The following is a 72089-nucleotide window of genomic DNA, read 5'->3' as shown; positions in this document are numbered from 1 at the left end:
CCGACTCCCAAGCCCGCGCTCTTTCCACTGAGCCGGGCTGCTTAGAGGAGTGAAGTTTGCAGGCTGGGTTTATAGTAGGACAGTTGTGAGGTGAGGTAGGCGAGGCCAGGTGATGGACTGCTTTAAAGCCTACATATTTACCAGTAATCATCTAGCCCTAGCTCTACCACTGGTTTGCTGTGATACTGTAGTTGTCGCTTAGCCATTATGTGCCTCAGTTTCCTCATCTGTAAAAGGGGGGTACCTACACGAACCCTCCCTACCTTTTAGACTGTGAGACCTAGATTTCTCCCTCCTGTCTTTCTCCAGCCCAGCCCGCACCCTCCGCTCCTCTACTGCTAATCTCCTCACTGGGCCTCGTTCTTGCCTGTCCCACCGTCGACCCCCGGCCCACGTCCTCCCCCGGGCCTGGCGTGCCCTCCCTCTGCCCATCGGCCAAGCTAGCTCTCTTCCTCCCTTCAAAGCCCTACTGAGAGCTCACCTCCTCCAGGAGGCCTTCCCACACTCAGCCCCCTCCTTCCTCTCCCCCTCATCCCCCTCTCCATCCCCCCCGTCTTACCTCCTTCCCTTCCCCACAACACCTGTATATATGTATATATGTTTGCACATATTTATTTTACTTGTACATATCTATTCTATTTTATTTTGTTAATATGTTTTGATTTGTTCTCTGTCTCCCCCTTCTAGACTGTGAGCCCACTGTTGGGTAGGGACCGTCTCTATGTGTTGCCAACTTGTACTTCCCAAGCACTTAATACAGTGCTCTGCACACAGTAAGCACTCAATAAATACGATTGATTGATTCCTTCTAGACTGTGAGCCTGTTGTTGAGTAGGGACCATCTCTATATGTTGCCGACTTGTACTTCCCAAGAGCTTAGTATAGTGCTCTGCACACAGTAAGCGCTCAATAAATAAGATTGAATAAATGACTATAGAACATGGAATGCATCCAAACTGATTATCTCCCACTTTTGCTGTGTTGATGCCTGGGCTACCGCACACAGTAAGTGCTTAATGAAGGCCGTTATTATTATATATTAATAATATATAATTAATATAGTATGTTTAACTATAATATATGATTGATATATAATAATATTATATTATTAATTGTTGTCTAGCATTTATTTTTTTACTTCCTTCATGTTTCCATACTCCTGCAATCACCAACTGTAGCTTTCTCCTTCCTGATCTCGCTATTTGTTAATATTTTATATCAATTTTCTCCCCTTATTAGATTGCAAGCTCCTAGAGGGCAGAGACTTTGCTTTTATAATAATAATAATGATGATGGCATTTATTAAGCACTTACTATGTGCAAAGCACTTTTATTTTACTCTTCCAGTGCTATGCACACAGTAGATGCTCAATAAATACTATCAATCAATCATTGGAAGAGAAACAGGTTGTCCCAGTGGATAGAGCACCGGTCTGAGAGTCAGAAGGACCCGGGTTCCAATCCCAGCTCTGTAACATGTCTGCTATGTGATCTCAGGCAAGTCACTTGACTTCTCTGTGCCACAGTTACCTCATCTGTAAAATGGGGATTAAGATTGTGAGCCCCACGTGGAACAGAGACTGTGCCCAAGGCAATTTAGAGAAGCAGCATGGCTTAGTGGATAGAGCACTGGCTTGCGAGTCAGAAGGTCATGTGTTCTAATCCTGGCTCTGTCAATTATCTGGTGTGCTGCCTTGGGCAAATCACCACTTTTCCTCATCTCCTACTCCCTTCTGCGTCACCCTGACTCGCTCCCTTTCGTCTTCCTGGCTCTCCCTGCCCCACAGCACTGATGTATGTATCTGTCATTTTACTTATTTATATTGATGTTTATTTGTATTGATGTCTGTCTCCCCCAGTCTAGACCGTGAGCTTGTTATGGGCAGGGCTTGTCACTGTTTATTGTTGTAGCATACCTTCCCAAGCTCTTAGTACACTCCTCTGCACACAGTAAGCACTTAATAAATATGATTGAATGAATGAATAAACGAGTGAATGAATTTCTCTGTGTTTCAGTTACCCCATCCATAAAACGGAGATTGAGAATGTGAGCCCCACATGGGACACGGATTGTGTCCAATCTGATTTCTTTGTATCCACCTCAGCACTTACTACAGTGCCGGATACGTGGTAAGTGCTTAACAAATACCACAATTATTATTATTGTTATTATTTATTGAGCACTTACTGGAAGAGTAGTAGACACGTTTCCTGCCCACATGGAGTTTGCATTCTAGGGGCATTGATATAAATAAATAAATTAGGGCTATGTACATCGGAGCTATGGGGCTGAGAGTGGGGTGAATATCCAGGGCCTAAAGGGCACAGATCCGGGAGCATAGGTGATGTAGAAGGGAGAGGGAATAGGGGAAGAGAAGGCTTAATCGGGGAAGGCCTCTTGGAGGAGACTTAAGGTTTATAAGGCTTTGAAGTAGGGGAGGGTGGAGGTCTAGTGTATATTGAGAGCGAGGGAGTTTCAGGACGAGAGGACGGGGACGAGGAGTGGGCAGCGAGATGGAGGAGATCCAGGGACGATGAGCAAGCCTGTGCTGGAGGAGCGGAGTGTGTGGGCTGGGTGATGGGAGGAGATGAGGGCGGTAAAGTAGAAGGGGGTCAACTGATTGTGCACCTGAAAAGTTTCCTTGGAAGGGAGACGCTGAGGCAGGCTGCCATTCCACGGCCTTGTCCATAGAGGGCTCACTCGGGTACTCTTCGGTCCCCACCTTCTACATTCTCTCGCCGATTGAATCAATCAATCAATCAATCAATCTCTCTCTCTCTCTCTCTCTTTCTCTCTCTCCTTCCTTCTTTCCTTCTCTTTCTTTCCTTTTCCTTCTTTCCTTTTCCTTCTCTTTCTTTCCCTTTCCTTCCTTCCTTCCTTCCTTCCTTCCTTCTTTCTTTCCTTCCATCCTTCCTTCCCTTTCTTTCCTTTTGCTTCCTTCTTTTCCTTTTCCTTCCTTTCCTTTTCCTTCCTTTTCCTCCCTTCCTTCTTTCCTTCTCTTTCCCTTTCCTTCCTTCTTTCCTTTTCCTTCCTTTTCTCTTCTTTCTTTCTTTCCTTCCTTCCTTCCCTCTCTGTCTTTCCTTCTTTCTCTCTTTCTTTCCTTCCATCCTTCCTTCTTTCCTTCATTTTCCTTCTTTCTTTCCTTCTTTCCTTCCTTTTCCTTCCTTCTTTTCCTCTTCCTTCCTTTCCTTTTCCTTCCTTCCTTCTTTATTTTTCTCTCTTCCTTCTCTTTCTCTCTCTCCTTTCCTTTCTTTCCTTTTCTTTCCTTCTCTTTCTTCTCTCTCTCTCTCTTTTCTTTCTTTCCTTTTCTTTCCTTCTTTCTTCTCTCTTCTTTCTTTCCTTTTCTTTCCTTCTCTCTTCTCTATCTCTCTTTTCTTTCTTTCCTTTTCTTTCTTTCCTTTTCTTGCTTTCTTCTCTCTCTTTCTCTCTTCCCTTCTTTTTCTTTCTCTCTTCCTTCCTTTCTTTCTCTCTCTCTTCCTCCCGTCCTTGGGGTAGCCGCGTGGCTTAGTGGAAAAAGTACGGGCTTGGGAGTCAGGGGTCGTGGGTTCTAATGCCGGCTGTGCCACTTGTCAGCCGTGTCACCTAACTTCTCTGAGCCTCAGTTACCTCATCTATAAAATTGGGATTAAGACTGTGAGCCCCATGTGGGACAACCTGATCACCCTGTATGCCCCCCCAGCGTTTAGAACAGTGCTTTGCACATAGTAAGCGCTTAAATGCCATTATTATTATTTTCTTTCTTTCCTTCTCTCCCTTCCTTCTTTTCTTCCTTCCTATTTATTGAGCACTTACTGTGTGCAGAGCACTGTACTAAGCACTTGGGAAAGTATGCTGCAACAATAAACAGTGACATTCCCTGCCCACAACGAGCTCATAGTCTAGAGGCGGGGAGACAGACAACAATACAAATAAATAAAATTACAGATATGTATATAAGCACTTTGGGGCTGGGAGGGGGGAAGAGCAATGGGATAAATAAAATTACAGATGTGTACATAAGTGCTTTGGGGCTGGTGGGGGAAAGAGGAAAGGGAGCAAGTCAGGGCAAGGCACAAGGGAGTGGGAGATGAGGAAAAGCGGGGCTTATTCTGGGAAGACCTCTTTGGGGAGATGGGCCACCAATAAGGCTTTGAAGCGGGGGAGTGTGGCTCTCTGTGGAGAGTGGTTGTCTGTCCTTCACTCTTCACACCTGTCCTGGGCTTATAGACAGGAAAAATCCATTCAGGTGAGGGATTAATAATAATGATGGCATTTATAAAGCGCTTACTATGTGCAAAGCACTGGATTAGCTAACTGTCTAGTAGTATACTAGAATTTAAAAAATGAATCATTTGGAAATTATGCTTTCTAGATATCCTCGACACTGCTTATTTCTCCCTTTCCTTTCCTATTACTTTCATTTTAATTTTTAAATATGTGGCACTGGCCAATTATATTACAATGATCCATTTAGGTAAAAAAAAAAAAGGGATCCTAGTTATATTACAGTTCTCTAGACTGTAAACTCATGGGCAGAGATCATGTCTACCAACTCATTTTATCCCCCCAAGGGCTTAGTAAAGTGCTCTGCACACAGGAAGCATACTCTATTTATTTTACTTGTACATATTTACTATTCTACTTATTTTGTTAATGATGTGCATTTAGCTTTAATTCTATTTGTTCTGATGACTTGACACCTGTCCACATGTTTTGTTTTGTTGTCTGTCTCCCCCTTCTAGACTGTGAGCCCGCTGTTGGGTAGGGACTGTCTCTATATGTTGCCGACTTGTACTTCCCAAGCGCTTGGTACAGTAAGCGCTCAATAAATACAATTGAATGAATGAATAAATATGATTGATTGATAGACAGTTATGGAGTAATATTGTCTTCTGAATTAAGGGCAGGGTTATCACTATTTTTATCATGGTTTTGATCCTTTACTGAGAAATTTTAAAATAGCATATAGAGAAGGAGGAGGGGTGCAGAGATAGTAATTCGGAAAATGCATGGCATTAAACAAACAACTGCTTTCTGAAGGACAGATAATTATCTGACAGACAATTACTCTCCCCCGCTTCAAAGCCTGATTGAAAGCATATCTCCTCCAAGAGGCCTTCCCTGATTAATCTTTCCTCTTCTCCCACTCCCTTCTGTGTCTCCCTGACTTGCTCCCTTATTCATCCCCCCACCAGCCCCACAGCACTTATAGATCTGTAATCTATTTATTTATATTAATATATTTCTCCCCTCTCCCCCTCTAGATTGTAAACTCACTGTGGGCAGGGAATGTGTCTGTTTATTGTCATACCGTACCCTCCCAAGCACCTAGTACAGTGCTCTGCTGAAAGTAATCTCACAATAAACACTATTGAATGAATGAATGAATGAATGAATGAAGTGAGCCATGAGCTGTGATTTAAAACAGGAAAGTGATATAATTTGGACGGCAAGAGGAGGGTAGTTAGGAATTCATTATATTAGACTAATGAATCTGTAAGTCAAGAGGCATTCAATCTATATTGAGCACTTATGGTGTGCAGAGATTCATCAGTGCTCCTCTTCCACTACCATCCTCTTTTGGTTGGCAAACATATGTGTGTGTTTATGATGTATTGACATATTGGTGAAATAATAATGGTATTTGTTAAACATTTACTAGGTGCCAGCCACTGAACTAAAAGCTGGGGTGGAAACAAGCAAATCAAGTTGGACATAGTTCCTTTCCCATGTGGGGCTTACAATCTCAATCCCCATTTTCCAGATGAGAGAACTGAGGCGCAGAGTAGTGAAATGACTTGCCCAAGGTCACACAGCAGACAAGTGGTGGAGCTGGGATTAGAACCCATGGCCTTCTTACTCCCAGGCCCGTGCTCTATCCATTTCATCACTACACTGCTTCTCTTAGATATTAATATATACCAGGTATGGGGAAGCAGCGTGGCTCAGTGGAAAGAACACAGGCTTTGGAGTCAGAGGTCAGGGGTTCAAATCCCGGCTCTGCCACTTGTCAGCTGTGTGACTTTGGGCAAGTCACTTCACTTCTCTGTGCCTCAGTTACCTCATCTGTGAAATGGGGATGAAGACTGTGAGCCCCCCATCGGACAACCTGATCACCTTGAAACCTCCCCAGTGCTTAGAACAGTGCTTTGCACATAGCACTTAATAAATGCCATTATTATTATTATATAGATACCAGTATGTATATACCAGTTATATATTAATATATATATTAATGTCATATATATTAACATCTGTCTTCCCCTCCATTCATTCATTCAATCCTATTTATTGAGCGCTTACTGTGTGCAGAGCACTGTAGTAAGTGCTTGGGAAGTACAAGTTGGCAACATAGACTGTAAGCTTGTTGTGGACAGAGATTGTGTCTGTTTATTGTTGTACTGTACTCTCCCAACTGCTTAGTTTAGTGCTCTGCACACAGTAAGCGCTCAATAAATATGAATGAATGATTGAAGGAATAAATGCCACACACCAACACCCATTGGAGAAGTAGTGCTGCCTAGTAGAAGAGCACAGGCCTGGTAGTCAAAGGCCCTGGGTTCTAATCCTGACTCTGTCATTTACCTACTGTGCGATCTTGGGAAAGTCACTTATCTTCTCTGAGCCTCAGTTCCCTCATCTACAAAATGGGGATTAATATGCATTCTCCCTCCTATTTACTCTGTGAGCCCCATTTGGGATCTGATTAATCTACCCCAGTGTTCAGTTTAGTGCTTGGTGTATAGTAATAATAATAATAATGGCATTTATTAAGTGCTTACTATGTGCAAAGCACTGTTCTAAGTGCTGGGGAGGTTACAAGGTGATCAAGTTGTCCCTTGGGGGGCTCACAGTCTTCATCTCCATTTTCCAGATGAGGTCACTGAGGTGTAGAGAAGTGAAGTGACTTGCCCAAAGTCACACAGCTGACAAGTGGCGGAGCCAGGATTTGAACCCATGACCTCTGACTCCAAAGCCTGGGCACTTTCCACCAAGCCACGCTGCTTCTCCCCCATTGTCCCCCATGGGGTAGATTAATCTACCCCAGTGTTTAGTTTAGTGCTTGGCATATAGTAACAATAATAATAAGGGCATTTATTAAGCACTTACTATGTGCAAAGCACTGCTCTGAGTGCTGGGGAAGTTACAAGGTGATCAGGCTGTCCCACTTGGGGCTGACAATCTTAATCCCCATTTTACAGATGAGGTAACTGAGGCCCAGAGAAGTTAAATGACTTGCCCAAAGTCACGCAGCTGACAATTGGCGGAGCCGGGATTTGAACCCACGACCTCTGACTCCAAAGGCCGGGCTCTTTCCGCTGACCCACGCTGCTTCTCTGTAAACGCTCAACAAATACTACAATTATTATTATTAAATGTAAGCAGTTAACAAATACCGCAATTATTATGATTAAAAGTAAGCAGTTAACAAATACCACAATTATTATGATTAAAAGTAAGCAGTTAACAAATACCACAATTATTATTATTAAAAGCAAGCAGTTAACAAATACCACAACTATTATTATTAAAAGTAAGCAGTTAACAAATACTGCAATTATTATTATTAAAAGTAAGCAGTTAACAAATACTGCAATTATTATTATTAAAAGTAAGCAGTTAACAAATACCACCATTATTATTATTAAAAGTAAGCAGTTAACAAATACCGCCATTATTATTATTATTAAAAGCAAGCAGTTAACAAATACCACAATTATTATTATTAAAAGCAAGCAGTTAAATACCACAATTATTATTATTTAAAGTGCTAAAGTTGTTGCCGACAAATAAATAAAATAAGATCATTTTTTTTAAAAGTCTCTATGCCAGGTCCAACAAGACGTTTAATAGTGGTTTATGCTCTGGGTGTGAGGAGACACTTTGCCCCCTGCCAAAATACTAGTTATGCGCAAACTGGATTCTTTACCACATGAGTGATCAAAGATTTCCTCGCTCTCTTCACTTTCAGAAGGTGAAAGGGTATTAAGGGTAGTTTATTAGGAACGGTTTACGGAGAAGCAGCGTGGCTCAGCGGAAAGAGCCCGGGCTTTGGAGTCAGAGGTCACGAGTTCAAACCCCGGCTCCGCCAATTGTCAGCTGTGTGACTTCGGGCAAGTCACTTCACTTCTCTGGGCCTCAGTTCCCTCATCTGTGAAATGGGGATTAAGACTGTGAGCGCCCCGCAGGACAACCTGATCACCTTGTAACCTCCCCAGCGCTTAGGACAGTGCTTTGCTCATAGTAAGCGCTTAATAAATGCCATTATAAATAAATTAATTAATTAAGGGTAGTTAAGGGTAGTTTAGAAGATCGTGATGGCACCTCAAGCTTAACGAATCCAAAACTAAACTCTTCATCTTGCCTCCCAAATCCTCTTCTTTCTCATCACAGTTGACAACACCACTGTCCTCCCCAATTGGTAGCCTGGGCACCCTACTTGACGCCTCTCTTTCTTTCTCCATGACATCTCCAGAATCCGCCCCTTTCCCTGCAACCAAATTGCCACCATGCTGGGCAAAACACTTGTCATAACCCGAGTCCACTGCTACGTTAGCCATTTTGAAGACCACCTTGCCTCCAGCCTCTTCCTTTTTCCAGTCTATACTTCATTTTATCGCCTATATCACTTTCCTCTAGACTGCAAGCTCTTTGTGGGTAGGGAATGTGTCTGTTTATTGTTGCATTGTACTCCCTCAAACGCTTAGTACAGTGCTCTGCACACAGAAAGCACTCAAATACTACTGAATGAATTCTTAAATTAACATACTGTATATGTCTCCCCACTCCTCGAGACTCTCCGGTTGCTTCCCATTCTTCTCTACATCAAGCAGAAACCCCTGACCGTCAGCTTTAATGATAATAATAATAATGATGGTATTTATTAAGTGCTTACTATGTGCAAGCACTGTTCTAAGCATTGAGGTAATCAATTTGCCCCAAGCGGGGCTCATAGTCTTAATCCCCAATTTCCAGATGAGGTAACTGAGGCACAGAGAAGCTAAGTGACTTGCCCAAAGTCACACAGCTGACAAGTGGCAGAGTCGGGATTAGAACCCACGACTTTCTGATTCCCAAGCCCCTGCTCTTTTCCACTAGGCCATGCTGCTTCTCTTTAAAGCACTCAATCAGCTCTCTTCCCACTACGTGGCTCTGTGGAAAGAGCCCAGGCTTTGGAGTCAGAGGTCGTGGGTTCAAATCCCAACTCTGCCAACTGTCAGCTGTGTGACTTTGGGCAAGTCACTTAACTTCTCTGTGCCTCAGTTACCTCATCTGTAAAATGGGAATGAAGATTGTGAGCCCCCCGTGGGACAACCTGATCACCTACTAACCTCCCCAGCGCTTAGAACAGTGATTTGCACATAGTAAGCGCTTATTAAATGCCATCGTTTTTATTAAACCTGCTCGCTTGTTTCACTCCTCTCAACCCAACCCCATTCGTGTTTCTCATGCAGCAGAATAATTAATGATAATAATAATAATAATGGTATTTGTTAAGCACTTACTCTGGGCCAAGCACTGGTCTAAGCTGTTCAACCTTCCTGTCTGCTTGGAACTTCCTTCCCCTTCACAGCTGGTGGACCACTTGCTCTCTCCCTCTTCAAGGAGAAGCTCCGCCAATTGTCGCTGTGTGACTTTGGGCGAGTCACTTAACTTCTCTGGGCCTCAGCTACCTCATCTGTAAAATGGGGATTAAGACTGTGAGCCCCCCGTGGGACAACCTGATCACCTTGTAGCTTCCCCAGCGCTTAGAACAGTGCTTTGCACATAGTAAGCGCTTAATAAATGCCATTATTATTATTCAAGGAGAAGAATTGAAACTGTGTCTACTCCAGGAGGCTTTTCCCAATTAAACTCCATTTCCCCATCCTATTTCCCTCCTTCTTAGGCACTTCTGTATCATGTAAGCACTTGGGGGTACACACCCCAACAGGTCACTTAGGTAGCTATCTTTTCTCTTTGTCATTTCCCCCATCTGTCATTTATTTTCATGTCCATCACCCCCAGTAGACTGTATGCTCCTTGATGGAAGGGATCATCCAGCGCTTAGAACAGTGCTTGGCACAGAGTAAGCACTTAACCAATACCATAATAATAATTATTATTATGTCTACTAGCTCTGTCGTATAATCCCAAGGTCTTAGTCCGGTGCCCTGCATAGAATAGGTGTGCAATAAATACTCTGGTTGACTAATGATAATGGTATTTGTTAATTAATTCATTAATAATGGCGTTTATTAAGCTCTTACTATGTGCAAAGCACTGTTCTAAGTGCTGGAGGGATACAAGGTGATGAGGTTGTCCCATGTGGGGCTCACAGTCTTCAACCCCATTATACAGATGAGGGAACTGAGGCACAGAGCAGTGAAGTGACTTGCCCAAAGTCACACAGCTGACAAGTGGTGGAGTCGGGATTCAAACCCATGACCTCTGACTCCAAAGCCCATGCTCTTTCCACCGAGCTACGCTGCTTCTCTAAGCGCTTACTCTGTGCCAAGTACTTTTCTAAGCTCTGGGGTAGATACAAGGTAATCAGGTTGTCTCACGCGGGGCTCACGGTCTTAATCTCCATTTTACAGATGAGGGAACTGAGACACAGAGAAGTTAAGTGACTTGCCCAAGGTCACACAACAGACAAGTGGCAGAGCCGGGATTAGAACCCATGACCTCTAACTCCCAAGCCCAGGCTCTTTCCACTAAACCACACTGCTTCCCTACTAATGTAGTTGAGATTCCCAACCGCTTTAGTAGATAAGTCGATAACCCTGCTCTAACCTAATCCGTACCTAGAAATTAATCGGTTTATCTGTTTGTCCCTCCTGTGATGGATGGAGTTTGTTATCGTTTAAGGCAGCTTTGCAAATATGCATGAAGCATTTACAAGCCCATGAAAATGTTTAACAAACTTCTTTTCTTCAGGAAGCAAAAGGAAATGCTCCGCACACAGTAAGCGCTCAATAAATACAATTGAATGAATAATGAATGAATGAAATCAACACTGCCTACTATTCTCATTCATTCATTCAATCGTATTTATTGAGCGCTTACTGTGTGCAGAGCACTTTACTAAGCGCTCGGGAAGTACAAGTTGGCAACATATAGAGATGGTCCCTACCCAACAACGGGCTCCTGGTGGGTGTCCTCAGCGGATGGATATTTGAGGGTCTCCGTTCAAGAGCTTGGCCATCTCAAAGAGCAGAAGGCTCACAGAAGCTCACGGGCTTAATTCCCACCTCCATCATCATCATCATCATCAATCGTATTTATTGAGCGCTTACTATGTGCAGAGCACTGTACTAAGCGCTTGGGAAGTACAAGTCGGCAACACATAGAGACAGTCCCTACCCAACAGCGGGCTCACAGTCTAGAAGGGGGAGACAGAGAACAAAACCAAACATACTAACAAAATAAAATAAATAGAATAGATATGTACAAGATAAATAAACAGAGTAATAAATATGTACAAACATATATACATATATACAGGTGCTGGGGGGAAGGGAAGGAAGCTCACTTGGGCATGCAATGTGTCTTCCAGCTCTGTTTTACTGAACTCTCCCAAGCGCTTACTACAGTGCCTGGATACTGTCAACGTCCTCCCTCTCTGTCATCTCTTTCTAAGTTTCCTTTCACCCCCATCCTGTCCATCAACCCACTCTCTTCTTGCCCTTCCCCATTCTGAGGTTGATGCTGCAATCTCTCTACAAAAGCACAATGCTTCGCTTCCCATCCCCAGCATTAGGCTTTAGACCTCCATGAATCAGCAAACTTAAAGCTGGCCCTCATCAGCGTTTTTAAATCTCGCCCTACATCACTGGATACTTTCCTCACTCCTTATGATCCCTGAAAAATGGTATATCAGCGTGATTGATTCTGCACTCCCATTTGAGGCTGGACCAATAAGTTTGTAATTTCATGGACTGGCAAAGATCTCCGGGGATAAAATGAACTGGTAATTTGTAGCTCCTTTCTCTGGACTTTAAAGACAATCATCTCATTCATCCTCAGAGATTTTTTCATTTAATTAGGAATAGTGAATTATACTAAATTAAAGCAACTAAAATCTAATTTATGCAATCGTTAAATTTCCATCTTTTTTTTACCTCCCAAGTCCTCCGTGAGATTTTCAACTTCTAGCTCACGTAAACCAGCAAGGAAACTCAATTACTTACAAACTACCACCAAAACCACAATATAAACATGGTCAAATCATAATTCTACATTCCCCTATTCCTCTTTATCCAAACTGAGTCCCATTTTGTTTTCCATCATTCCTTTGTGAAATAATCATGTTTGAAGCAGAAAGTCATGGGTCTAATCCCAGCTTCACTACTTGTCGGCTCTGTGAACTTGGACAAGTCACTTCACTCCAGTGTGCCTCAGTTACCTCATCTCTAAAATAGGGATTGAGACTGCGAGCCCCAAGTGGGACATGGACTGTTTGCTTGTCTAAGAATAGTGCTTTGCACATAGTAAGCGCTTAATAAATATCATCATTATTATTATTATTATTAATGATGGCATTTATTAAGTGCTTACTATGTGCAAAGCACTGCTAAGCACTGGGGAGGTTACAAGGTGATCAGGTTGTTCCATGGGGGGCTCACAGTCTTAATCCCCATTTTAATAATAATGATGGCATTTATTAAGTGCTTACTATATGCAAAGCATTGTACAGATGAGGTAACTGAGGCACAGAGAAGTTAAGTGACTTGCCCAAAGTCACACAGGAGCCGGGATTTGAACCCATGACCTCTGACTCCAAAGCCCAGCCTCTTTCCACTGAGCCATGCTGCTTCTCGTGTCCACCCCAGCACTTAGAACAGTAGCTGGCACATAGTAATCGCTTAACAAATCCCATAATTATTATTATTTTTATTAGTGCTATTTTACACTTTCATCTACTGCTGCTGTTTATTTTATTTTGTTAATATGTTTGGTTTTGTTGTCTGTATCCCCCTTCTAGACTGTGAGCCCGTTGTTGGGTAGGGACCGTCTCTCTATGTTGCCAACTTGTACTTCCCAAGCGCTTAGTACAGTGCTCTGCACACAGTAAACGCTCAATAAATACGACTGAATGAATGAATATCTCAGTTCTGTCTCTGGACTGCTGTGTGACATTGGAAAAGTCACTTAACCTCTCTGTGCCTGTTTCCTTATCCATAAATTGGCAGTGACTCCTGCTCTCCCTACTTCTTAGATTGCAAGCCCAGAGTAAGCACTTAGTTGTTACCATTCCCAGCATTCATTAATTCAATCTTTTTTATTGAGCGCTGACTGTGTGCAATTTTGATTCCCAGGCCCATGCTCTATCCACTAGGCCAGTGGTCAATCAATCAATCAATATTTATTCCCCCCATCTTACCTCCTTCCCTTCCCCACAGCACCTGTATATATGTATATATGTTTGTACATATTTGTTACTCTATTAATTTATTTTACTTGTACATATCTATTCTATTTATTTTATTTTGTTAGTATGTTTGGTTTTGTTCTCTGCCTCCCCCTCTTAGACTGTGAGCCCACTGTTGGGTAGGGACTGTCTCTATATGTTGCCAACTTGTACTTCCCAAGGGCTTAGTACAGTGCTCTGCACACAGTAAGCACTCAATAAATACGATTGATGATGATGATTGAGGGCTTACTATGTGCAGAACACCATACTAAGCATTTGGGAGAGTAGGAAGATTATGGACAACTGAATAGGGAACCTGCGGGTTAGGTTCCCAGATGACGCCGCACTGGAAGAGGAGGAGGAGGCTTTGGTAAAGTCGGAGGAAACAAAATCAAATTCAGTAGGAGTGAATGCAGGTCAGTGTACTTAAAAACTAATTGCATAAACACAAAATAGGGAAGGACAACGTATATATTGCTTTACATGCTGTGAACACTCAGAAAGCAGTGCTGACTGTGTGGGAATGTACAACTTGTCCCAGCTATTGAGGAACCCAGGGGAGCAGTCAAATTCTTGAAAAATGGCAAAGCACTCCGTGGAACAGCTGAGCTGCACATACCCATCGCACGCTTTTCCTCAACGTAAACGCATTATGGGCAGGGAGACGTGCTCCCTGCCAATTCTGTTATAATGTACTCTCCCAAGTGCTTCGTACAGTCTTCTGCACGTAATAAGGGCTCAATAAATATTGATTGATGTACTGGCCACTGAGGAGATTCCTTGGGATCTCAAAAGTGGGGAAGCAGCATGGCCGAATAATAATAATAATTATCATGGATCATGAATGGATAGAGCACGGGGCTGGCAGTCAAAAAGACCTGGATTCTAGTCCTGACTCTGCCACTTGTCTGCTGCTTCACCCTGGGCAAGTCACTCCACTTCTCTGTGCCTCAGTGACCTCATCTGTAAATCGGGGATTATGACTGTGAGCCCCATGTGGGACATTGACTGTGTCCAACCTGATAGGCTTGTATCTGTCCCAGTGCTTAGAACAGTCTAAATCAACATTTTACAGAGGAGGGAACTGAGGCCTAGAGAAGCAAACTGATTTGCCCAAGGTCCACCCAGAAGACAGTGGTGGATGTGGAATTAGAACTCAGATCCTTCTGACTCGTAGGCCCGTGTTGTATCCACTAAATCATGTTGCTTCTAATTACCCTCATCCCCATTTTTAAGAAAAATGGCACTTAATGATACATTGCCAAGATCCGCCCTTTCCTCTCCATCCATACCGCTACCCTGCTGGTTCAAGCTCTCATCCTATCCCGTGTGGACTACTGCATCAGCCTTCTCTCTGATCTCCCATCCTCGTGTCTCTCCCCACTTCAGTCCATACTTCATGCTGCTGCCCGGATTGTCTTTGTCCAGAAACGCTCTGGGCATATTACTCCCCTCCTCAAAAATCTCCAGTGGCTACCAATCAATCTGCGCATCAGGCAGAAACTCCTCACCCTGGGCTTCAAGGCTGTCCATCCCCTCGCCCCCTCCTACCTCCCCTCCCTTCTCTCCTTCTCCAGCCCAGCCCGCACCCTCCGCTCCTCTGCCGCTAATCTCCTCACCGTACCTCGTTCTCCCCTGTCCCGCCATCGACCCCCAGCCCACGTCCTCCCCCGGGCCTGGAATGGCCTCCCTCTGCCCATCCGCCAAGCTAGCTCTCTTCCTCCCTTCAAGGCCGTACTGAGAGCTCACCTCCTCCAGGAGGCCTTCCCAGACTGAGCTCCTTCCTTCCTCTCCCCCTCGTCCCCCTCTCCATCCCCCATCTTACCTCCTTCCCTTCCCCACAGCACCTGTATATATGTATATATGTTTGTACATATTTATTACTCTATTTTACTTGTACATATCTATTCTATTTTATTTTGTAGTATGTTTGGTTTTGTCTTCCCCTTTTAGACTGTGAGCCCACTGTTGGGTAGGGACTGTCTCTATATGTTGCCAATTTGTACTTCCCAAGCGCTTAGTACAGTGCTCTGCACACAGTAAGCGCTCAATAAATACAATTGATGATGATGATGATGATGGTGGCATTTATTAAGCGCTTATTATGTGCTTATTATGTGCAAAGCACTGTTCTAAGCGCTGAAAACGGGAGGCCCCGCTGGGATATGAACCCAAGATCTCCTGTTTACTAGGCAGGCACTTCAACCAACTAAGCCACACAGCCCACTTACTGCTCTTCATTGAAGAATGTCAATCAGTCAATCATTGGAAGTGATTGAGTGCTGATTACAATACAGAACACACTACTAAGCGCTTGGGGGAGTACAATTGAACAGATTTGCTAGACACATTCCCTGGCCACGAGGAACTTACCCTCTAGAGGCTGAGCTTAATGTTTGCCAATTGTTCTCGGTATCACAGTGTGGCTTCAGTTCACAGTGTGGCACAGCAGATCGGACTTTTGCGGTGTGTAGGATAAAGACAAAGTGCAGGGAGAATCATCACACGTCTCTATTTATTTTATTTTGTTAATATGTTTTGTTTTGTTGTCTGTCTCCCCCTTCTAGACTGTGAGCCTGCTGTTGGGTAGGGACCGTCTCTATATGCCCACTGTTGGGTAGGGACTGTCTCTATATGTTGCCAACTTGTACTTCCCAAGCGCTTAGTACAGTGCTCTGCACACAGTAAACGCTCAATACGGTTGATTGATTGATTGATTGATATGTTGCCAACTTGTACTTCCCAAGGGCCTAGTACAGTGCTCTGCACACAGTAAGCACTCAATAAATACGATTGAATGAATGAATGAATGAATAGACCCTTACTAAAATATTTGACATCAGCAGCAGTTCTGGACTCTAGAAATCTAGACTCTGGTCAGCCTCCTTGCTGACCTCCCAGCCTCCTGTCTCTCCCCGCTCCAGTCGATACTTCATCATCAATCGTATTTATTGAGCACTTACTGTGTGCAGAGCACTGTACTAAGCGCTTGGGAAGTACAAGTTGGCAACATATAGAGACAGTCCCTACCCGACAGTGGGCTCACAGTCTAAAAGGGGGAGAGGGGGATACTTCACTCTCCTGCCTTGATCATTTTTCTACAAAAGCCTTCAGGCCAAGTTTCCCCCCTCCTCAAGAAACTCCAGTCGTTTTCCATCCACCTCTGCATCAAAAACTCCTCACCACTGGCTTTAAAGCAGTCAATTACCTTGTCCCTCCTAACTCACCTTGCTAATCTCCTGCTATATCTTGGCCTTCACACTTCGCTCCTCTAATACTAACCGTCTCACTACCTCCATCTCGTCTATCTCTCCCCTGGCCCACCATGTACATCTTGCCTCTGGCCTGGAACGCCTTCCCTCCTCATATGTGACAGACAATTACTCCCCCCAACCTCCCCCCGATTCAAAGCCTTACTGGAGGGTCTCCTCCTGCCTTCAAGACATCTCCATCTGGATGTCTGCCCGCCATCTAAAACTCAATATGTCCAAGACTGAACTCCTTGTCTTCCCTCCCAAACCCTGCCCTCCCCCTGACTTTCCCATTACTGTTGAGGGCACTACCATCCTTCCTGTCTCACAAGCCCGCAACCTTGGTGTCATCCTCAACTCTGCTCTCTCATTCACCCCACACATCCAAACTGTCTCACCTCCATGACATCGCCAAGATTCCCCCTTTCCTCTCCATCCAAACCGCTACCTTGCTAGTTCAATCTCTCATCCTATCCCGACTGGATTACTGCATCAGCCTCCTTTCTGCTCTCCCATCCTCCTGCCTCTCCCCGCTTCAGTCTATACTTCACTCTGCTGCCCGGATTCTCTTTATACAGAAATGCTCTGGGCATGTCACTCCCCTCCTCAAAAATCTCCAGTGGCTACCTGTCAACCTACGAATCAAGCAGAAACTCCTCACCCTCGGCTTCAAGGCTGTCCATCACCTCACCCCCTCCTACCTCACCTCCCTTCTCTCCTTCTTCAGCCCAGCCCGCAACCTCCACTCCTCTGCCACTAACCTCCTCACTGGGCCTCGTTCTGGCCTGTCCCGCCGTTGCCTCCCGGTCCAAGTCCTTCCCTTGTCCTGGAATGCCCTCCCTCGGCACATCCGCCAAGCTAGCTCTCTTCCTCCCTTCAAAGCCCTACTGAGAGCTCACCTCCTCCAGGAGGCCTTCCCACACTGAGCTCCCTTTTCCCTCTCCTCCTCTCCACCCCCCGCCTTACCTCCTTCCCCTCCCCACAGCACTTGCATATATTTGTACAGATTTATTACTCTATTTGTTTTACTTGTATATATTTACTATTCTATTTATTTTGTTAATGATGTGCATTTAGCTTTAATTCTATTTGTTCTGATGACTTGACACCCGTCCACATGTTTTGTTTTGTTGTCTGTCTCCCCCTTCTAGACTGTGAGACCATTGTTGGGTAGGGACCGTCTCTACATGTTGCCGACTTGTACTTCCCAAGTGCTTGGTACAGTGCTCTGAACACAGTAAGTGCTCAATAAATACGATTGAATGAATGAATGAATGCTTAACAAATACCACATTCATTATTACAAACAAAACCTTAATCATGCACAAAATTACTTTGCTTTTCCCTTTTTGACCACTGTCATATAGGAAAAAAATGAACTAGGAAATGTAGACTGTAAGGACCTTGTGGGCAGGAATTGCACCTACCAATTCTGCTGTATTGTAATAATAGTTATAATTACGATATTTGTTAAGCACTTACTATGTGCCTAGCACTGTTCTAAACGCTGGGGTAGATACAAAGTAATCAGGTTGGATACACGTAAACCCACATGGGGCTCACAGTCTTAATCCTCATTTAACAGATGAGGTCACTGAGGCACAGAGAAGTAAAGTGACTTGCCCAAAGTCACACAGCAGACAAGTGGCGGAGCAGGGATTAAGAACCCATGGCCTCTGACTCTCAAGCTGTGCTCTTGCCACTAAGCCATTCTACACTTTCCCAAATGTTGAGCACAGTGCTCTGTACACAGTAAGCACTCAAGCGCTTAGTACAGTGCTCTGCACACAGTAAGCACTCAATAAATAAGATTGAATGAATGAATGATTACCGTGAATGACACGGTAATTACAATGAATGAATAATTACATTAAATAATTATAATGAATGAATGATTACAATTGATTCATTCACTCAATTGTATTTATTGAGCACTTACTCTCTGCAGAGCACTGTATTAAGCGCTTGGGAAGTACAATTTGGCAACACATAGAGGCAATCCCTACCCAACAATGGGCTCACAGTCTAAAAGGGGGGAGACAGACAACAAAACAAAACAGACCAGCATCAAAACATCAATATAAATAAATAGAATTATAGATATAAACACATCATTAATAAAATAAATAGAATAATAAATATGTACAAATATACACAAGTGCTGTGGGGTGGGGAGGGGGGGGTAGAGCAGATGGAGGGAGTTGGGGTGATGGGGAGGGGAGGAGGAGCAGAGGAAAAGGGGGGCTCAGTCTAGGAAGGACTCCTGGAGGTGGTGAGTGCTCAGTAATAATAATAATAATAATAATAATAATAATAATGGCATTTATTAAGCGCTGACTATGTGCAAAGCACTGTTCTAAGCGCTGGGGAGGTTACAAGGTGATCATGTTGTCCCATGGGGGGCTCACAGTCACCTCCATCCCTCCATCTCCATCCCCCCGCCTTACCTCCTTCCCTTCCCCACAGCACCTGTATATATGTATATATGTTTGTACATACTTATTACTCTATTTATTTATTTATTTATTTTACTTGTACATATCTATTCTATTTATTTTATTTTGTTAATATGTTTTGTTTTGTTGTCTGTCTCCCCCTTCTAGACTGTGAGCCCGCTGTTGGGTAGGGACCGTCTCTATATGTTGCCAGCTTGGACTTCCCAAGCGCTTAGTACAGTGCTCTGCACACAGTAAGCGCTCAATAAATACGATTGAATGAATGAACAAAACAAAACATGTCGACGGGTGTCAAAATCATCAGAATAAATAGAATTAAAGCTATATGCACATCATTAACAAAATAGAATAGTAAATATGTACAAGTAAAATAAATAGGGTAATAAATCTGTACAAATATATATACAAGTGCTGTGGGGAGGGGAAGGCATCGCCAACCCCTTGCCTACGTCCTCCCCCGAGCCTGGAACTCCTTTCTCCTCTAATCAATCAATCAATCAATTGTATTTATTGAGCGCTTACTGTGTGCAAAGCACTGTACTAAGCGCTTGGGAAGTACAGGTTGGCAACATATAGAGATAGTCCCTACCCAACAGTGGGCTCACAGTCTAGACGGGCATTTATTAAGCACTTACTATGTGCAAAGCACTGTTCTAAGCACTGTCCCTCGGGGGGCTCCCAGTCTTAATCCCCATTTTACAGATGAGGTAACTGAGGCCCAGAGAAGTGAAGTGACTTGCCCAAAGTCACACAGCTGACAATTGGCGGAACCGGGATTTGAACCCATGACTTCTGACTCTAAAGCCTGTGCTCTTTTCCACTGAGCCACGCTGCTTCTCTATAGATCCAGACCACCACTCTCCCAACCTTCAGAGCATTATTAAGGTCACATCTCCTCCAAGGGTCTTCCCCAATTAAGCCCTCTTTTCCCTGGCTCTTTCTCCCTTCAGCATCACCTATGCACTTGGATCTGTGACCTTTGGACAATTGACATTCATTCATTCATTCAATCGTATTTATTGAGCGCTTACTGTGTGCAGAGCACTGTACTAAGCACTTGGGAAGTACAAGTTGGCAACATATAGAGACGGTCCCTACCCAACAACGGGCTTACAGTCTAGAAGGGGGAGACAGACAACAAAACAAAACATATTAACAAAATAAAATAAATAGAATAGTGAATATGTACAAGTAAACTAGAGTAATAAATCTGTACAAACATAGATACAGGTGCTGTGGGGAGGGGAAGAAGGCAGGGTGGGGGGGGGATGGGAAAGGGGAGAGGAATGGGGGGTCTCAGTGTGGGAAGGCCTCCTGGAGGAGGTGAGCTCTCAGTAGGGCCTTGAAGGGAGGAAGAGAGCTAGCTTGGCGGATGGGCGGAGGGAGGGAGGGCATTCCAGGCCCGGGGGAGGACGTGGGCCGGGGGTCGACGGCGGGACAGGCGAGAACGAGGCCCGGTGAGGAGGTTAGCGGTGGCAGAGGAGCGGAGGGTGCCGGCTGGGCTGGAGAAGGACAGAAGGGAAGTGAGGGAGGAGGGGGCGAGGGGATGGACACCCTGGAAGCCCAGGGTGAGGAGTTTTTGCCTGATGCGTAGGTTGACTGGTAGCCACTGGAGATTTTTGAGGAGGGGAGTGACATGCCCAGAGCATTTCTGTACAAAGAGAATCCGGGCAGCAGAGTGAAGTATAGACTGAAGTGGGGAGAGACAGGAGGATGGGAGATCAGAGAGGAGGCTGATGCAGTCATCCAGACAGGATAGGATGAGAGATTGAACCAGCAGTGTAGTGGTTTGGATGGAGAGGAAAGGGGGAATCTTGGCGGTGTTGCAGAGCTGAGACCGGCAGGTTTTGGTGACGGCTTGGATGTGAGGGGTGAACGAGAGAGCGGAGTTGAGGATGACACCAAGGTTGCGGGCTTGTGAGACGGAAGGATGGTAGTGCTGTCTACAGTGATGGGAAAGTCAGGGAGAGGGCAGGGCTTGGGAGGGAAGATAAGGAGTTCTGTCTTGGACATATTGAGTTTTCGATGGTGGGCAGACATCCAGATGGAGATATCTTGAAGGCAGGAGGAGACATGAGCCTGAAGGGAGGGAGAGCAGGGACAGTCATCACACCCCCAACCCCACAGCACTTATGAACATATCTTTAAATTAAAGCAGTGTAGCTTAGTGGAAAGAGCCCGGGCTTGGGAGTCTGAGGTCGTGGGTTCTAATCCCAGCTCCACCACTTGTATGCTGTGTGACTTTGGGCAAGTCTCATTCATTCATTCAATCATATTTATTGAGTACTTACAGTGTGCAGAACACTGTACTAAGCACTTGGGAAGTACAAGTTGGCAACATACACGGTCCCTACCCAACAACAGGCTCACAGTCTAAAAGGGGGAGACAGACAACAAAACAAAGCATGTGGACAGGTGGCAAGTCATCAGAATAAATAGAAATAAAGCTAGATGCACATCATTAACAAAATACATAGAATAGTAAATATGTACAAGTAAAATAGAGTAATAAATCTGTATAAACATATATACAGGTGCTGTGGAGAGGGGAAGGAGGTAAGGCAGGGGGGATGGGGAGGAGGAGAGGAAAAAGGGGACTCAGTCTGGGAAGGCCTCCTGGAGGTGGTGAGCTCTCAGTAGACTTAGCTTCTCTGTGCCTCAGTTACCTCATCTGGAAAATGGGGGTGAAGACTGTGAGCCCCATGTGGGACAACCTGATTACCTTGTATCAATCCCAGTGCTTAGAAAAGTGCTTTGCACATAGTGAGCGCATAACAAGCACCATTATTATTATTAGAGCCCCAGCCCACCAAAAGCCATAGGGAAATGGGGGAGAAAATTTTAAAGGCCCTATCCTACTCCCTTCTGCCACTCCCTGACTTGCTCATTTTGCTCTGCTCTTCTCTCCCCACCCCACAGCACTTATGTATATATCTGCCATTTTATTTATTTAAATTGATGTCTATATTGATGTCTGTCTCCCCCCCATTATTATGATCATTATTATTATTGATAATCATTTATTGAGTGTTTACTGTGTGTAAAGCACGGTACTAAGGGCTTCGGAGAGTACAATGTAACGTCAAACACATTCCCCACCCACAGTGAGTTCACAGTCTAGAGGGGGAGATAGACATTAATATAAATAAATAAATTACAGATATATCCATATGGGCCGTGGGGAATGGAGAGAGATGAACGAAGGAGCAAGTATGAGCAGCACAGAAGGGAGTGGGAGAAGAGAGGAGGGTTCAGTCAGGGAAGACTTCCTGGAGGGGATATGCCTTCAATAAGGTAAGTGGAGGAGAGCAATTATCATCATCATCAATCGTATTTATTGAGCGCTTACTATGTGCAGAGCACTGTACTAAGCGCTTAGCACTGTACTATTATCTGTCTGATAGGAGGGAGGACTTTCTAGACCAGAGATAGGATGTGGGAGAGTGGTTGGTGGCAAGATAAATGAGATGAAGGTACGGCGAGAAGGTTAGCACCAGAGGAATGAAATGTGTAGGCTGGGTTGTAATAGGAGACCGTTCATTCATTCAATTGTATTTATTGAGCGCTTACTGTGTGCAGAGCACTGTACTAAACACTTGGGAAGTACAAGTTGGCGACATAAACAGACGGTCCCTACCCAACAGCGGGCTCAGTCTAGAAGGGGGAGACAGACAACAAAACAGATTAACAAAATAAAATAAATAGAATAGTAAATACATACAAGTAAAATATTGTGAGGTGAGCTGGGAGGGGGAAGGTGGTTAAGTGCTTTAAAGCCAATGGTGAGTTTTTGTCTGATGGATGGGAAACCACTGGAGTTTCTTGAGGAGTGGAGAAACATGGTCTGAACATTTTTGAAGGAAAATGATTCGAGCAGCAGAATGGAGTATGGGCTGGAGTGGAAAGAGACAGGGTGCAGGGAGTCAGCAAGGAGGCTGACTGTGAGCCCACTGTCGGGTAGGGACCGTCTCTATATGTTGCCAACGTGTACTTCCCAAGCGCTTAGTACAGTGCTCTGCACACAGTAAGTGCTCAATAAATATGATTGAATGAATGAATGAAGGCAGGATAAGATAAGTGCTTGCGTTAACGTGGTAGCAGTTTGGATGGAGAGGAAGGGTTGGATTTTGGCGATGTGAAGGCGGACCTGACAGGATTTAGTGATGGCTTGAATATGTGGGTGGAACTAGAAAGAGGAGTCAAAGATAAGGCTAAGGTCAAGGGCTTGTGAGACAGGAAGGATGGGGGTGTCATCAACAGTGATGGGAAAGTGAGCAGGAGGTCAGGGTTTGGGTGGGAAGACAAAAAGTTAAGTTATAGCCATATTAAGTTTGAGGTGACGGAGGACATCCAAATAGAGATGTCTTGAAGGCAGGAAGAAATGCCAGACTGCAGAGAGGGAGAGAATTTGAGGGTGGAGGCTGTCCATCCCCTCGCCCCCTCCTACCTCACCTCCCTTCTGTCCTTCTCCAGCCCAGCCCGCACCCTCCGCTCCTCTGCCTCTGCTAACCTCCTCACTGGGCCTCGTTCTTGCCCGTCCTGCCATCGACCCCTGGCCCATGTCCTCTCCCTTGCCCGGAATGCCCTCCCTCCTCACATCCACCAAGCTAGCTCTCTTCCTCCCTTCAAAGCCCTACTGAGAGCACACCTCCTCCAGGAGGCCTTCCCAGACTGAGCCCTTTTTCCTCTCCTCTCCAACCCCCTGCCCTACCTCCTTCCCCTCCCCACACCGACTGTATATATTTGTACAGATTTATTATTCTATTTTACTTGTACATATTTACTATTCTATTTTGTTAATGACGTGCATCTAGCTTTCTCTATTTATTCTCATGACTTGACACCTGTCCACATGTTTTCTTTTGTTGTCTACCTCTCCCTTCTAGACTGTGAGCCCGTTGTTGGGTAGGGACCGTCTCTATATGTTGAAAACTTGTACTTCCCAAGCGCTTAGTACAGTGCTCTGCACACAGTAAGCGCTCAATAAATACGACTGAATGAATGAATTTGGGTGTCGTCAGCATAGAGGTGAAGCCGTGTGAGCAAAGGACTTTTCCAAGAGAGTGGGTGTAGATGGGGAAAAGAAGGGGACCCAGAAGTGAACCTTGAGGGACCCTCAGTTAGGGGATAGGAGTTAGAGGAGGAGCCCGCAAGAAAGCCTGAGAATGAGCGACCGGAGAAACAGGAGGAGAACCAGGAGAGGACAGGGTCAGTGAAGCCAAGGTTGGATAAAGTTTCCAGGAGAAAAGAGTGGTCGACAATGTCAAAGGCAGCTGAGTGGTTGAGGAGGAGTAGGATGGAGTAGAGGCCACTGGATTTGGCAAAAAGGAGATCATCGGTGACCTTTGAGAGGGGGGTTTCTGTGGAGTGAAGAGGACGGAACCCAGACTGGAGGGGGTCAAAGAGAGAATTGGAAGAGGGGAACTTGAGGCAGCAGGTGTAGACGGCTCACTCAAGGATTTTGGAGAGGATTGGTAGGAGGGAGATGGGGCGATAACTGGAGGGAAGCTTTGGGGTCAAGGGAGGGGTTTTTTTTTTAGGATGGGGAGATATGAGTACGTTTAAAAGCAGTGGGGAAGAAACCATTGGAGAGCCAACAGTTGAAGATGGCAGTTAGGGAGGGAAGAAGTTTGAGATCCTCATCTCAAACTTTTTCAACTTATTTTGCTGACAGAATCAGCATTGGCCCCCCCCGGGGCATTACCTGAAGCTGGTTATGGGCAGGGAATGTGTCTGTTTATATTGTCATATTGGACTCTCCCAAGCTCTGTATGCAGTAAGCACATATCTGCTGTGTGACCTTGGGCAAGTCACTTCACTTCTCTGGGCCTCAGTTCTCTCAACTGTAAGGCGGGGATTGAGACTGTGAGCCCCGTGGGGGACAGGGACTGTGTCCAACCCGATTTGCTTGCATCCACTCCAGTGCTTAGTACAGTGCCTGGCACATAGGAAGCACTTTTATTATTATTATAAATATGATTGACTGATTGACAGGAGGGTCGACATGTTCATTTTACTTCTACTGGAGTAAAAGTAGGCTACCCTCTTGTGGAACATCCCTCTCAATATATATTTTCCAGCGCTTAGAACAGTGCTTTGCACATAGTAAATGCTTAATAAATGCCATTATTATTATTATTATATTTTAATTGTTATTTATCTACAACTGATGTAAGGGCATAATGCTGGGTAATTTGGGTTAAAACGCATTTCACCTTGGCTCAGGTGTAATATTGTCATTATTAATTAATCATATTTATTGAGCGCTTTCTATATGCAAAGCACTATACTAAGCGCTTATATTATTCTTAGAGACAATTGGTCCCAATTTATAACATTTTGACTTTCAGGAACCAATGGTGTCAGAGGACAGCCTCTATCTGTGGCGATTGACGACTAACTTTCCCGGATTTGCCAATCCAATTTGCTTGTATCCACCCCTATTTGCTTGGCACATAGTAAGCACTTAAATACCATTATCACCATCAGCATCAGATAAAGTGCAGTGTTGTCAGAAGCTTTGTTCTGCTCTATCCTTCAGTCATTTCCTCAGTCCTCCTTGCCATTTCTGAATTTCAATTTGCCCTTCATTCATTCAATTGCATTTATTGAGCGCTTACTGTGTGCAGAGCACTGTACTAAGCGCTTACAGCAGCTGTTCATTCTCCTCACTTGATCCTCCCAATTAAGTTGGGTTGGGACAAACTGAGCTTCAAGGTTGGAAGACTGCTAGATTGTAAACTCCCTGTGGGAAGAAATCAAGTTTATTATCACCCTTCCCCAAGCACTTAGTACAGTGCTCTGCACACGGTAATAATAATAATAATAATAATAGCATTTGTTAAGCACTTACTATGTGCAAAGCAGTGTTCTAAGCACTGGGGGGGTACAAGGTGATCATGTTGTCCCACGGGGGGCTCAGTTAATCCCCATTTTACAGATGAGTTAACTGAGGCTCAGAGAAGTTAAGTGACTTGCCCAAGGTCACTCAGCAGACATATGGCAGGGCCGGGATTCAAACCCATGACCTCTGACTCCAGAGCCCATGCTCTTTCCACTGAGCCATGCTGCATACAGTAGGTATGAAAGATATAGTTGATTGACTGAATAAATTTCATTGATTCGTTCAATCATATTTATTGAGCACTTACTGTGTGCACAGCACCGTACTAAGCGCTTGGGAAGTACAAATTTGCAACATATAGAGACGGTCCCTACCCAACAGTGGGCTCACAGTCTAGAAGATTCTAGATTCACAAAGCATTTCACTCCTATGCTCCCTCCATACTTCATTCATTCATCCAATCATATTTATTATTATTATTAATAACAATAATAATGGTGCTTTGGGGGGCACCCAACCCGAAGGTGGCTTGAACCTTAATCCTCCCTGGTTCCCTCAAGGTGCCCAATGCATCAATCAATCAATCAATCGTATTTATTGAGCGCTTACTGTGTGCAGAGCACTGTACTAAGCGCTTGGGAAGTACAAGTTGGCAACATATAGAGACGGCCCCTACCCAACAGCGGGCTCACAGTCTAGAATATTCTAGATTCACAAAGGATTTCACTCCTATGCTCACTCCATACTTCATTCATTCATCCAATCATATTTATTATTATTATTAATAACAATAATAATAATGGTGCTTTTGGGGGCACCCAACCCGAAGGTGGCTTGAACCTTAATCCTCCCTGGTTCCCTCAAGGTGCCCAATGCATCTATCAATCAATCGTATTTATTGAGCGCTTACTGTGTGCAGAGCACTGTACTAAGCGCTTGGGAAGTACAAGTTGGGCAGGCAGGAGTCATCAGGCAACTCGTTCCCCATTTGGCACCGGGGCCAGGGGCGAGGGGAACTGCTCAGAACCCAAGTGTAGTGTGGACCAGAAGAGATGGTGGAAAGGGGCACTTCCTGAGTAGTTTTCTGCCCTCTTCTCCCTCTCCTTCTTCCTCTTCCCTTTCTCTTCTCCCCTGCCCCTCACAGCTCCACCCCTGATGCCCCGCTCCCAGGCTTGAAATGAAAAGTTGGCACCCTGGGACGCATTTTATGTTTAAAAACATCTTTCTGGACAACCACTGAGTCGCAACTACCGCCAGAGGGGATTCATAATCGTTGTAGAAAACATAAGGACATAGGGAAGGGGGTGACTCCAACATTTGCTAAAGGGAACGTCTGTTTATTGCCGCAATGTATTCTTCCAAGCGCTTAGAACATTGCTCTGCACGCTTTAAGTGCTCAATAATAATAATGGCATTTATTAAGCACTTACTATGTGCAAAGCACTGTTCTAAGCGCTGGGGAGGTTACAAGGTGATCAGGTTGTCCCCCGGGGGGCTCACAGTCTTCATCCCCATTTTACAGATGAGGGAACTGAGGCCCAGAAGTGAAGTGACTTGCCCAAAGTCACACAGCTGACAAGTGGCGGAGCCGGAATTTGAACCCATGACCTCTGACTCCAAAGTCCTGGCTCTTTCCACTGAGCCACACTGCTTATAAATACAATTGACTGACTGGTCACTTGGTATTCAATCAATCATATTTATTGAGCGCTTACTATGTGCAGAGCACTGTACTAAGCGCTTGGGAAGTACAAATTGGCAACATATAGAGACAGTCCCTACCCAACATTGGGCTCACCCCACAGCATTTATGGGAAGGAGCATGGCCTAGGGGCAAGAGCTCGGGAGTCAGAGGTCGTGGGTTCTAATTCGGCTCCGCCACTTGTCTGCTGTGTGACCTTAGGCAAGCCACTTCACTTCTCTCTGCCTCAGCTACCTCACCTGTAAAATGGGGATTAAGAGACTGAGCCTCTTGTGGGACAGGGACCGTGTCCAACCTGATTACCCGATATCTGCCCCAGCAATTAGAACAGTTCTTGGCATATAAGTGCTTACAAAATTATTGTTATTCATTCAATCGTATTTATTGAGCGCTGTATGCAGAGCACTGTACTAAGCGCTTGGGAAGTCCAAATCAGCAACATAAAGAGATGGTCCCTACTTAACAATGGGCTCACATTATTATGTACAAAGCCATACTTTCTTCACATGCTAATGATGGTACTGGTTAAGCGTTTACTATGTGCCAAGCACTGTTCTAAGCGCTGGGGTAGATACAAGGTAATCAGGTTGTCCCACGTGAGGCTCAGTCTTCATCCCCATTTCACAGATGAGGTAACGGAGACCCAAAGAAGTTAAGTGACTTGCCCAAAGTCACACAGCTGACAAATGGCAGAGCAGGAATTGTTCATTCATTCATTCATTCGTATTTATTGAGCACTTACTGTGTGCAGAACACTGTACTAAGCGCTTGGGAAGTACAAGTCGGCAACATATACAGACGGTCCCTACCCAACAGCGGGCTCACAGTCTAGGAAGGGGAGGCAGACGACAAAACACATTAACAAAATAAAATAAATAACTACAAGTAAAATAGAGTAATAAATACATACAAACATATATACAGGTGCTGTGGAGAGGGGAAGGAGGTAAGGCCGGGGACGGGGAGAGGAAGGAGGGGGGACTCAGTCTGGGAAGGCCTCAAATTAGAACCCACAACCTCTGATTCCCAAGTCTGTGCTCTTTCCACTAAGACATGCTGCTTAGCTTGGCCTTGCGCAAGGATGACCCGCAAATTCGTGAAGCGTTCCATATTTTTAAGGCCCTACTGAGACCTCACCTCCTCCAGGAGGCCTTCCCAGACTGAGCCCCCTCCTTCCTCTCCCCGTCTCTCTCCATCCCATCTTACTTCCTTCCCTTCCCCACAGCACCCATACTTCATGCTGCTGCCCGGATTATCTTTGTCCAGAAACGCTCTGGACATATTACTCCCCTCCTCAAAAATCTCCAGTGGCTACCAATCAATCTGCGCATCAAGCAGAAGCTCCTCACCCTGGGCTTCAAGGCTGTCCATCCCCTCGCCCCCTCCTCCCTCCCCTCCCTTCTGTCCTTCTCCAGCCCAGCCCGCACCCTCCGCTCCTCCACCGCTAATCTCCTCACCGTACCTCGCTCTCGCCTGTCCCGCCATCGACCCCCGGCCCACGTCCTCCCCCGGGCCTGGAATGCCCTCCCTCTGCCCCTCCGCCAAGCTAGCTCTCTTCCTCCCTTCAAGGCCCTGCTGAGAGCTCACCTCCTCCAGGAGGCCTTCCTAGACTGAGCCCCTTCCTTCCTCTCCCCCTCGTCCCCCTCTCCATCCCCTCATCTTACCTCCTTCCCTTCCCCACAGCACCTGTATATGTGTATATATGGTTGTACATATTTATTACTCTATTTATTTTACTTGTACATTTCTATCCTATTTATTTTATTCTGTTGGTATGTTTGGTTCTGTTCTCTGTCTCCCCCTTTTAGACTGTGAGCCCACTGTTGGGTAGGGACTGTCTCTATGTGTTGCCAATTTGTACTTCCCAAGCGCTTAGTACAGTGCTCTGCACATAGTAAGCGCTCAATAAATACGATTGATTGATTGATGTATGTTTGTACACATTTATTACTCTATTGATTTATCTGACTTGTCCATATCTATTCTATTTATTTTATTTTGTTAATATGTTTGGTTTTGTTCTGTCTCCCCCTTCTAGACTGTGAGCCCACTTTTGGGTAGACACTGTCTCTATATGTTGCCAACTTGTACTTCCCAAGTGCTTAGTACAGTGCTCTGCACACAGTAAGCGTTCAATAAATACGATTGATTGATTGATTGTCTCCCCTTCTAGTCTATAAGCTCCTTGTGGACAGGGAACGTGTCTACCAACTGCCGTATTCATCCAAGCGCTTAGTCCAGAGGTCTGCACGCAAAAGCACTCAATAAATACAATTGATTGATTTACTGCATACATTAAGCACTCAATCACTTTGGTTACTCATCCTGGTCTCTCAGAAGACTGGAGTTTCCAATCAGGTCTGTAGAGACCACAAATGGTGAAAAACATCCCTTCCCAGTCCCGCTTTGTGCTCAAAATGCTAAGCTGCCACTTAGGGTTCAAGGTCACCTCTATATGATGTACGTTTTTCCTGGGATAGTCTTCCGCTCACGTTTGTTCCCGAAAGATTCTCCAATATTTTCCAAGGCAACAGCAACAGCTTTTCCAAGTGTGGCTCCAACGTGGATCAGATCGCCATCCCGTCATCCAAAGGTCCCTGCTCCGGAGACATGCTGTTGGTAGAACACACTGCAGACCTGACCCAGGGGTGCCTGCCCAAATAGGGCTACTTGTTAAGCGCTTATAGCTTAGTGGAAAGAGCATGGGCTTGTGAGTCAGAGGTTATGGGTTCAAATCCCAGCTCCGCCACTTCTATGCTGTGGTCAAGTCACTTCTCTGTGCCTCAGTTCCCTCATCTGTAAAATGGGGATTAAGACTGTTAGCCCCACATGGGACAACCTGATTACCTTGTATCTACTCCAGTGCTTAGCATATAGTAAGCGCTTAACAAATACCATCATTATTATTATTACCAAACACTGTACTAAGCACTAGAGTACAAGATATTCAGGTCCCACATGGGGTTCACAGTCTTATGTAGGAGGAAGAACGGGTATTCAACTCCCATTTTGCAGATGAGGGAATCGGGTCTCGTACAGCAGGAAAGTCTCAGTCAGAATTAGAACCCTCCACCCTGCCACGTGGCTCGTTCCTTGAGAAGAAAATGTGTTTGATCTACATCACTGTAAGTAAGGGATCTCAGGGTGGAATCCAATATAACAAACAAGTCGGTGATTGGCACCAGCAAGCGTTGCTTAAAAGTGGCAAAATAGGCACACAGGCACAGGACAAGCCAGGGCTGTTTGCTGGTCATCATTTCTGCTAAATACTCAATTTGGATATATCCCAATGAAAATAGTAGGGAACTTGAGTGACAGGAGAGGCTGAAAGACCTGTAACTCTTAGAAAAGGAGAGAGCAGGACACTAGTCAGAGGGGTGAGAAGGGGTCACCCTATGGTGTCCTGATTTAGCCCCTCCTTCATCCCCTCTCCACCTGCTGAATATAAAACTAATGTTTTAGGAGCAAGAGCAAATTTATAAAACTGATGTTCTAGGAGCGAGAGCGAATATACAATAGCCTTTAATTCAGCCCCACAGAAATACCTGCATACACAGAATGCGTGACCCAAGAACTTAAAATCTATGAGTCTTTTAAAATGCAAATCTTTGGCTTTTAGAATTTTTTGTACTACAAGATTTCAGCCTGAGGCTAACTTTAGCAGCCTTGCCACTGACCAGGGGACAGGGGAGAAGAGAAAGGAAAGCGTCTGGGAGCGGGAATAGCTTTAAACATTAAATAACTATATTTAAAGGACCCATCCTCCTGTCACAAACCCCTCTTGCGCTAAGGCAAACAGGATGTTATTATTATTAATCATATTTATTGAGTGCTTACTGTGTGTGAGCACTGTACTTAGCGCTTGGGAGAATACATCAGACACATTCCCCACAAGCTCAGTCTAGAGGGGGAGATAGACCACTCTGGGGGCAGGCACTCCCACTGCCCCAGGATATGTTGCCAATTTGTACTTCCCAAGCGCTTAGTACAGTGCTCTGCACATAGTAAGCGCTCAATAAATACGATTGATGATGATGATGACAGAAAATCACCTGGCTTTTTGGGGTAAGAAGTCAGTTAAAGGTCCAGGTGCCAGATATCAATGAATCAGGATGTTGTACTATGGTTAGCATTGTGTCACTGAATGGGCCTCAGGAAAGCTATAGATGCTACACACAAGTCACATACCTGACAACTCGGTTGTATTGTACTCTCCTAAAGCACTAGTACAGTGCTCTACACACAAGCGCTCGATACCACTGATTAACGCACTGAAAACAAGAAGACGAGCAAGACAAAGAAGTTTTTCGGAGATACTTTTAGGAATACTGGTGAATCTCTCCACAGAGGCTCTTGCTACTAGCCTCCTTTTCTGGGGCATTGTCTTCCCAATTTAATTCCCTTCAGAATTTAAATTCCTTCGGACTTTCGGACGAAGGGAATTAAACTTTGAATGTGACCCACACCTGGCATGGTCAACTTGACCATTTAGGACGTTGAAAGTTGAATTGTGTCAAGTGTTTATTTATAAAGGATAGCCCACTCCCTCCTGGTCCTTCTCTCTCTCCCCCTCTCTCAAGTTCCTTCAGACCCATGGCCACTTTGCACAGAGCTCCTAGGTAGCATTCTTACTGAACCAAGAGCCCTACCAGAAAACAAAGATTAGGACATTGTGACTTTTCAGGCTAAGGCTGGGTTTAGGTAGCCTTAATTAAGCAAAGTTCTTAATACCGTTATGTATCCCAACAAGTACCCGGGATGTTATGGGCTCATGCACCCAGGTAATATTACTGCAGAACCACTTTTCATGCGCAAGTTCTATGTGAATCACAAGTGAGTTAATTTTTTTTTAAAAAAATTGATGCTTCAATCTGATTTTTCTCTTTATAGCCCAGTGTCATATACAGCTACACAGCCTGAATTTTTAATAGTCACTGTATGACAGCTAATTTTTCCCTTGTGCCTTCAGCCAAAATAACACTAATTAATAATAATGATGGTATTTGTTGAGCGCTATGAGCAAAGCACTGTTCTAAGCACTGGGGAGTTTACAAGGTGATCAGGTTGTCCCCACAGTTTTAATCCCCATTTTACAGATGAGGGAACTGAGGCCCAGAGAAGTGAAGTGACTTGCCCAAAGTCACACAGCTGGCAATTGGTGGAGCCGGGATTTCAATGCACGACCTCTGACTCCGAAGCCCGGGCTCTTTCCACTGAGCCACGCTGCTTCTTTGATCTATCTTGTATAAGCTGGATGATGTGGAAAAACTAAAAGAAACTATCTTGTTCAACAGCTGCTTACTTTGTGGGGCAAAAGTTTGTGCCTGGGTTCATACGTGGTAGGGGGTGGGGTTATTTAAATCTAGGAAAATACTAATAAGGACTTTCAAGCACACAACTGGAACCAGTTTTTTTTCTCCCCTCAGCAGGAACCCCTACCCCAAAATTAGGGTATTTTTTTTTTTCAGGCAAATGGAGAATGCCACCAGGTTGTTGTTTTTTTTCCTTGTCATTAACAGTTTATTTAAACACAACTCTTGAAACATTTGAGTGAATTTGGCCTCCTTTGGTATGCAAAGGATCTCAAAACTTAATGACTTTTTCAAAACAGGCACTGCCTTTTCCGGTCACCTTTGAAACTGTTGAAATACTTTCAAACGCTCCCTTCTCCCATCCTTCACTGTGAAGCACCCACTATTGTTGGTTAAGTCTAAAGTCAGAAAAGCAAAGAGTATACGTGTGGTGGAATGTATTAAGTCACCCACTGATAACTAATTGAAAGCTTGACATCATCACCCTTACAACAGCCATTCATGAGAAATAGTCTTTTCCTGGCTTACATTAGGTTAACTCTAGTCCTCTCCCCTGCTACTGTACAGACTATATAAAGGCTTGACAAACTGAACATTTAGACAAGCATTAAGCAGCAACGGTGTAGAAATTATCTTTAGTCTTAATACTAGCAGTACAGAGTTACACGGTACAATTGTAACACTTTGTATGTATATTAATTATTGTGCATTTTCTAATTAGCTGGGGGCGAAGGAAGGGCATTTTCTTAAATCTCTTAATTTTCCACTGACAAACGGAATTAAACAGTTTTGCTAAACATAGGTGTTCGGGAAAGAAAGTAAAAATCAACTTTTTATTGTTGCTTTTGCCGTTTGATAGGATTTTACACAGGTTTCGATCTCCTTAATACCCTGGAATCAGTAGAAAAAACCTTTTAAATGAAGTTTTGTACAATAGAAACTTCTCCGCAGTCAAAATCCAGACTGTAAAAAAATACATGCAAAACATACTTCTCTGAAAACACTTAACTCTGAACAAAGCACCAACTACACAAATGCAGAATGAAAACAGTATTTCAACTCCACCAAAAGTAGTCTTCATAAAAGGTGTAAAAGTCACCTATTCACTAGGCACTGTTCACTTTTAAACGAGACAATAAAAAAATATTGTCCACAAACGCAATTCCAACTGGAGGGCAGGTTTTTTTTTTTTTTTTTTTTACAAATTCTTCTAAAGTTCATGCTTTAGTAACGACCTGAAAACCAAGCAAGAAAGGGAAAGGAGTGTTAGTCAAGTGTAAAGGAATTAAGTATCACAGCCTAGCTGGGGGACTTGACTTTCTGATCATATTCCCCAAAACATTAAAAAACAAAGTTCATTTACTATGCTGGGGTAGTTCAGCATCAACAGGTTTCACTGCTACTTTCCTGCCACTACCCAGCTTTAAGTGGCAGGGCCATCGTGGAGGATGCAGTAACACAACCACAGACTTGGAACTTGTAGGGAAGAGGGGGGTAAATCCAGACCATACATAATCTATGGCACTTCAAGATTCAAAGTACTTGTTAATATTGGCATTACTCTTCTACTGAAAGGAAATAACCCCAAACGAAATTCCCTTATGTTCAAGATTTTGTATCTTTTTTTTTCTAAATGGACTATATGCAGCTGAATTAGCTCCAATTATAAAAGCGATTACTCACGGGGTGAATAAGATCGAGATCTAGAACGTGACCTGTAGCCTCCCCGGCTGTAATAAGGGGATGGTGATCGCCTTCTGTAAAAAAAGAAAAGAAAAGAAAAGAAAAGAAAAGAAAGGAAAAGAAAAGAAAAGAAAAGAAAAGAAAAGAAAAGAAAAGAAAAGAAAAGAAAAGAAAAGAAAAGGGGGGATGGGGCAGGGAAGAGAAGAAATGGGACATTCCAAGTTTAGGACCTCAAGAAACTCAATTCTATTACCAGATAATAGCTTGGTTATGCTCAACACCTCCACACTGTACTAACATCTGTGTAGATTAAATCAATTTTTGCAATACCCAGGAGTTGAATATATATATATATAGATAGATAGATAGATAGATATAGCTAGGTATCTATCTATATATATATGTATGTATATAAATAAATTTGGACTGCGACCGAATTGGACAACACCAAGTTTCCAAAACGTTCCTATCAGTGATCTAATTTCATCCTTACACAACAGTCTTTGAAGTATAAACTCCCAAGTAATCATCACTGAGGAAACAGACTTACACAACAGGCCAATGGCAAAGAGAACGGAACTCAGGTTTCCCGATCCCCTATTCATTCATTCATTCAATTGTATTTATTGAGCGCTTACTGTGTGCAGAGCACTGTACTAAGCGCTTGGGAAGTACAAGTTGGCAACATATAGAGACGGTCCCTACCCAACAGCGGACTCACAGTCTAGCCCAATGCCCATGCAGTTTCCACTAGACCACCCTGCTGTATTTAGCCAGAAATTAACAAAGGATAAAGTTTTGTTTCAGCAGGTTAAATTTTAGCCAAGGTTTGACTATCCAGGGGAGAGAAAGGAGAGTTGAACTTCTCAGATAACTTTCCTTGAAACTAAATTATAGCACTGCTTCCCTTTTCTCCTACCAGAGTTGCTAACAGGTGTAGAATGGATTTGGCTTGAGTTGTCTCCATATTAGTTAGCCTACCGGACCCCTGAAAGGAGATCACAGTAATTGAGGCAGGGAGAAAGAACCTGCACAATCCAGAAGGCGATTAGTCCTATAAAAATGGTAGTGACTATTAAAGGGGAAAAAAAAGCAATATAACTATCGACCAAGAACTCTGAGTTATGATTTTCCACTCCCCTCAAAAAATCTCAACTTTTAAAGAACCCACCTAAATTGACTCCTTGACATGGAATAAAAGTTGTCTAGTGCAAAAACTGTCTGCTAATCCAAATAAACGCTATTCTACGGCTTCTTGTAACTGGGTTTTTTTTTTTTTTTGGAAGCCAAATGAAACTGCAGTGCCATGCTGTAACGAACAATGGCACCCTATATAACAGCCCTTTTACTTACACTTTTTCTGAAGACTAGAATGTTTTAAACCTAAAGTATTTTCAACCAATCCATCATTCACTGCCTGGACATTAATATTCCTCCTAGCGTACCTGTAAATCTGATCTCTGTCTTGGGCAGCTCTCCATCCTCCTCCTCCTCCTCCTCCGCCGCCGCCGCCTCCTCCTCCACCGCCTCCTCTGTAAGATATAAGCAAAACAATTTTTGAATTTTCATCTATTTATTTAAAAAAAGTAAATGCGATACGATGAAATTCAGAAGCAACTAAGCAGAATTTTTACGTTAAGAATTAATTTTCATCAAAACACATTTTTGAATGCTGCATTTCAGCCTATGAATTCACAAAGTGCAGAAAGCAGTTGAAGAGCTCTCCCTGGTGGCTGTAAAATCCCACTTAAACCAAAGTCTTGCAGAATTAATTAACAATGTCCTTCATAATACTAAAAGTCCATCTGAAATTTACTAATAAGACACTGCATGACCAAACTCTCGTTTCACCTAATTTTCTATGCCCATCCTAGCAAATACTCTCCAGCCCACCCTCTGCAGTTTAGACAGACACCATCCATGCTCATTCTCTCTCTCTCTCCTTTTCTCTAAGAAGTGCTAACTGGTTTGGTGTTTGTAGTTTGTTACCAATTTACAGATTTTTTTTACTTTAAAAAAATAGTTCTCGCAAATATAATAATAATAATAATGATGGCATTTATTAAGTGCTTACTATGTGCAAAACACTGTTCTAAGTGCTGGGGAGGTTACAAAGTGGTCAGGTTGTCCCACGGGAGGCTCACAGTCTTCACCCCCGTTTTACAGGTGAGGTAACTGAGGCCCAGAGAAGTTAAGTGACTTGCCCAAAGTCACACAGCTGACAATTGGCAGAGCGGACATCTGAACCCATGACTTCGGACTTCAAAGCCCGTACTCTTTCCACTGAGCCATGCTGCTTCTCTATATGAAAGGTGCTTGAAAATTTAGGTTTTTTAAACCTAAATGCTTCATCTCAAAAAAAAAAAAAAATCAAACAACGCATTACGAAAGAAATATATGTAAGGTGGTTGTAAAACTCACCCTCTCCCAATCCTCTAATTTCCCCTCTCCCTTCCTGACCCACTGAATCTTTGCTGATGTCTTAATGGCCCTAGAAGTCTTAATCAGCTATGCCCACGGTCTGACTAAAAACTGTCTCTGGCCGATTTACCCCTTGAATTGTGAGCTGCAGTCCGTTCTTTCCCTTCCTTCAAGTAAAGGAAACCGATACAACTCCCTTGATTAGTGGACAGCAAAATCCTAAGTGGCAACATACTAATGCCACCCGAGAATTTTCACCTACTCTGGCTCAAAATGAGCCTCTCTTCTCTGTAACCAAACACTGGCAGCAGAGATGGAAGGTGAGAATAATGACCGGCGACAACTGTGATCGGTGAGCTGAAGAAAATCGAAAGCTCGCTGTGGGTAGGGAACTTGTCTACCCACTGCTGTACTGCACCCTCCCAAATGCTCAGTACAGTGCTCTGCATACAGTAAGCGCACTGACTAACTGGCACCTAGAAATACTGCATCCCAGAGTCACTGGAAAAGTAAGGAAAAAGTGTATAATAAAGGGAACTGTGATTAGTGCCACTTATTTCTTAGCAGTAAACAGCTATGCTTGTTAAAAATGAGCTTGTATTTGCCTCTCTAACGTTTGAAAGCTTGGTATTCATCCCTGCTAAACCAGTGTATTCACTGTTTGCCAATCTATGCTCAGGGGACATTAATTCCTCCGCTGCCTGAATTATTTATTCAAAAAGCCCAATGTACCAATTCGTAGAGAACCAGATTTTCTGCTCACCCTTAAACTACCCTCCATCACCTCCCCAAAACACAAATCGAGACTCCCCCCAGGACTGAGGTCCTAAAAGTACATGTATGCCGACGTACGACACCAGAAGATGAAAATAAAAAGAATCCCACATGCATAAAGGAAAGGGGCAAATCTACGCGGTTCACCAATTCCAGTAGATGTTTATGCAGATGTTTTAGGTACATAATTTGGACCCATACAATCAGAACTGATTTTACTAAAGATAAACAACTCCATAATGCAGTTTCTTTTCTAGCAAAGCTTCACTCTGCATCTTTTCACGCTACCCACAACATTACTTCACACTAATCGGATCAAAAACACAGTAACAAAGGGCTCGACTACAGAAATATACTTAAAAAGAAAACCTGGATGCTGCTTTGGCTTTTCATTTGAACCAAACATCAGCAATAAATTACCACCCACAGTGGAACACTGTTTAGGTCTGATGGCGTCCAACATGGTTGACTCACCGTAAATAGTCTAACCATAGCCAGACATTTCTTTCAGTGGGAGGAATTAAAATTGGAACGCTTTCCTTTCATCAGACTTCATGGACTATCTCCCAACATCTTTAAATGCAACCCTACATTTCCCCGAATACCTACACTACAGAACATGGGTGGCCCCAAACCTCACGGGCTAGAGAGATACAAACAAAACCACACAGCCCAGAGTGGCAGCACGCTCCCAGACGCTCCTTGTCTAGGAATCCGCAGCCCCGCCAAGCTGCTGTTTGGGACAGCGAAAGGGCACGTGATCAATTAATCAATCATATTTATTGAGCGCTTACTATGTGCAGAGCACTGTACTAAGCGCTTGATGCCTTAGTGATGCCTGGGTGAAAATGTAGTGGCAGAAAGAACCTGAGGTCCCATCTTGGAGCCAGTCTCCTCTAATTCACCGAGCCCCAGTAGGTCAGGGGGTGAGTGGTATTTGTCTGGGTCCTGCAGCCCTGCCTCTTTATAATGCCCTCTAGACTGTAAACTCATTAAGGGCGGGCAATCTTTCCATTTATTCTGTTGTACTGTATCCTCCCAAGCGCTTAGTATGCTGCCCTGCACTTAGTAAGTGCTCAATAAATTCCACTGATTGATGGATTCATTCTGTCCTCCCAGCTCCTAATCTCCATCGCTTCACATAGCTACACATATGATTGATGGATTGACTGATATCCCTTTCAGAGACAGGGATTGAGGCAGAATGGTGCACTTTAATGGGGGTGGGGAGTCCTAAAAGGAATGATCTAGGGTGTAAGCTCATTGTGGGCAGGGAATGTGTCTGTTCATTGTAGTGTTGTACTCTCCCAAGTGCTAAGTACAGTGCTCTGCACACAGTAAGCGCTCAAAAAGTACGATTAAATGAATGCATTACTGGATCAGCGAGATGCTCAATAGAGCCTGCTGCCATGGTAACAAGCAAGTCTCAGCATGTTACCTAGCTGGTCACCATAAGATGTCATGCAGTGGTAGACTGCAACGAGTATAAGCCTCGGAGTCAGAAGACCTTGCCTCTTGTAAGCTCTTTCTGGGTAGGGAATGCGTCTCCCGACTGTTGTATTGTATTCTCCCAAGTGCTTAGTACAGTCCTCTGCAGGAAGTGCTCAATAAACAGCCTTGATTGATTACTGTGTGGTCTTGGACAAAGCACACACTTCCTTGGTGCCAAGGGTCAAAGGTAACCTGGTCTACAGATTGGTCTGTTGAAAAATCTTATAAAAACCCTGAAAGCCGCTGAAACCCTAAAGTCAAATACTAGCCAAGTCAGACAATCGATATATCCAGCACATTCACTTCCAATAAATCAAATTATCAAAGCTAAATTCCAGAGTCAAGCTGATTATCATAACCAGGCACATGGACAGCCAGAATTATGTAATCACATTACACTAGAATTTTGTCATTTAAAACAGTCCTCAAAATGACTTTTATAACAATGCCGACTTACCTATATGATCTGCTATAATAGTCCCGATCATCATATCCTCTATCGTACCCTCTATCATAGTAATCTCGTCGCCGGGAGCTGCCGCTGTGAGGAGAAAATAAACAAGATTAAAGTGTTCCTGAACATTCTGCAGCAAACAAACGCAAACATCTTTTTTTATTATTGGCACTCAAAGCGCGTCACTCTTTTATTGTGCATATGTTGAAGAACAGTTGTAAAGCAATATAGTCATCTGCTTAATTGCAGCTAAACACAAGACATATTCCTTAAAACGAGATGCAGGGTGGCTCAGTGGAAGGAGCCCGGGCTTTGGAGTCAGAGGTCACGGGTTCAAATCCCCACTCTGCCACTTGTCAGCGGTGTGACTTTGGGCAAGTCACTTCACTGCTCTGTGCCTCAGTTACCTCATCTGTAAAATGGGGATTAAGACTGAGCCCCACATGGGACAACCTGATCACCTTGTATTCCCCCCACCCCCGGCACTTAGAACCGTGCTTTGCACATAGTAGGTGCTCACAAATACCATTATTATACATATAAAGTTTGGGGGTGTAGATCTGCCCAAAAGTAAATATGGAATAACCTCAGGGAAACTGCCCATTAGGATGGCTGGAGAAGCTCTGGGAGGAAAGCAGTACAAAGCAGCACGGCCTAGTGCAGGTCTAGGATTCAGACGGACCTGGCTCCTAATCCCGGCTCTGCCACCTATCTGCCCTGTGACCTTGGGCAAGCCACTTCACTTCTCTGTGCCTCCCTTACTTCATCTGTAAAATGGGGGTTAAGACAGAGCCCCACATGGGACCTAGACTGTGTCCAACCTGATTAACTTGCATCTACCCTAGCACTTAGTAAGCACTTAAATAGCAAACCCACCCCCCACCCCAAAAACCAAACAAGAAGCCCTCCCCCCACTACACCCAAAAGACAGTGTAATGCCCATCTCCATTAACTTCCGAGCCCAGATGTTTCAAATCTGGGGCCACCACCTTAGAATGCCTAAGGATTGACTTTCCATTTCCATTACTGATCATTTCATACTACAATACCACCCCCAACTTGAATGTCACGATCTTTTTGAGGTGGTCACGTCCTAACTTCAAAATTGTCATGGAAACAGCAGGAGGAGGTACTAGAAAAGGACCGCCTAGGCAAACTGAGTTTCTTAAGTGTAGAATCTAATCTTGTCAATTCAATATAATGTTGTCTCTGCTATTTACTCAGGAGCTCATTATCTGTCTGTGTTGGGAACTGAGGGAGAAGCAGCATGGCTCAGTGGGAAAAGCCGGAGCTTGGGAGTCATAGGTCATGGGTTCTAATCCCAGCTCCATCACATGTCTGCTGTGTGACCTTGGGCAAGTCACTTGGCTTCTCGGAGCCTCAGTTACCTCACCTGTAAAATGGGGGTTAAAACTGTGAGCCCCACTTGGGACAACCTGATCACCTTGTATCCCCCCCAGAGCTTAGAACAGTGCCTTGCACATAGTAAGTGCTTAACAAAAGCCACTATTATTATTCTTCACATCCTTCAAATTATTTAGGTAAGGCAGAAAGTTCAGCAAGAGGCCTCACCTTGAATGTAACGAGTTTTTTTTCTAGAAAAATCCCATTAATCTCCACAGGAATTAGTGGCAACCTCAGGTGGTAACGAGGGAGGTGGAGGGTGTGGTTCAAAAAACTGTGGGGGGGCAGTTGCCCTATGGTTATGACCACACTTGCCCATTTCTATTCCACGCTAATGAACTTCTTGTAAATAAAATAAAATCTTACTAAGTAGGTCTTCCCATGTAGATTCCAGGTGTTGGGGTGTGGGGTCTTTTCGTTATAGAAAAATCCACTCTGATTCTTCGCCCATCAAGTTCCATTCCATTGGCACGTTCTTTGGCCTTAAGTCATATTCACAGAAGTAGACAATAGTCAATATGGAGCAATACACATTTAATGACTTTTTTTGTCCTACTAATGGGACTCCATCTAGTAATACAGCCTTGTTACCTACTCCAGAAAATATCAAATAGGTCAGGATCATTCAAGGGGACGGAGTGACAAACATTTCGGGTTAAATCCTCATGCTGCAGGGGTAGTAGAAAGGAACGGTTAAACTACAATGCCTAAAATTCTGGCCAACTGACAAGACACTTGCCCATCTTGTTCGCCTTTCCAAACTTAGGTGTCAGAACCGAAAGCCGCTAGTCAAGGATATGAATGAATTTGATCAAACTAAGACCTAGGAGCAAAATATGGAAGTGATGTTATCGGCTGCGTTGTTTTGAAATAACTAAACCTCCTGTTGGAGGCAGAACAAAGGGAAAAGGAGCTTGAACTAATTTCCCCAGGAAGCAAAGTGGCTTGGTTTCCTGACGTTTATCCTACGTTTCTCAGCAACCGAAGGGACTGTTTGCTGGGTGGAGTTTGCTTGTTTCTTGGGAAGCCTGAAGCCTAATGAAATCTTTAGGACTCTGAAGAAGAAGGCAGGCTTCCTTTAGCACTGAGAAGATTGACCCTCTCTCTCAGTTGTCGCCCTATGGAAAGGTTAGACCAGAGAAAGAACTACCTGGTTTTCTGGACATCTTTTAGCTGTCTCTCTGAATTTTAATCCTTTTCTTTGAAGTAAAAATGGCTTGTAAAATACTGTGCCTATCCACTTCCTCAATGCATGGTGAATATGGTTATATGGCTTTCCAAAAGGCTTATGCAGGGTTTCAGTAAAAATTCTGGGGATATCTGGGTAGCAGAGGGATTTTTTTGTACTCTTCCAAGATACAAGACTATGGACCAAACCTAACACTGGGTTAACTTTAGTCAACATATGAAACAGTCCTACCAGCATGTGTGTGTGCAGTGGAAAAATTTGAAATGCTGGCTTTGTTGATGAAAATAATGAGGCTGACAAACTCGGGGGAAACGGAGGGGTTGATTGCAAACTTGTGATAGGATTATTAGGCTATATTGTTCCTATCCAACTGGAGGGGGAAAAAAAGATCATCAAGCTTTGAGCTTTCTAAACCTCACCCCTTCCCCCAGACCAGTTACTTTTATTTGGAATATTGAGGACTCAGGTATTTATTTGTTCCAAAATAAAATGGGATAACTTCAGGTAAGGGTCTCCAGGGGACTGTTAAAGTATTAATGCTCCCCAGTTTATTACCAAGAAGCCAAGATTTTACTACCTACTAGGACTTAATTACAACTACGGAATTGGTTACATTGCCATTGTTTTCCAAAAGGCACCTGAAATATCACCTTCCATTTTTACTGCTTAAATGTTAGTAAAACAATTTCAAATAAAGCTAAGTGTTTTACATTTTCTAAGGGAGAATGATTGCTGCTAAAAAGCATAAAAGTTACAACAGCAAGACTTACTTCCTTGGCATCATCCACATTTTCAAAATACACAAACGCAAATCCTCTCGAACGCCTGGACTGCTGGTCATATACAATGGAAACATCAGCAATTGGACCATATTTGGAGAACACCTCTCGGAGATCCCTCTCTGTGGTGTACAGACTCAAGCCAAACACCCCAAGACAACAGTTTGGATCAGGGTTTGCCTGTTAAAATAAGAGAGTAGGCTAAACAAATGTGGAATTAACACATACACACATTTCAAAAGGAATTTTTATATTAGCAAAAAAATTAAATAGTCCATTGTCCCTTCAATGCAGCCCCAGCGGATTTCAGGGATAAACAGACAAATCCTATAATGCTCCATCTTCCAGTACTCACTCCTACCTAAACTCCTAGAATGGACCCTATATACTGGTTGCCTTAAATTTCCTCTCCTCCAATTCCCTTCTTGATCCTTTGCAGTTGCGCTTTTGACCCTTTCACACCACCGAAATGGCTTTCTCCAGGTCACCAATGACCTTCTAACCAAATCCAAACGGCTAAAATACATCTTGACTCCCCTTTTTATTGCCTCTAACACTGCGAAATATTCTTTCCCACTAAAAAACCTTAAGGCAGTAGGAGCAGTAATAGTACTTACTAAACTCCTACTGTGTGCACAACACTGTACTATGCACTTGGAAGGGTACGATATAACAGGATTGTTTGGTAGACATGTTCCCTGAAAGAGCACTGGCTTGGGAGTCAGAGGACGTGGGTTCTAATCCGGGCTCCACCGCTTGTCTGCTGTGTGACCTTGGTCAAGCCATTTAACGTGTCTGTGCCTCAGTTATCTCATCTGTAAAATGGGGATTCAGACTGTGAGCCCCACGTGGGACAACCTGATTACCTTTTACCTACCCCAGCGCTTAGAACAGTGCTTGGCACATAGTAAGCACTTAAATACCATTATTATTATTACTATTAATGAGTTTACAGAAACAGCTCCTCAAGGACTTCTCCCATTGCTCATCCTTTTTAATGGTATTTGTTAAGGGCTTCCTAGATGCCAGGCACGATCCTAAGCAGTGGGGTAGGCAGACAGAATAATCTGGTTGGACACAGTCCCTGTCCCATCTAGAGGTCACAATCTTAATCCCCATTTTTCAGATGAGGTAAGTGAGGTCCAAGAAGTTAAGTGACTTGTCTGGTCCCACAGCTGACCTGTGGCGGATCTGGAATTAGAAGCCAGGTCCTCTATCTCCCAGGCCCATGCTCTTTCCACTAGGCCATGCTGCTCCTCCTCTTTCCATGAATGTCACTGACGGCTGTTTGAGGTCCTCTATATGATTTTTACCCACTCTATCAGGAAGCTCATCTACCAATGTCATTTCACTACCACCTCATAGCCAATAATTCCCAAATCTATGTCTCTAGCTCTGTCCTCCACATCCTCATGCCCCCAGGATATTTCCACTTGGATGTTCCTCCTCAAGATGGAAAACAGATAAAGCTCTTCACCTTTCCCCATCTCAGTTACCAACACCATCATCCTCCTTGACCCGGAAGCCCAACTATGACGACATCCTGGACTCTTCACTACCATTCGATTCTCACTCCACTATCAAACTCTGCCAGTTTCCCTTGCACATCTCTCAGACCCGGCCCTTCCTTGGCTAATCAACTGACTCTCCCCTCTTCCAAACCTCCGATGGCTCTCAGTGTCTCCCTGCATCACATGAAAATGTCTCACCATCAGCTTCCAGGCTCTAAACCACTGGGCCTCACCGTAGCAACACGATCGCATCTCCTATTTCCCAAATTGCCATGTTCGTTCCTCCCAAGTCAACCTTCTAGTGGCACCCCGCTTGACTCCCCCGCCTCCATCCCCCTGGTCCTGTGGATCCCACATCTTGAAACTCCTTTCCTCCCCACAGCGCTCTCTCCACATTTAAATCCCATCTGCTCTCAGCAAGCTTTCCCCAGTTAGCTTCCTTCAGGCAACTCTAGTGTTTATCAACTTATTCATATGCTCCTTATCACACATATATGTGTCAAATTTAATTTTAAGCCCTCTGGTTGCTAATATTTTTCCTGTTAGCCCCCATTAAAATGTGAGTCCCTTGAATACGGATGCTATTTCATGATTCTGTATTTCCCACATGCTTAACAGTGTACAGCACTGAGTGCTCAACAAATACTATAACTACCGCTACTATTTCAAGTTTTATCTTATTGTCACACTGCTACGGGTGCTGGTAGTAAGAGAGCATGGGGAGCAGGCACAGGCTCAGGGGTATCAGTGAATTACCACTAATATCTCTCTGAAATTTCAGAAGTGCTCAATACATATGATTGACTGATTTCATCCTGGAACCCACCTACTTTTCAAAGGAGAGTTACCACTTGTATAGGCCAGCTTCTTCAAGGCATGCAACCAAACCCAAATTCAAAGCCAAAATGAGATGAATTTGACTGCCTTTTGGGGGGGGTCAATCAATCAATACTTATTGAGTGCTATATGCAGAGCATTATGCTAAGTGCGTGGGAGCATACAATATAAAAGAGTTGGTAGACACGTTTCCTGCTCACAAGGAGATTACAGTCTAGAGGAGGAGACAGAAATTAAAATAAACTCCGGATATGTACATAAGAGCCATGGGGTTGAGGACGAGGTAAATAAAGTGTACAAATCCAGGTGCACAGGAGAAGGAGTAGGGGAAATGAGGGCTTAGTCAGGGAAGGCCTTTTGGAGATATGTGTTTTTAATGAAACTTTGTAGGTGGAGAGTTTGTCAGATATAAAGAGGGAGGTAGTTCCAAGCAGAGGGAAGATGCGAGCAAGGAGTCGATGGCAACATCCTCAAGCTGGTGGCAAAGCCAAGCAAACCACACACTGCCCATCATGACGAGTTTTTAAATACACTGTCCTACCTAAGCAGTAGAAAAGGTATCTTTAATTACCCAGCAGAACTGAACAGAGAAAAATACATTTATAAAAACCGCTAATTCAATATATTTAGACAGTGAGCGGCACGGAAAGGTCGAAAGCATTTCCAGATGTATCTTACCCGATTTCCGACATGCCGCCTGCGGGTGGACATGGGAGAATGGCTGTGACTATGTCGTCTTCGGTAATCTCGACTGTAAGACCTGCTGCGAGATCGCCTATGAGAGCGGGAACGAGAGCGTGATCTTGTATAATGCCTACGAGAACTTCTTCTGGATCTTGATCTAGGAAGCAAGATAGTGAGAACAGTCCAACTGAAGTCACCCAATTCACTCATTCCGTCAACCTACTTCCAGTCAAGGGCCACTTACCCATCTTAAATTTAGTTTCAATTCTCTCACTGCCTAAGGCCACTTCGGCCTAGCCGGGGAAGAACCCAGCTGCCACAAGATGCCTCCATTTTGGTCTCATCCACTCTTTCCTCTCACCAGTACCGTCCACGCAGACATTCACAAATGACGTTTAAAGGAAGGCCAATTATTTTGTGTAGACGTGAATAACAACAACTGTGGGATTTGTTAAGCACTTACTAAGCACCAGGGTGGATATAAAACAATCAGGTTGGACCCAGTCTCTGTCTCACAAAGGACTCACGGTAAGTAGGAGGAAGAACGGGTATTCATCCCCATTTTAGGGATGAGAAGACCAATGCACAGAAATGATTGTCCGAGGTTGTATATACCAGACAAGCGGCACAATCAATCTGGTTTTTAGGGAGCACCTGTTTACAAAGCACTACACTAAGTGCTTGGGAGAGTACAAAAAAACAAAAAAAAACCAGAATCAGTAGAGATGTTCCCACCCATACGGCGCTTACAGTCTAGAGGGGTAGACAAACAGACATTCAAATGAATTATACATATATACATTAATGCTGTGGGGCTGAGGGTGGGGGGAACAAACAGTACAACAGTATGAAGTACGTGAGCTGCATTGTAGCAGGAAATCAACTCGTTGTGGGCGGGGAATGTGTCTGTTTATTGTTATAGTGTACTCTCCCCAAACGCTTAGTACAGAGTTCTGCACACAGGAAGTGCTCGATAAATACGATGAAAGGACAATGAATCAACGAGGTAAAATAGGCACAGACAGGAGGATTAGCACTCAGGTCCCTCTACTCACAGGCCTGTGGTCTTTCCATTAGGTTTCACGGCTTCTCAACCTTAGGGAGAATTAAATTCAAACCAAAGAACAACTCCATACTCTTCACCTTTACCCAAACTTGACAGTTAATCTTTGTCATATTTACGAGGAGAATTGCTCCGACACCAAATGGGAATACAACGTACAAGAGCATTAGGAGATAAAAGCTGGGTTTCTGAGCTTTTAACTCAGGATAACCACCTTGCCTCCCAATCTTATTCATGCTATAAGGCACTATTCCACCATCTCCATAGTTTCCGTGTACACACACACACAGACACACACGCACGTGCGCATGCACCCCCCCCAAAATATAAAAATAAAAATCAGTCCAAATCACCTCGACTCAGATCGGGATCTTGACTTGGATCTGGAGCGCCTGGAATCTTCCTTGGAACGAGACCTTGCTGGGGTGTGCCTTGCTGACTTCCCAGACCCATGTGCGCTTCCACTTCTGGAAGCAGAACGGGATTCCTACGTATAGATATGGAAAAGTTAACATGCTATTTCTAGTTATTGGAATCTAAATAAGCTGCAGTGAAGAATGATAAAAGAGCTTGCATCAATCATGTTTCTGGGCAGTTAGAATTAGAACTGCCTAGATTAAATTTTTCCCCTTGGTAGGCACTTTTTTTTGCCCTGTATATACTTTCTCTATTAAACAGATAATGCATGCATGTTTAGCAAAATATACAGGGACACATAAACAGACTAGTAATTACTTAGCGTAGTGCTTTCTGATTCCAGATTACTTCTTATCTTAACTTCATTTTTATTTCTTTTCTTCATTCTTCCGTTTCAAATTCTGACTTCTTTCATCTTCCCCACTTCACACAAACTGCTCAATATTCTATAAGTGGGACTTCTGGTCTGATAATTAGCATGCATTCTCTTTCTTTTTTTTTCAAATTTCAGCTTCACTTATTCCTGAGCTTCAAATAATTCTCATTTATAAAACTTGTCAAATGACGACTTCCGCATTTTCCTTCTTCAACATTAACCTTAATAGAAAAAGAACAGGATGAAGAATATTTTAAAACTCCAGGATAAAAATCTAGTGCCAAAACTGAAACTAGAAAAAAAAAGCTTGCTTTTTTTTAAAAAGCTAGAATATGCAGTTCAAAAAACTAAGGCTACATTAAATTTCAAAATGATTCCAGATAATTTCAATTACACTGATTTTTGTATTGCTAGAACAAGCAATCACTGGGCCTAAATTTAACATGAAGTGTGCAATGAACTGAACTTTTATACCATGTGCATGAACATTTTACGGACTACTATGTTTCACACTTCGACAGAACTTTAAGAAAATGCTTAAGTGTCAAAAGGCCATATTTAAGCACATCTCTAGTTAAAAGGGACACATTGTAATACAATAAATGCAGGAATGAAAGCATATTACTCATTTATAAACTGGTCACCTCAAAACAGAGCTAAAATAACTCAAATTCCTGCCAGAGCTAATTTGATCAAAAAAGGCGGAAACTGTTGCCCTGAATTGTCTCGAGGCTTGTTAGTTTTTGCACTGCATATTTAAGGGTTTCAATTATAGGAACCAAATGGAGGTCACTACATCTAAAAATTTGGATTTTTGCTTCTTTGTTCAGTTCACCCCTGAAATGCTAAGGTTTTTTAATATAATTTTAAATCTAATTATTTAATCTTTTTAAAATTCTAACACGTTACATTAATGTTAAATGAGAACAGTGATTACAGAAGAACTAAAGTAGCAAAAGAAAACACTAAAAAGACAGTGTTTAGGTAAACAACTACTGTGTGCTACTAGCATGAAGGAAAGCAGAGCAACTTGAATTCACTATGCAATATCAACAGGCACAGGTGTTTGCCCTAAGGACTTTAAATTACACATAAATGGAAAAAGACTTTTTAAAGCACCTAGCACTGAACTCTAAAGAATACAAGGTTGGGATTTTGGAAGAAAAAAAAATTTCCAAGCTAATCTTAGTGGAAATTTTAATCCAGCACTTTCAAACACATGTACTTCAAAACTAAAGACATGTATGAGTTCATTTCAGATAATCTGAGAATGGAAGATCTTGGGCTTTGATTTTCCCCAGAAGCAAAAACACAAAACACAAAAACCAACTGATGTATATTCTGAATATCCACTCCAGGTGCCTAATTGGAGACAACAATGCTTTCACTTAAGGCCATGTTGTCTTGCTAACTTACCTCTAAAGGGAACAGAATTTTTCCCTGCACTTCATTTGGGTTGAAAACACTTTGCAACTACCTCATGTTCACATAGTAGTTGTTTTGTTTTCTTGGTTTTGTTTTTTTTAATAGGCAGTCCCTAGAGGGAAGGGTAATTTTGTCTACTGTGGAACCGCAGTCACATTTCGGGAACTATTTTAAATGGGAAACATCAAAATTTTATGATTAGGTGGCCTTTACTTGTGCAAATGCAATTGTAATCATGGAATCAGAATGTCCAAACTCCTTCGTGGGTGTCTTAAGAAGGGATTTAGTGCTTTGATAAACCTAGAAATGGGAAGGCAGGGATGGAAGACTGATACGGAGGATGATCATTCCTTCCCTTACACGTTTCACATTACACTATATACTGCACAGCTCCCGCTGTCCTATCAAAGCAACACTATTATTACATGATCAGAGCGGGCATCTCCCCACCCTACCTTATTTTCTAGTCTAGGTTCTTTGCCAAGTCACCTTGTTTGTTGTAGCCAGAGGGTACGACTGGGTACCAGAGTTAACAACAGACTTAGCCTAAAACTCAGTGGGCAATAAGCACTGTCTACTAGGGGGTGAAGCGGTAAAGAGAAATACACTCAGTATTGAGTAAAAAAGCCATCGAACCAAGAAGTTGTTGCCAGCAGCTTAATTTTTCGTAAAAAGGAAGGACTGTTTTAACTGCTAGCTACAAATGTAGACTACATATTCGGCTCAAATGAATTAATATGATTGACCAACTCTTCTAAAAGACGAGAGTACGTGGTGTTGAGTGTAAACGTAGATAGTTTTCCAAGTTTGGTGGACCCATTTGAGGAAATAGGACATAACTATTTTGCCCTCATGCTGTTTAAGGAGGCAAAAGCACCTATCTTCTACTTCTCAAACCGCCAAGAAGTAGTGGACCTTAACTGTGTTGTCATAAGTTTGCGCATACTCTAAACTGTATCAGATATACTGAGGTTATATTTACCAATGGAAACAAGAATATGTTTTTGCTACTATGAAGATAACTTTCCCATAATGACAGTTTATTAGAAGGGGCCTGGTGGATTTTTTTTTTCCAGATATACACAGAGGTTTTCATTAGTGAGTGCCCTGAATAACTGAAACAGCACTTCAGCCTTAAAGGGCCACATAATGTAAGGACTGTCACCTTGCCCTGGCATCTCTGGACTGCCTAATATCTAGTAGATTAAGTGGAGTTTGTAATATGGTCATACTTGTGAAAGATTAAACTGCTCAGTTACTTTGTTGATCTTAAGTAAACACTCTTTCAAAATTTAGTACCTTTATTCTCAAAGGATTTGCCAGCAACTGAAAAAATTCCTAAGAACCCTGCAGAAAGAATTACTTGTGCTGTTTTTCTGAGCCAATATTAATCCATCCAGATTATAAAGTCGAGAAAGCAACTAAAAATCATAATCCACCACCATTACCTAAGGATTTCAATGCTTGGGGGCAAAAATTTGGAGAATACATGAGATTGCCTCAGTAAAGAGAAAGTTAGCAAGGAAAAGATCTGTAGTTTAGCCCCAGGTTGCAAAAGCAGAGAACGTATTGGGGGAGGCAAGGAAGAAGGAAAACAAAAGCACTTACACTGTAAAACTTCAGCAAATTCAGAGCAAGCTATGTCTATACCTGCGAGACATTTGAGACTACAATACAGCCACTTCCTCAAAGCATTCACAAACTTATATTTAATGATGATGTAATAAATTTATGCAATGGGCAGAACAAAAATGCTCAGCGGCTGAAACCAACTGTTCTTTAAAATTCTGAAATCATTCAATTTTTTCATTAAAAATTGTGCAAATATCTATGCTCCCTTTTATGTTCCTCTATTTCTGGCAAAGACAGCAGGTAGTACTTACCTCCAGTCACTTGAATTTTTCACTTATTTTCATTTCAGTACGAACTGCCAAGACTTCATTTCCAGACCGAGAGACCAGATGATATTACCACTGGCTGTCCAAGTACTTCTAAGAAGGGTGTGTGTGTGTGTTTTTTTTTTTAAAACATGGCTTATTTCAACCAGAAGAATCCTTCAGGATTATACTACTTGTAGTAATAGGATATATCCAGGGACACAATAACAGGATCAAAAAAGAACCATGAAAAAGATCTTACTCAACATTTGGCATTAGTCAGGCCCTTTTCCATTTTAGGAAAATGAAAAAAATTGGAGGAGAGCAACCAAAACGATGAAAAAAGCCACCAGCTGCTGGACAAAGGATTTAAAAAAAAAAACCCCAAAACCCCCAAAAAGACACCCTGAAATTAATTATCCTGAAAAAAAAATTCACTAGGATATTGGTGTCCAGAAATTCCTTACCTCTACTTAGGAATAGGAGGAACAGGCTTAAATTGTAGCTCAAGATTACGGTTTACCAGTGAGGAATGGTTTCTGGTTCTACCTAGGCTGCATAATTAGAACTATATACCAAGTTATTTGCAGGGAAATCCTCTTCAATTGGCATAGGACAAGCTAGGTTAGGGCTCCACAACTTATAGGAGATGTGGAAAACAAAACACACAATGGTTGTGCATTAGTTCCAGTGAAGAATGAAGGATTTGGATTTGCTGCATTCAACCTGAACAAGGTGGTGGGTAACTGTCTTCGAATACACAAAACACGGGGGTGACAAAGGTTTCTCAAGGATAGGATCAAGGGGTAAATAAGCTAAAAAAACCTCAAGGAAGGGTTCTTTCTTTCTGTCCTTACTGAAGGAGACAACTAGAACAACTAGAAGTATCTATGCTAGCACATTATTTTGCAAGGGACTTTTTCTTTACTTCTGCAGAATGCCTCCATATAGCATCAATTTTGTCCCCTTCTTCCTTTCGGTTTCCCCATAACCTGCAAGTTGTGTTTCCAAAACCTTACTAGGCCGTGCTTACACCATAAGCAACCTGGAGATCATGCTGCATCCAGAGAAACGTGAGTTGTGTTTTTCTTTTTAAAACAACACCCAGAAAGACCTAACTTCATATCTATTATGCCAGAATAGATTACATATGGCCAGGAGATGCTTTTAAGACTGCAGTATTTTCAAGTAACTCATGCAAAACCAATTCCTCTTTGCTTCCCACCCTGTATTGACTGATTGCTTATTCCACTTGTGCAAAATTAATTTTAATTGTCCCTTGTTTGGACACATTCCACATAACATCGAGAGAATTATCTTCATTCATGGCAATTTAGGCACTTGTGTTACACTTCCCTGCCACAAAGTTTGGCAGAAAAAACAAAACGTCCATTATGACATTTAATGGAAGACAAATTTTTGCATAGTTTTTTTTAAAATTTGGTTTTTAGTTTAAAGGAGTTCAAGTAAGGGAGCTACGTACTATCTTCGGTAATGATGCTTCTTTAGTGAAGCATCATTATAATCTACAATACACCACATTAGCTTACTTGCTCCCTGAATTCTATCTGAGGAAGCAAAGCTAAATCCATTAGCATAAAGATCTTGGGTTACCAGGATATTTAAACATAAACCTTGAACAAGAATTTCTAGTTGCTATTTTTTAAAAATAAAATGAAAGTTTAAGCTACCTAGGGAAGATATATTTGCTTTTCAAACCCAAAATACTGTTTAGGTTCAGAGTGCGGAACAAAAATGCCATCTTTCAGAGTTGTTACTACAGTTAAGTTTCATAGTAACTTATTCTGCCTTCAAGGAAACCTTTTCCAAGTCCATTTAAACACTGTAATAAACATATTGATCAAAATCAAGCATTTTGCCATCGATACTCAAACCAAATCAAGCAGATTTTGCTTACTATTTACGCCAAGAATCACCCCAGACATTTGATGAATAATTTTAAAATGATAAATTTGTGGCTACTTGGTTTTAAACCTTGCAGTAGTAGTCTTTGGACAATTTCTAACAGTTGTCAGCATTTCTCCCAAATTAGCCATCCCAAAATAACTAGTAAAAATGGCTGACAAAGATATACTAAATTACTTTCACACTGTCCTAAAAAAAATATTTAAAAATGAAAAAAAAAATCAGCACATTCATTCCCCCTCCTTCCCTGCAACAAACTTTTTTTCCAATGTGGAAATTAGTTTTAGAACCCAATGACTAGTTGTTCCTAGGGTCCTTTCAGACAGGAGAAAGATACCGGTCTGTTATAGGCAGCAAGTTTTCTTACCCTTTTTAACCCATCGTTCGAATCATTCTGGATTTAAAGGTCATTTTAGAATGGCTCTCTGGATTGTAGTGGGCAAAGAAATGTGCCTGCCAATTCTGTTGTACCATGCTCTGGACACAAAATATGATTGATTTCCAATTTCCCGTAGCCCTCCTACGAAAAACAAGACTAGAAATGTCACCCCTTTACATTCTCCACCACCCGTGCCCCAAAAAACCGCCTTTCTGCCACCCACACATTGCAAAGTTGAACGCTTGATTCGTAAGGGGGCCAGACCGACTTTGGTGCCAATGGGCCTCAGGTAAATGTCACAGGTGACAGGTCTGAGCCCTTGGTATGGTGGGAATAACAGAGCAGGTCACAACTGCAAGTCTGATGGCATGGAGGTGTGAAGCCCTGGCTGTAGTTCCTGGCCTGAAAAGAGTCCAGCAAGTGCAATACCTTTTTTTTTTAAAGTTTATTTAAAAAATGGTATTTAAGCACTTACTACTACTAAACCATACTAAATTATTTCAATCAAGCATCTGCTAATTCTTTTGTATTGTACTTCCCCACGCACCTAGTACAGTGCTCTGCACATAGTACACGCTCAAAAGATACCATCGATTGATGTGTTTCTCCCTCCAGACTGTAAGCTCGTTGGGGACAGGGAACATTTCTGCCAATTACGATGTACGGAACTCTTCCGAGGGCTTAGTACAGTGCTCTGCACACGGTAAGCGCTCAAACGTCATTGATGATGGTGACAGGGCCAGGCACCGTATTAAGGCCTGGGGCAGACTGATCAGGTCAGGCCCAGTCCGTGGCCCACGTGGGGCTCAGTCTTAACCCCCGTTTTATTGGCGAGGGAGCCGAGGCCCAGGGATGTGACTTGTCAAAGGTCGCCATGCACGCAAGGGAGGGGCAGGGATTAGAACCCAAATCCTTCCAACACCCAGGACCAGGCTCTACCTGCTGAACCTTGCTGCTTCACAGGGAGTCCATTTATTTGTATTTATTGAGCGCTTACTGTGAAAGCACTGTATTGAGCACTTGGGAGAGTTTATTGTTGTATTTCCAAGTGCTTAGTTCAGTGCTCTGCACACAAAAAGCACTGTGGTAAGCAGCATGACGTAGTGGATAGAGTGCGGGCCTGGGACCCAGAAAGCTCTAATCCTGGATCTGCCACTTGTCTGCAGTGTGGCCTTTAGCAAATCACTCACTTCTCTGGGCCTCAGTTCCCTCATCTGTAAAATGGACTGTGTCCATCCCGGATCTGCTTGTATCCACTCCATCTTAGTATGGTGCCTGGCACACAGTAAGCTCTTAATGAATACCATAATTATTATTTATTCTCTGTGCTTTGGTTCCCTCATCTGGAAAATGGGGATTTAAGACTTTGAGCCCTCAACGGGCCAGAAACCGTGTCCGGCTTGCTTTGCTTTGTATCCACCCCCGTGCTTAGTCCAATCAATCATCAATCGTATTTATTGAGCGCTTACTGTGTGCAGAGCACTGTACTAAGCCTGGTATGCAGTGAGCACTTAACGAATACCATCATTCTTATTCTAATCATTACTATTCTCTGTGCCTCAGTTCCCTCATCTGTAAAATGGGGATTGAGACCGTGATCTCCACATGGGACAAGGACCGTGTCCAACTCGCTTTGCTTGTATTCACCCCCGCGCTTAGTCAAGTGCCTAGCAGACAGGAAGCGCTTAACAAATATCCTTATTTATTATTCGCCATGCCTCAATTTTATATCGATTACTTCATTCATTCAGTCGCATTTCTTGAGCGCTTACTGTGCGCAGAGCACTGTCCTAAGCGCTCGGAAAGTACAATACAGCGATAAAGTGAGAAAATCCCCATCCACAACAGGCTTACAGTCTAAGGGGGGGGCGGGGCGAAGGAGACACATGATCAATTTAATATCAATTAATATTGAGTATTAATCAGCAGTCAATAACATTCATTAATGATCAATATTTTAATTATCAATTGATAATGTTAGTTATTAATTTAATCGATCTCAATAAACTATATTAATACCAATTAGTAGTCAATGTTTTAATTATCCATTGATAACAGTGGTTATTAATCCACTAAACCTCAAGAACATTTATTATGCCAATTAATAATCAATATTTTAACTAATTAGGGTGATAATCTCTAGTGCATTTATTCAATCGTATTTACTGAGGGCCTACTGTGTGCAGAGCACTGTATCGTACTAGTGCACATTAAACCCCAGCCAGTAACATTTACTATTCATTTAATATCAATTAATAACCATTATTTTAATCAACAGTATCGATTATGAATTTAAGTGACACACATTAATAGCATTTAACATTAATTTAACATCCATTAAAGATACTGGGACATTGGTAATGCTATCGGAAAATGGGGATGAAGACTCAGAGCCCCAAGTGGGTCAATCTGATAACCTTCTCTCTATCCCAGCGCTTAGAACAGTGCTTGGCACATAACAAACACTTACAAATACCATCATTCTTAGCCACAGCCTGGCCAGCAGCGTGGCTCAGTGGAAAGAGCCCGGGCTTTGGAGTCGGAGGTCATGGGTTCAAATCCCGACTCCACCACATGTCTGCGGTGTGATCTTGGGCAAGTCATTCATTCATAGAGAAGCAGCGTGGCTCACTGGAAAGAGCCCGGGCTTTGGAGTCAGAGGTCATGGGTTCAAATCCAGACTCTGCCAGTTGTCAGCTGTGTGACTTTGGGTAAGTCACTTAACTTCTCTGTGCCTCAGTTACCTCATCTGTAAAATGGGGATGAAGACTGTGAGCCCCCCGTGGGACAATCTGATCGCCTTGTAATCTCCCCAGCGCTTAGAACAGTGCTTTGCACATAATAAGCGCTTAATAAATGCCATTATTATTATTATTACTATTATTATAAGTCACTTAACTTCTCTGGGCCTCAGTTACCTCATCTGTAAAATGGGGATTAAGACTGCGCCCCACGTGGGGCAACCTGATCACCCTGTATCCTCCCCAGTGCTTAGAACAGTGCTTTGCACATAGTAAGCACTTAACAAATGCCAATTATCATTATCATTACAAGTGGCAACAGCATGGGCTTGGGAGTCAGAGGTCATGGGTTCTAATCCTGCCTCCGCCATTTGTCTGCTGTGTGACCCTGGGCAAGTCACTTAACTTCCCTGGGCCTCAGTGACCTCATCTGGAAAACGGGGACTGAGACTGTGAGCCCCAAGTGGGACAACCCGATTACCCTGTATTTATTCCAGCGCTTAGAACAGTGCTTGGCACATAGTAAGTGCTTAACACCATCGTTAGTATTATTCTTATTGATCGTCAGCTGAATTAACACCCATTAATGATCGATTATTAGTGGATCGACAGTCAATACTATGGATGCTTCCTATAGCAATCATAAAGAGGAAGGACTGAACGCGCCCACGCTAGAAGCTTAAGCGGACGGGTTCCCTGCCCACGATGGAGGACCCCCAAGCGCTTAGTACAGTGCTCTGCACATAGTAAGCGCTCAATAAATACGATTGATTGATCTCACCGGGCACAGTGTACAGGGCGGGGGTCTCCCCCATGGCCCCCACTCCCTACCTCTGCTCTACCCTCCTCCCGCCCGACAGCACTTGTGGGTACAGAGGTACATAGCTATAATTCTCTTCATTTTTTCATTTTATTAATGATGTGTATAGCTCTCTAATCCTCCCGATGCCATTAGTGAGGAGCAGCGTGGCTTAGTGGAAAGAGCACGGACTTGGGAGTCGGAGGACGTGGGTTCTAATCCCACCCCCGCCACCTGTCTGCTGTGTCACCTTGGGCAAGTCACTGCTCTGTGCCTGAGTTACTTCACCTGTAAAATGGGGATTAAAAGTGTAAGCCCCACGTGGGACAACGTGATTACCCTGTATCTACCCCAGTGCTTAGAACAGTGATTGGCACATAGTATTCATTCATTCAATTGTATTTATTGAACGCTTACTGTGTGCAGAGCACTGTACTAAGTGCTTGGGAAGTACAAGTTGGCAACATATAGAGACGGTCCCTACCCAACAGTGAGCTCACAGTCTAGAAGGGGGAGACAGAGAACAAAACAAAACATATTAACAAAATAAAATAAACAGAATATGTACAAATAAAATAGAGTAATAAATACATACAAACATATATACATATATACAGGTGCTGTGGGGAGGGGAAGGAGGTAAGGCAGGGTGGGGGGGGGGGATGGGGAGGGGGAGGAGGCACTTAAGGGATTGTCTCTATCTCTTGCTGAATTGTACTTTCCAAGCCCTTAGTACACTGCTCTACACACAGAGCTCAATAAATAAGATTAAATGAATGAACAAATACCATAATTATATTATGCCTGCCTCCTTGTTTTGTTGTCTATTTGCCCCCTTCTAGACTGTGAGCCCACAGTTGGGTGGGGATTGACTGTTGCCAAATTGTCCTTTCCCAAGTGCTTAGTCCAGTGCTCTGCACAGTAAGCACTCAAATACGACTGAATGAATAAATACCATAATTATTATTATTATGCCTGTCTCCTTGTTTAGTTGTCTGTATTCCCCCTTCTAGACTGTGAGCCTGTCATTGAGTAGGGACTGTGTTGCTGAATTGTTCTTTACCGAGCACTTAGTAATAATAATAATGATGATGACGATATTTGTTAAGAGCTTACTCTGTGCTGATCAAGTAGTCCATTGCTCTGCACATAGTGAGTGCTCAATAAATGATGCCTGTCTCTTTGTTTTATTGTCTGTTTCCCCTTCTAGCCTGTGAGCCGGTTGTTGGGTAGCGATTGTCTCTGTTGCCAAATTGTACTTTCCCAAGCGCTTAGTACAGTGCTCCACATGAATGAATGAACAAATACCATTATTATTATTACCATGCCCGTCTCCTTGTTTTGTTTGTCCCCCCCACCCTTTTTGACTGTGAGCCCGTTGTTGGGTAGGGATTGTTTTTGTTGCCGAATTGTCCTTTTCCAAGCACTTCATAATAACAATAACGACAGTATTTGTTAAGTGCTTACTATGTGGCGAGCAAGTAGTCCAGTGATCTGCACATAGTGATTGCTCAATAAATACGAGTGAATGAATGAAGGACTATCTGGCGCCGAACTGCCCTTTCCCAAGCGCTTCGTAACAACAACAACGATAATGACGGTATTTGTTAAGCGCTTACTATGTACGGAGCAAGTAGTCCAGTGCTCCGCACCCAGTGAGCGCTCAATAAATACGACTGAATGAATGACTGACTGTCTGGTGCCTTATTGTCCTTTCCCAAGTGCTTTGCAATGATATTCATAATAATAATGACGGTATTTGTCAAGTGCTTACTATGTGCCGAGCAAGTAGTCCAGTGCTCCGCACCCAATGAGCGCTCAATACAACTGAATGACTGGCAATCTGTTGCCGAACGGTCGATTCCCAAGCGCTTCGTGATAACAATGATAATAATAATGATAATAATAATAATGACAGCATTTGCTAAGCACTTACTATGTGCCGAACAAGTAGTCCAGTGCTCTGCCCCCAGTGAGCGCTCAAATATGACTGAATGAATGACTGACTGACTATCTGGGAATTGCCCTTTCCCAATCCCTTCGTAATAATGATATTAACAATAATAATAATGACGGTATTTGTTAAGCGCTATATACTGAGAAAGTAGTCCAGTGCTCCGCACCCAGTGAGCGCTCAATAAATACGACTGTTTGTTGTCCATTTCCAAAAGCTTTATAACAACAATAATACTGGTATTTGTTAAGCGCTTACTATGTACCGAGAAAGTAGTCTTGTGCTCCGCACCCAGTGAGTGCTCAATAAATATGACTGAATGACTGACAATCTGTTGCCGAACTGTCCATTCCCAAGCGCTTTGTAATAACATCAATACCGGTATTTGTTAAGCACTTACTATGTGCTGAGCAAGTAGTCCAGTGCTCTGCACACAGTGGCCGCTCAATAAATACGACTGAATGACTATCTATCTGGTGCCGAATTGTTCTTTCCCAAGCCCTTCATAATAATAGTAGTAATGACATTATTTGTTAAGCGCTATGTGCCGAGCAAGTAGTCCAGTGCTCCGCACCCAATGAGCACTCAACAAATACGAGTGAATGAATGAATGACTATGAGGCCGAATTGTCCTTTCCCAAGCCCTTCGTAATAATAACAGCAACAACAATGTTAAGCGCTTACTATGTGCGAGCAACTAGTCCGGTGCTCCGCCCCCAGTGAGCGCTCAACAAATACGACTGAATGAAGCAGCTTGGCTCAATGGAAATAATAATAATAATAATGATGGCATTTATTAAGCGCTTACTATGTGCAAAGCAGTGTTCTAAGCCCTGAGCCCGGGCTTGGGAGTCAGAGGTCATGGGTTCAAATTCCGGCTCCGCCAATTGTCAGCTGTGTGACTTTGGGCTAGTCACTTCTCTGGTCCTCAGTTCCCTCATCTGTGAAATGGGGATTCAGACTGTGAGCCCCCCATGGGACAACCTGATCACCTTGTCACCTCCCAAGCACTTGGAACAGTGCTTGGCACAGAGTAAGCGCTTAACAAAAACCATCATTTAAGCACTTAGTATAGTGCTCTGCACACAGTAAGCACTCGATAAATACCTCAGAATGAATTACTGAATGCTCTAGACTGTGAGCCTGTTGTTGGGTAGGGACCGTCTCTATTTGTTGCCGACTTGTACTTCCCAAGCGCTTAGTCCAGTGCTCTGCACACAGTAAGCGCTCAATGAATATGACGGAATGAATGACTGAATGCTCTAGACTGTGAACCCGCTGTTGGGTAGGGACCGTCTCTATCTGTTGTCAACTTGAACTTTCCAAGCGCTTAATACAGTGCTCCGCACACAGTAAGCGCTCGATCAAGCCCATTCATTCATCCATTCAATCGTACATATTTACTATTCTATTTTGTTAATATGTTTTGTTGTCTGTCTCCCCCTTCTAGACTGTGAGCCTGCTGTTGGGTAGGGACCGTCTCTGTATGTTGCCAACTCGTACTTCCCAAGTGCTTAGTCCAGGGCTCTGCACACAGTAAGCGCTCAATACAATTGAATGAATGAATGAATCATATTTATTGAGCACTTACTGCGCTTATTGAGCACAACAAGCCCATTGTTGGGTAGGGACCATCTCTATATATTGCCAACTTGTCCTTCCCAAGCGCTTAGTACAGTGCTCTGCACACAGTAAGCGCTCAATCAAGCCCGTTCACTCATTCAATCGTACATATTTACCATTCTATTTATTGTATTTTGTTAACATGTTTTGTTGTCTGTCTCCCCCTTCTAGACTGTGAGCCTGCTGTTGGGTAGGGACCGTCTCTATGTTGCCAACTTGTACTTTCCAAGCGCTCAGTACAGTGCTTTGCACACGGTAAGTACTCAATACGAATGAATGAATGAATCGTATTTACTGAGCGCAACAAGCCCATTGTTGGGTAGGGACTGTCTCGCTATGTTGAAAACTGGTCCTTCCCAGGCACTTAGCCCAGTGCTCTGCACACAGTAAGCGCTCAATACAAATGAATGAATGACTGATCAATACGACGGAATGAATGATTGAATGCTTCTAGACTGTGAGCCGTTGGTGGGTAGGGACCGTCTCCATATGTTGCTGACTTGTCCTTCCCAAGTCCAGTGCTCTGCACACAGTAAGCTCTCACTACATACGATTGAATGAAGGAATCGTATTTATTGTGAAGCAGTGTGGCTCAGTGGAAAGAGCATGGGCTTTGGAGTCAGAGGTCATGGGTTTGAATCCCAGCTCTGCCACATGTCTGCTGTGTGACCTTGGGCAAGTCACTTCACATCTCAGAGCCTCAGTTCCCTCATCTGTAAAATGGGCATGAAGACTGTGAGCCCCACGTGGGACAATCTGATCACCTTGTATCCCCCCAGCGCTTAGAACAGTGCTTTGCACATAGTAAGCACTTAAATGCCATTATCATTATTATTATTATTATTATTGAGTGCTTACTGCGCTTATTGAGTGCAACAAGCCCGTTGTTGGGTAGGGACCGTCTATGTTGCCAACTTGAACTTCCCAAGTGCTTAGTCCAGTGCTCTGCACCCAGTAAGCGCTTAATACATACGACTGAATGAATGAATGATCAACATGACAGAATGAATGATTAAATGCTTCCAGACGGTGAGCCCGTTGTTGGGTAGGGACCATCTCTATCTGGTGTCGACTTGGACTTTCCAAACACTTAGTCCAGTGCTCTGCACACAGTAAGCACTCAATAAATACGACTAAATGAATGATTCACTAAATACCTGTATATATGTTTGTACATATCTGTTACTCTATTTTAATTGTACATATTTATGCTATTTATTCTGTTAATATGTTTCGTTTTCTAGACTGTGAACCCGCTGTTGGGTAGGGACCGCCTGTCTATTCCCTTCAAAGCCCTGCTGAGAGCTCAACTCCTCCAGGCCTTCCCAGACTGAACCCCCTCCTTCCTCTCCCCCTTCCCCTGCCTTACCTCCTTCCCCTCCCCACAGCACCTGTATATATGCATGTACATATTTATTACTCTATTTATTCTACTTGTACATATTTTTTCTATTTATTTTATTTGGCTTATATGTTTTGTTTTGTTGTCTGTCTCCCCCTTCTTGACTGTGAGCCCGCTGTTGGGTAGGGACCGTCTCTGTATGTTGCCAACTTGTACTTCCCAGGCACTTAGTCCAGTGCTCTGCACACAGTAAGCGCTTAATGGGGAGACAGACAACAAAACATATTAATAGAATATGTACAAATAACATAGAGCAATAAATACGTACAAACACATATACATGTATACAGGTGCTGTGGGGAGGGGAAGGAGGTAAGGTAGTGGAGAGAGGGAGAGGAAGGAGGGGGCTCAGTCTGGGAAGGCCTCCTGGAGGAGGTGAGCTCTCAGTAGGGCTTTGAAGGGAGGACGAGAGCCCAGTGCTCTGCACCCAATAAACGCTCACTAAACACGATGGAAATTGATGAATGAATGAATAAATACGATTGAACGACTGACTGATGGCATGAATGAATGAATGAATGAATGAAGGTAGGCCTTATAGACTGTTCCCCCTCCTAGACTGTGAGCTTGCTGTTGGGTAGGGACCGTCTGTATGTTGCCGGAGAAGCAGCGTGGCTCAGTGGAAAGAGCCCGGGCTTTGGAGTCAGAGGTCAAGGGTTCAAATTCCGGCTCCGCCAACTGTAAGCTGTGTGACTTTGGGCAAGTCACTTCACTTCTCTGGGCCTCAGTTCCCTCATCTATAAAATGGGGATGAAAACTGTGAGCCCCCCGGGGGACAACCTGATCACCTTGTAACCTCCCCAGCGCTTAGAACAGTGCTTTCATTCATTCATTCATTCATTCAATCATATTTATTGAGCACTTACTGTGTGCAGAGCGATGTACTAAGCGCTTGGGAAGTACAAGTTGGCAACATATAGAAACGGTCCCTACCCAACATTGGGCTCACAGTCTAGAAGGGGGAGACAGGGAACAAAACAAAACATATTAACAAAATAAAATAAAGAGAATATGTACAAATAAAATAGAGTAATAAACCTTTACAAACACATATACATATATACAGGTGCTGTGGGGAGGGGAAGGAGGTAAGGCGGGGGGGGGATAGGGGAGGGGGAGAAGGGGGAGAGGAAGGAGGGGGCTCAGTCTGGGAAGGCCTATGTACACAGCACTGTACTAAGTGCTTGGGAAGTACAAATTGGCAACATATAGAAACGATCCCTACCCAACATTGGGCTCACAGTCTAGAAGGGGGAGACAGAACAAAACAAAACATATTAACAAAATAAAATAGACTAAATATGTACAAATAAAGAGTAATAAATACGTACAAACATATTCATGTGCTGTGCGGAGGGGAAGGAGGTAAGGCAGGGGGGAAGGGGAGGAGGGGGAGAGGAAGGAGGTATGGCAGTGGGGAGGGGGAGGAGGGGAAGAGGAAGGAGGGGGCTCAGTCTGGGAAGGCTTTGCACATAGTAAGCGCTTGAATACCATTATTATTATTATTGTACTTAATACAGTACTTAGCACAGTACAAGCACTTAGTACAGTGCTATGCACACAGTAAGCACTCAATAAATACTACTGAATGAATGAAAGAGTGAAGGAGGTAAGGCCGGGAGGAGGGGAAGAGGAAGGAGGGGGCTCAGTCCTGGAAGGCTTTGCACATAGTAAGCGCTTAACAAATACCATTATTATTATTATTATTATTGTACTTCCCAAGCGCTTAGTACAGTGCTCTGCACACAGCAGGCACACAATAAACACGATTGAATGAATGAATGAACGATTGAATGAAGGAAGGAAGGAGGTAAGGTGGGGGGGGATAGGGAGGGGGAGGAGGGGGCTCAGTCTGGGAAAGCTTTGCACACAGCAAGCGCTTAACAAATACCGTTATTATTCTTGTACTTCCCAAGCGCTTAGTCCAGTGCTCTGCACACAGTAAGCGCTCAATAAACACGATTGAATGAATGAAGGAGGTAGGGCAGGGAGGAGGGGGAGAGGAAGGAGGGGGCTCAGTCTGGGAAGGCTTTGCACATAGTAAGCACTTAAATGCCATTATTATTACTGTACTTCCCAAACGCTTAGTAGAGTGCTCTGCACACAGTAAGTGCTCAATAAATACGATTGAATGAATGAATAAAGGAGGTAAGGCAGGGGGAAAGGGAGGAGAGGAAGGAGGGGGCTCAGTCTGGGAAGGCTTTGCACATAGTAAGCACTTAGCAAATACCATTATTATTATTAATATTGCACTTCGCAAGCGCTTAGTACAGTGCTCTGCACACAGTAAACGCTCCATGAATGAATGAATGAAGGAGGTAAAGCGCGGGGAAGGAAGGGGGCTCAGTTTGGAAAGGCTTTGCACATAGTAAGCACTTAAATACCATTATTATTATTGTACTTCCCAAGCGCTTCGTCCAGTGCTCTGCACACAGTAAGCGCTCAATAAATACGATTGAATGAATGAATGAAGGAAGGAGGTAAGGCAGGGAGGAGGGGGAGAGGAAGGAGGGGGCTCAGTCTGAGAAGGCTTGGCACATAGTAAGCGTTCAATGAATACGATTGAATGAATGAATGAGCCCACTGTTGGGGAGGGACCGTCTCTATCTGTTGCGAACTTGTACTTCCCAAGCTTTTAGTCCAGTGCTCTGCACGCAGTAAGCGCTCAGTAAATACGATTGAATGAACAAATACCATTGTTATTATTATTATTATTGTACTTCCCAAGCGCTTAGAACAGTGCTCTGCACACAGTAAGCGCTCAATGAATACGATTGAACGAATGAGCCCACTGTTGGGTAGGAACCGACACTCTATGTTGCCAACTTGTACTTCCCAAGCGCTTAGTTCAGTGTTCTGCACCCAGTAAACGCTCAATAAATATGAATGGACTGTAAGCTCGCTGTTGGGTAGGGACCGTCTCTATATGTTGCCAACTTGTACTTCCCAAGCGCTTAGTCCAGTGCTCTGTACACAGTAAGCGCTTCATAAATACAACTGAATGAATCAATGAGCCCACTGTAGGGACCGTCTCTCTACGTTGCCAACTTGTCCTTCCCAAGCGCTTAGCCCAGTGCTCTGCACACAGTAAGCGCTCCATAAATACGACTGAGTGAATGGACAAATACCATCATTATTATACTTCCCAAGCGCTTAGTCCTACGCTCTGCACACAGTAAGCGCTCCCTAGATATGATTGATTGAATGAATGGACTGTGAGCCCGCTGTTGGGGAGGGACCGTCTCTCTCTGTTTCCAACTTGTACTTCCCAAGCGCTTAGTCCAGTGCTCTGCACACGTAAGCACTCCATAAATACGATTGAATGAATGAATAGACAAATACCATTATTACTATTGTACTTCCCAAGCGCTTAGTACAGTGCTCTGCACACGGTAAGCGCTCAATGAATACGATTGAATGAATGAATGAGCCCACTGTTGGGCAGGGACCGTCTCTATATGTTGCCGACTTGTACTTCTCAAGCTCTTAGTCCAGTGCTCTGCACACAGTAAGCGCTCAATACGATTGATTGAATGAATGAATAAATACCATTATTATTATTATTGTACTTCCCAAGCGCTTAGTCCAGTGCTCTGCACACAATAAGCGCTCCATAAATACGATCGAATGAATGAATGAGCCCACTGTTGGGCAGGGACCGTCTCTATCTGTTGCCGACTTGTCCTTCCGAAGCGCTTATCCCAATGTTCTGCACACAGTAAGCGCTCAATAAATACGAATGAATGAATGAATAGACTGCGAGCCCGCTGTTGGGTAGGGACCGTGTCTATTGCCAACTTGTACTTCCCAAGCGCTTAGTCCAGTGCTCTGCACACAGTAAGTGCTCAATAAATACGATTGAATGAATCCACTGTTGGGTAGGGCCCGTCTATGTTGCCCAATTGTACTTCCCAAGCGCTTAGTACAGTGCTCTGCACACAGTAAGCGCTCAATAAATACGATTGAATGAATGAACAGACTGTGAGCCCGCTGTTGGGTAGGGACCGTCTCTCTCTGTTGCCAACTTGTACTTCCCAAGCGCTTAGTCCAGTGCTCTGCACACAATAAGCGCTCCATAAATACGATTGAATGAATGGACTGTGAGCCCGCTGTTGGGTAGGGACTGTCTCTCTCTGTTGCCAACTTGTCCTTCCCAAGCGCTTACTACAGTGCTTTGCACACAGTAAGCGCTCCATAAATACGATTGAATAAATGAACAAACACCATTATGATTATCGTCCTTCCCAGGCGCTTCGTCCAGTGTTCTGCACACAGCAAGCGCTCAATGAATACGATTGAATGAATGAATGAGCCCGACGTTGGGTAGGGACCGTCTATGTTGTCGACTTGTACTTCCCAAGCGCTTAGCCCAGTGCTCTGCACACAGTAAGGGCTCCATAAATACGATTGAATGAATGGACTGTGAGCCCGCTGTTAGGTAGGGACCGTCTCTCTCTGTTGCCAACTTGTCCTTCCCAAGCGCTTAGTCCAGTGCTCTGCACACAGTAAGCGCTCAATAAATGCGATTGAATAAATGAACGACTACCATTATGATAATCGTCCTTCCCGAGCGCTTAGTCCAGTGCTCTGCACACAGTAAGCGCTCAATAAATGCGATTGAACAAATGAACGAATACCATTATGATTACTGTCCTTCCCGAGCGCTTAGCCCAGTGCTCTGCACACAGTAAGCGCTCAATAAATGCGATTGAACAAATGAACGAATACCATTATGATTACTGTCCTTCCCGAGCGCTTAGTCCAGTGCTCTGCACACAGTAAGCGCTCAATAAATGCGATTGAACAAATGAACGAATACCATTATGATTATCGTCCTTCCCGAGCGCTTAGCCCAGTGCTCTGCACACAGTAAGCGCTCAATAAATGCGATTGAACAAATGAACGAATACCATTATGATTATCGTCCTTCCCGAGCGCTGAGCCCAGTGCTCTGTACACAGTAAGCGCTCAATAAATGCGATTGAACAAATGAACGAATACCATTATGATTACTGTCCTTCCCGAGCGCTTAGTCCAGTGCTCTGCACACAGTAAGCGCTCAATAAATGCGATTGAACAAATGAACGAATACCATTATGATTATCGTCCTTCCCAAGCGTAGCCCAGTGCTCTGCACGCAGTAAGCGCTCAATAAATGCGATTGAATAGGTGAACGAATACCATTATGACTATTGTACTTCCCAAGGGCTTAGTCCAGTGCTCTGCACACAGTAAGCGCTCAATAAATGCGATTGAATAAATGAACGAATACCATTATAATTACTGTCCTTCCCAAGCGCTTAGTCCAGTGCTCTGCACACAGTAAGCGCTCAATAAATGCGATTGAACAAATGAACGAATACCATTATGATTATCGTCCTTCCCGTGCGTAGTCCAGTGCTCTACACACAGTAAGCGCTCAATAAATGCGATTGAATAAATGAACGAATACCATTATAATTACTGTCCTTCCCAAGCGCTCAGTCTAGTGCTCTGCACACAGTAAGCGCTCAATAAATGCGACTGAATAAATGAACGAATACCATTATAATTACTGTCCTTCCCAAGCGCTTAGTCCAGTGCTCTGCACACAGTAAGCGCTCAATAAATGCGACTGAACAAATGAACGAATACCATTATGATTCTCGTCCTTCCCGAGCGCTTAGCCCAGTGCTCTGCACACAATAAGCGCTCAATAAATGCGATTGAACAAATGAACGAATACCATTACGATTATCGTCCTTCCCGAGCGTAGTCCAGTGCTCTGCACACAGTAAGCGCTCAATGCGATTGAATAAATGAACGAATACCATTATACTGTCCTTCCCAAGCGCTTAGTCTAGTGGTCTGCACACAGTAAGCGCTCAATAAATGCGATTGAATAAATGAACGAATACCATTATAATTACTGTCCTTCCCAAGCGCTTAGCCCAGTGCTCTGCACGCAGTAAGCGCTCAATAAATGCGATTGAATAAATGAACGAATACCATTATAATTACTGTCCTTCCCAAGCGCTTAGTCTAGTGCTCTGCACACAGTAAGCGCTCAATAAATGCGATTGAACAAATGAACGAATACCATTATGATTATCGTCCTTCCCGAGCGCTTAGCCCAGTGCTCTGACACAGTAAGCGCTCACTAAATGCGATTGAATAAATGAACGAACACCATTATGATTATCGTCCTTCCCGAGCGTAGCCCAGTGCTCTGCACGCAGTAAGCGCTCAATAAATGCGATTGAATAAATGAACGAATGCCATTATGATTATCGTCCTTCCCGAGCGTAGTCCAGTGCTCTGCACACAGTAAACGCTCAATAAATGCGATTGAATAAATGAACGAATACCATTATAGTTACTGTCCTTCCCAAGCGCTTAGCCCAGTGCTCTGCACACAGTAAGCGCTCAATAAATACGAATGAATGAATGAACGAATACCATTATGACTACTGTACTTCCCGAGCGCTTAGTCCAGTGCTCTGCACACAGTAAGCGCTCAATAAATACGAATGAATGAACGAAAACCATTATAATTACTGTCCTTCCCAAGCGCTTAGTCCAGTACTCTGCATACAGTAAGCGCTCAATAAATGCGACTGAATAAATGAACGAATACCATTACGATTATCGTCCTTCCCGAGCGCTTAGCCCAGTGCTCTGCACACAGTAAACGCTCAATAAATGCGATTGAACAAATGAACGACTATCATTATGATTATCGTCCTTCCCGAGCGCTTAGCCCAGTGCTCTGCACACAGTAAGCGCTCAATAAATGCGATTGAATAAATGAACGAATACCATTATAATTACTGTCCTTCCCAAGCGCTTAGTCTAGTGCTCTGCACACAGTAAGCGCTCAATAAATGCGACTGAATAAATGAACGAATACCATTATAATTACTGTCCTTCCCAAGCGCTTAGTCCAGTGCTCTGCACACAGTAAGCGCTCAATAAATGCGATTGAACAAATGAACGAATACCATTATGATTACTGTCCTTCCCGAGCGCTTAGTCCAGTGCTCTGCACACAGTAAGCGCTCAATAAATGCGATTGAACAAATGAACGAATACCATTATGATTATCGTCCTTCCCGAGCGCTTAGCCCAGTGCTCTGCACACAGTAAGCGCTCAATAAATGCGACTGAATAAATGAACGAATACCATTACGATTATCGTCCTTCCCGAGCGCTTAGTCCAGTGCTCTGCGCTCAATAAATGCGATTGAATAAATGAACGAATACCATTATGATTATCGTCCTTCCCGAGCGCTTAGCCCAGTGCTCTGCACACAGTAAGCGCTCAATAAATGCGATTGAACAAATGAACGAATACCATTATGATTATCGTCCTTCCCGAGCGCTTAGCCCAGTGCTCTGCACACAGTAAGCGCTCAATAAATGCGATTGAATAAATGAACGAATACCATTATGATTATTGTCATATGTATGTATATACGTTCGTACATATTTATTACTCTATTTATTTATCTATTTATTTTGTTAGTACGTTTGGTTTTGTTCTGTCTCCCCCTTTTAGACTGTGAGCCCACTGTTGGGTAGGGACCGTCTCGATATGTTGCCAACTTGTAGTTCCCAAGCGCTTAGTACAGTGCTCTGCACACAGTAAGCGCTCAATAAATACGATTGATGATGATGATGATGAATGAATGAATGAGCGTCGGCCATTTTGTGGCTCTGGCGGGGCGCCCGCCCCGTCCGCCCAAGATGGCTGCGAAATCAACCCCACCAACCAACCAACCTCCTCGTCGTCGTCGTCGTCTTCCTCCTCATCCTTCTCCTTCCCTTCCCCACATTCCGCCGCCATCCCCCCTCCCCCCCCGCTTTCCATCCCCTCATGAGGGAAACTTCGGCCGCCATTTTGGATTTTCCCCTCAGAAACCGCCGTCGTCCCCCACATAAATCCGGTCTTCCCTTCCTTCTTCTCCGCTTTTCCTTCCCTCATTTGTGTTTGTTTTCGGTTGCTGTCGTCGTTTTTCCGTCACCGTCCAGCGTCGGTTTCTTTCCCCCCCCCTCCCCCCGATCGCGGCGCTCGATCGGCTCGGAGGGGGGGCGCCGCGGCCCCGCCGCCTCCGGGCGCCACTTACCCGCTCGCCGTAGTTCTGCTCCCCGCTGTCGCTCATGGTGGTCGGGGGGTAAAGATGGCGGTGGTGGTGGTCGTCGTCGTCGTCCCCGCTGTTGCCGCCTCTCCCTCAGGCCCGCTCACCGCCGCCTCCCGCGCCGACTCGGCCCCCCGCCGGAAGTGACGCACGAACCCCCCCCCCCCGCGCCCGGCCCTTTCTATCGGCGCGCGCTCCCCGAGGCCACGCCCCCTATCGCGAGACCACGCCCCCTGCCGATGAGGCCGCGTCGCCGGCGCCCTCATTCATTCAAGAATGATTAAATTTATTTATTTAAAATAACGGGGTAATAAATACGTACAAACGTATATCCGTATACGCAGGTAAACACTCCCGTCCAGACGGGGCCACGCCCCTCCCGGTATGGCCACGCCCCCTCTCGATGACGCCACGCCCCTCCCAACGAGTCCACGCCCCTCCCCACGCTCTCTCGATGACGTCACGTTCCCCAGACGAGGCCGCTCCCTTCCCTATAGGGTCACGCCCTCTCTCGATGACGTCACACCCCCTCCTGGTGAGGTCGCGTCCCTCCAGACGGGGTCACGCCCCCTCCCGCTACGGCCACGCCCCCCCCTCGATGACGTCACACCCCTCCCGATGAGGCCGTGTCCCTCCAGACGTGGCCACGCCCCCTCCCGATATGGCCACGCCTCCTCTCGATGACGTCACACACCTCCCGGTGAGGTCTCGTCCCTCCAGACGAGGCCCCGCCCCTTCCCGATGTGGTCGCGCCCCCTCTCGATGACGTCACACCCCCTCCCGGCGAGGATACCTTCATTCATTCATTCAATCGCATTTATTGAGCGCTTACTGTGTGCAGAGCACTGGACTGAGCGCCTGGGAAGTACAAGTTGACAACATATAGAGACGGTCCCTCCCCAACAGTGGGCTCACACTCTAGAAGGGAGAGACAGACAACAAAACAAAACATGTTAACAAAATGAAATGAATGGAATAGTAAATATGCATAAGTAAAATAAATAGAGTAATAAATCTGTACAAACATATACACAAGTGCTGTGGGGAGGGGAAGGAGGTAGGGCAGGGGGGATGAGGAGGGGGAGAGGAAGGAGGGGGCTCAGTCCCTCCGGACAAGGCCAAACCTCCTCCCGCTATGGTCACGCCCTTTCTCGATGACGTCACACCCCTCCCAGTGAGGTCACGTCCCTCCATGCGAGGTCACGCCTCTCCCGATGAGGTGAAGCCACGCCCCTCCCGTTATGGCCACGCCCTCACGATGGCGTCACACTTATCCCGGTGACGTCACACTCCCCCATCGCAGCCACGCCCCCTCCCGCTGAGGTCGCGACCTTCCAGACGAGGCCACGCCCTCCCGACATGGTCACGCCCCCTCTGGATGACGTCACCCCTCTCGGTGAGGCCACGACCACACAGACGAGGCCACGCCCCCTCCCGACATGGTCGCGCCTCCTGTCGATGACGTCACACCCTTCCCAGCGAGTCACGTTCATTCATTCATTCAATCGTATTTATTGAGCGCTTACCGTGGGCAGAGCACTGGACTAAGCGCTTGGGAAGTCCAAGTTGGCAACATATAGAGACGGGCCCTACCCAACAGCGGGCTCACAGTCTGGAAGGGGGAGACAGACAACAAAGCAAAACATATTAACAAAATAAATTAAATAGAATAAGTATGTACAAATAAAATGAATAAATAGAGTAATGATTACATACAAACATGTATACATATATACAGGTAAACGCGTCCCTCCAGACGAGGCCACGCCCCTCCCGATATGGAAACGCCCCCTCTCATCATCATCATCAATCGTATTTATTG

The 72089-nt window shown here is 44.0% G+C and overlaps 1 protein-coding gene across 4 annotated transcripts; it reads right to left on the bottom strand.

The window, feature by feature from the left end:
• Positions 1-33122: 33122 nt before the first annotated feature.
• On the bottom strand, positions 33123-70387 carry TRA2B (transformer 2 beta homolog). Of its 4 annotated transcripts, XM_038743442.1 has the most exons (10): positions 70256-70368; positions 47967-48245; positions 47585-47718; positions 46163-46259; positions 43128-43316; positions 41535-41650; positions 39768-39851; positions 36070-36156; positions 34625-34698; positions 33123-34176 (listed from the first exon to the last, which is right to left on the bottom strand). In XM_038743442.1, the coding sequence occupies exons 4-10, from the start codon at positions 46193-46195 to the stop codon at positions 34166-34168; spliced, it is 594 nt and encodes a 197-aa protein (XP_038599370.1). In that variant the 5' UTR covers positions 46196-46259; positions 47585-47718; positions 47967-48245; positions 70256-70368; the 3' UTR covers positions 33123-34165. The 4 variants fall into 4 exon arrangements, with proteins under 4 accessions (XP_038599370.1, XP_038599219.1, XP_038599249.1 ...); XM_038743291.1 differs by lacking the exon at positions 47967-48245 and having other exon boundaries at positions 46163-46325; positions 70256-70387; XM_038743321.1 differs by lacking the exon at positions 47967-48245 and having other exon boundaries at positions 34625-34695; positions 46163-46325; positions 70256-70387.
• Positions 70388-72089: the final 1702 nt, after the last annotated feature.

The sequence above is a fragment of the Tachyglossus aculeatus genome, chromosome 1 (assembly GCF_015852505.1).
Source record: "Tachyglossus aculeatus isolate mTacAcu1 chromosome 1, mTacAcu1.pri, whole genome shotgun sequence".
In the NCBI taxonomy this organism is placed as follows: domain Eukaryota; kingdom Metazoa; phylum Chordata; class Mammalia; order Monotremata; family Tachyglossidae; genus Tachyglossus; species Tachyglossus aculeatus.
This window is presented reverse-complemented; position numbering and strand designations above follow the sequence as displayed.

What these genes read in the sequence shown, in the direction of transcription:
- TRA2B (XM_038743291.1), bottom strand. Translation starts at nt 70,291, where the DNA reads ATGAGCGACAGCGGGGAGCAGAACTACGGCGAGCGG. An exon ending in AGATCCCGATCTGAGTCGAG is followed by an intron (nt 46,326 to 47,584) that starts GTGATTTGGACT and finishes CTTGCTTCCTAG; the next exon opens with ATCAAGATCCAGAAGAAGTT. An exon ending in GGCGGCATGTCGGAAATCGG is followed by an intron (nt 43,317 to 46,162) that starts GTAAGATACATC and finishes TTATTTTAACAG; the next exon opens with GCAAACCCTGATCCAAACTG.